Genomic DNA, 71,626 nt, shown 5'->3' with positions numbered 1-71,626 from the left:
CTGATGAGAGTTGTGTTGGAATCAACAAGACGGAGATCATGGTTGTTTGGAAATCAACTTTTGATAGTAGCTGAGATTAAATATGGAATTACTAGGTGATCGAGAAGAGCCTAGGAAGGATTTATAGCGGCTGAGTGTGTTAGAACCGAGTAGTCATTTCTTGGAAAGATTTGAGAAGCTTAGAAAATATATGTGAAGGTTGGAGAACCGTTAGTGTTATTTAACCAAGGAAAAAGAAGTGAATTCTCAGAAGTAGATGAGAATGGAATTAAGAAATACCGTGTTAGAAATTGGTATACTTGTTAAGTTATCAAGTGGTAGTGGATTGTACGAGTAGTAGAGTTATTCCGAGATGGAAATGGGATAACAATTTGATGGATTTTGTAAGAGTTTGTCGAGAAGGAAATATTTTCATTTAGATGGTGATCGGACAATTAGTGTCGAGGGTGGATGAACCTTTGGAGGTTGAAATAAAGCTAAGTGTGAAGTGTCGTATTTGAATAATTGGAAATAAGAAAGTATCAGAGAGAGTGTTTTGTACCATTCGGAAGTAAGAATGAGATTGACAACGACTTATTGGAAAAGTCGGTGGAGACTAAGTGATGTTGGGAACATCGTATATGTTAGAGTAGTATAGTAATACTATGTGGTAAGGAAATGAAATATTTTGGATATTTTCATCATGGACGATGAAATGATAGTGAGTCGACGAGTGACTTAAGGTAATATTTTGGATAAGAATATTTCGACGGGAAATGATATCGGGAAGGTCATGTTAAGGAAGTCAGAAATTGGATAAGAGATTATTTGGAAAATAAAACAGTTATGTTGAATGTTCGACGCAATGATTTGGGGAATTGCAAGGAAAAAGAATTTGACGGTTGGATAGTATATTTTTGGCATGTGTTAAGAAATTTGAGAAGTTAGACAGCAGATGAGCGTAGAAGTTGTGCTACCGAATGAATGGTTGGAGTGAGATTCGACGCAGTTAAGAACTTATGGAGTTTGAAAAGTTGTGAAGTATGCAACGGAAGGGTCTTTCGGAGTATTTTGGGTTAAGTGGTTTTGTTTTGGAGTGGTGCTGTGAGTACCGTAAGATGTTAAGAGAAAATTGTAAGTAGTTTGACGAGAATGGTTTATGCCATCATCACGATTGTTGACTATCTATCGACAAATCGAGGGATTAGCTGTCCTTGATCTATTGTTGATGAGTAGACGAGATTGTGTCGATTGGGATTGACTGATTTTGTCAAACTTGGTTTGGTTTGGAGTTTGTATGTTGTGTTGGTACGAATCCGGAAGAAGTGTGAATTTGAATCGGAGTTTGTGTAAGAGACTGTATCGGTTAAGGTATTATGACTAGAAACCCGTTGGTTAGAATGCAAGTTGGGAATTAGAAAGTCGGATGAGGGAATTTATCCGGAGTTGTGTTTGAGTCGGGTAATTTTCGAGGGCGAAAATCTTTTAAGGGGGGTAGAGTTGTAACGACCCAAAATTTAGTATTCGTTGTTTAATTATTTTATTACGCGAGGGCGTGATTTATAATTAAATTATTAAGCGGCGAATAATCATTTAGCGAGAACGTAAGTTAATGAGCGAGAAGTTATGTTGTTTGGGCCTTTGGGCGTGGAATAGGCATTGGGCCTAAGCCAAGTGGGCTTTGATCCATGAGAATAGAGAGAGCTATAAGTAGCCAAGTCAACCATGAATAGTCTCATAAGTTGCAATTCTTGAGAAAGAGCAAGAGGAGGAGCTCATGAGGGAGAGGGAGAGCTCGTGGGAGAGAAAGAGAAGAGCAAGCTTGTGGATTCGTCGAGCTAAGGTACGAGAGTTAGATTACATATTCGTGAGTGATTCGAAAGAGGGGAGGATGTCGATTCCTCCATTCCCAAACTCTTTCCACTCTATTTTCTTGTGGGTTTTGTGGGTGATTTTCTTAATGGAAAATGGATTCTTTTGATCCTAACATGTGTAGTGAACTCATGGTAGATGAGGTAAACAACTTTGGGGAGTTGAAAATGGGAATATGTAGATGTTTGATCAATGATTTGTGTTGGATATTTGAATTGGCTTAATTTTGCTAAAACAAATATACTAACAAGATGTTGGAAAACATGTTACAACATCATATTTATTGTCTGAAATCTCGCGCATTTATGAGAGCATCTGCTATATATGGAAATCCACTTAAAGAGCACGCTCAATAGAGATTTGATCTGATCAGGAGCTTTAAGGATAAGATAAGACTTAATGGTACAACGGTATGATCACAATTATCCTATAAAGTCCTTAAACACTTTTGGAAAGTTTCTATACATTCTTGATGAAGATCAAAAGAAAATCAGATCACCTTTTATGAGCTACAAGGAGCGTCTGAGCACTTGTGAAGAAAGAGGAGCGTGCCTAATCATTATATATACGAAGACCAAGCTCAAGACTAAGTATCTCATTTTGAAAAATATTAGTTCACATATTGAGTCTTTGTTGAGTCTTTTATTGTTTGATTGTAATTCTTGCTTGTGGATTCTATAACACGAGTTAAGAAGTAAGTTTATTATTTTAAGGTGACTCCTAAGCTTTGAAGTACGGAGTTTACCGTGTGTGATTCACTTGAAGCTTTTAAGCAAAAGTGAAGTGTTGTCTTGGCAAGTTGTCGCCACATCATTCCTAACCTTGTATAATCAACACAGGTTGTGTTGTGTGAGTGGAAGTGAGATGGGATCTCATGTCTAGGAGTTCCTAGGCAGAAGTTGCATGAGTAGTGTCGAGGTTATAAGGCGTAAACCAAGGGTTTGCTGGAGGTCTTAGTTTAAGGCGTAAATCCTAGGGTTTGCTGGAGGTCTTAGTAACTAGAGCTATTAGTGGATTTCCTTCCTGGATTGGTATCCCCCAGAGTAGGCAGTTGGCTGAACTGGGTTAACAATTACTTGTGTCATTTATTTATCTTCTGTCAGTATTTTATATGTTATGTAAGATGTGCCAACAATAGAAACAACATTATTCATAAAGTAGTTGTTGGGACATCTTCGGTAACATCATTCTAGTGATACCAGAATTTCAATTGGTATCAGAGCAGGCACCCTGTTCTGTTATTTTGGGTGAGCTCCAGGGAGAGTACTTTCTGGTACAATGGATAAAGAAGGAGGGTCAGTGTCTAAACCCCCCTTACTGACAGGTCCTGAGAACTATGATTATTGGAAAGCTAAAATGGAGGCTTTCATAAAATCAATTGACAGCAGGACATGGAAGGCTGTGTTACGTGGATGGGAACCACCAATGGTTCTTGACAAAGATGGCAATAAAACTGATGTCAAGAAGCCAAATGATGAATGGACTAAAGATGAGGATGATCTGGCACTTGGCAACTCCAAAGCCTTGTATGCAATTTTTAATGGTGTGGATGCAAACATGTTCAGGCTTGTTAAGAGATGTATTACTGCTAAGCATGCCTGGGAAATTCTGAGAAAAGCTCATGAAGGAACATCAAAAGTTAAGCTATCTAAACTTCAGATGCTCAAAACCAATTTTGAGAATCTCAGAATGAAGGAGGAAGAAACCATTCATGACTTTCAGATGAATGTGCTTGACTTTGCAAATTCGTTTGATGCACTTGGAAAACCTATCTCAGATGAGGAGCTAGTTGGAAAAATACTCAGATCTTTGCCTAAAAGATTTGATATGAAAGTGACAGCTATTGAGGAGGCTCATGATCTTTCAAGTCTAAATCTAGATGAACTCATAGGATCACTTCAGACCTATGAAATTGGCCTAAACAGGAGAAATGAAAAGAAAGATAAGAATCTAGCCTTTGCCTCGAAAAGTGCTGCTGATGATTTACAAATTGAATCTGAAGGTGAAGAAAGCTTAGCTGAGTCTATGGCTATGCTTGGAAGACAGTTCAACAAGTTGATGAAGAAAGTGGATCAAAGGCACAAGCCAAATGGTCGACTCAACAACAACAAACAGTCCAGCTTTCAGAAAAAGACAAATGAAGATGAAAGAGGAGTGAAATGCCACGAATGTGAAGGTTTTGGCCATATCAGACCTGAATGTCCAACCTTTCTAAAAAGGCAAAAGAAAAGTCTTGTGGTTTCATGGTCTGATACAGATTCAGAGGAGGAAGAATCTGCCAAATATGTTAATGCTTTAACAGGAGTCTGTGAATCTGACTCAGAATCATGTGATGAGGAGGTAACTTATGAAGAACTAGCTGCTACTTACAAAGATCTTCATAGTAGAAGTATAGAAGTTTGCAAAGCATTGGAGAAACAAAAGAAGATCAATGGCAAATTGCAAGCTGAGAGAAATGACTTACTCATGAACATTAATAATCTCAACATTAAGGTTGAAGATCAGAGTAGTCAAATTCAACAGTTGGAAATAGAGAAGTCTAACCTCCTGTGTAAAGTTGCTGAACAAGGTGAAGAAGTGACCAAGTTAAATGCTGACTTGGATCAAGTCACAAAAGTGGCTAAAATGATGACCAAAGGTACTGATGCCTTTGAGGAAATGCTACAAAGACAAAACTACGGGAAACCTAAGCCCATTGGTTTTGAACAAGAAAGAGTAAAGCAACAGATGAAGTTCAACAATGCCACTATACATACTCCAATCAACAACACGTTTGTGTCAGGAGGATTGTCGCAACATCTGATGGGACATTCTATGCCCAGGTTCTATAACTGGACATGTCATCATTGTGGCAGGAAAGGACACATTAGGCCTTTCTGCTATAGGCTGCACGGATATCCAAGGAGAGTTCATCAAGAATTCTATACTTCTGTCTTTCCTAATGTTACAACAAGACAGGAATGGAGAGAAAAGAAGAAGATCACAAGTCTAATAGCTCATACATCCTTGAGAGCTTCTTCAAGAGAAACCTGGTACTTTGATAGTGGCTGTTCTAGACACATGACAGGTGTTGAACACTATCTTGAAGACTTGAAGTCATATGCTACCAGCTTTGTGACCTTTGGAGATGGAGCCAAAGGAGAGATCAAGGGAGTTGGTAAACTTGCAAACCAGGGCTTACCAAAGCTAGATAATGTGCTGCTTGTAAAAGGTCTTAAAGCAAATCTAATCAGCATAAGCCAACTTTGTGATCAAGGCATGAAAGTTAACTTCACAAAAGCTGAATGCCTAGTTACAAATGAGCAAGGAGAGCTGTTGATGAAAGGAGTAAGGTCAAGAGACAACTGCTATCTCTGGATCCCTAAAGAAGAAAATGTACCAACATGTCTTATTAGCAAAGAAGATGAGGTAAAGTTGTGGCACCAAAAACTTGGCCACCTGCACCTCAAAGGCATGAAGAAGGCAATAGCTAAAGAGGCTATCAGAGGACTTCCAAAGCTCAAGATAGAGGAAGGAAGTATATGTGGAGAATGTCAAATAGGGAAGCAGACAAAGATGTCGCATCCAAAGTTGCAACATCTTACCACAACAAGGGTACTAGAATTGCTGCACATAGACCTGATGGGGCCTATGCAAGTGGAGAGCCTTGGAGGAAAAAGGTACGCGTTCGTCATGGTAGATGACTTTTCAAGGTTCACATGGATTGAATTCCTAAAAGACAAATCTGAAAGTTTTGATGCATTCAAAGAACTTTGTCTTCAACTCCAAAGAGAAAAGAATTCTGCTATTGTAAGGATACGAAGTGATCATGGTAAAGAGTTTGAGAATGCAAGCTTTCTTGAATTCTGCATCTCTGAAGGAATCAAGCATGAATTCTCAGCTCCAATCACACCTCAACAAAATGGTGTTGTTGAGAGGAAGAACAGGACAATACAAGAGTCAGCCAGAGTGATGTTGCATGCAAAACATCTTCCATATCAATTCTGGGCTGAGGCCATGCATACTGCCTGTTACATTCACAATCGTGTCACACTCAGAACTGGAACTTCTACTACACTATATGAACTGTGGAAAGGCAGAAAACCAACTGTCAAACACTTTCATGTGTTTGGAAGTAAGTGCTATATCCTATCTGATAGAGAGCACAGAAGAAAAATGGATCCTAAAAGTGAAGAAGGATTGTTTCTTGGGTACTCAACAAACAGCAGGGCTTACAGAGTTTACAACCAGAGAACTAAGGTAATAGTAGAATCTATCAATGTTGTGATAGATGATTTGACACCTGCTAAAACATCTGATACTGAAGATGATGTTGCAACATCTTTGCCAACATCTGAAGAAGCTGTAGCAGAAAAAGAATCAGATTCAGATGATGATTCAACCATTTCTACACCTCGTCCTGTAAGTAAAGTTCCTTCAATAAGAATCCAGAAGAACCATCCCAAGGATCTCATCATAGGAAATCCTAACCAAGGAATTGCTACAAGAAGGACTAATGAAGTGGTCACTAATTCATGTTTTGTTTCAAAAGTTGAGCCTAAAAATGTAAAAGAGGCTCTCACTGATGAGTTCTGGATAGAAGCCATGCAAGATGAATTAACTCAGTTTAGAAGAAGTGATGTGTGGGATCTTGTTCCTAGACCCAATGGTGTTAATGTCATAGGCACAAAATGGGTGTACAAGAACAAGTCAGATGAAAATGGTGTTGTAACAAGAAACAAGGCAAGGTTAGTGGCTCAAGGGTACACTCAGGTTGAAGGACTTGATTTTGATGAAACATTTGCGCCTGTAGCAAGACTAGAATCTATTAGGCTACTCCTTGGTATAGCATGCATCTTCAAATTTAAGCTGTACCAAATGGATGTCAAGAGTGCCTTCCTAAATGGGTATCTACATGAAGAAGTTTATGTGGAGCAGCCAAAAGGTTTTGTAGATCCTGCTAATCCTGATCATGTGTACAAGCTGAAGAAGGCGCTTTATGGATTAAAACAAGCTCCAAGGGCTTGGTATGAGAGGCTGACAAATTTCCTTGTTAGTCAAGGATACAGAAAAGGAGGCCATGACAAAACCTTGTTTGTTAAAGAACAAGAAGAGAAGCTGATGATTGCCCAAATTTATGTTGATGACATAGTATTTGGTGGAATGTCTGAAAAGATGGTGCAACAATTTATACAACAAATGCAATCAGAGTTTGAAATGAGTTTGGTAGGTGAGCTGACATATTTTCTTGGTCTGCAAGTAAAACAAATGGAAGACACCATATTTGTCTCTCAAAGCAAGTATGTGAAGAACATGATCAAAAAGTTTGGAATGGACACTGCAGCACACAAAAGAACACCAGCTGCTACTCATCTAAAGCTAACCAAAGATGAAAATGGCATTGATGTTGATCAAAGCCTATACAGGAGCATGATTGGCAGTCTATTGTATCTTACAGCTAGTAGACCAGATATCACCTTTGCTGTGGGTGTTTGTGCAAGATATCAAGCCAAGCCAAAGATGAGCCATCTTGTCCAAGTCAAAAGGATTCTGAAGTATATAAAGGGCACCAGTGATTATGGGATTCTGTACTCCCAGACAAAGAATTCAACTTTGATAGGGTATTGTGATGCAGATTGGGCTGGAAGTGCTGATGATAGAAAGAGTACCTCAGGAGGATGTTTCTTTTTGGGTGATAATTTAATCTCATGGTTCAGCAAGAAGCAGAATTGTGTGTCTCTGTCTACTGCAGAGGCTGAATACATAGCTGCAGGAAGCAGTTGTTCCCAGCTGATGTGGATGAAACAGATGCTGAAAGAATATAATGTCGACCAAGATGTCATGACATTATATTGTGACAACTTGAGTGCAATCAATATATCAAAGAATCCAGTTCAACACTCAAGAACCAAACACATAGACATCAGACATCATTTCATCAGAGACCTTGTTGAAGAAAATTGTGTGGAACTCAAGCACATTGGTACAAGTGAACAGCTAGCTGACATTTTTACAAAGGCGCTTGATGCTAATCAATTTGAATTTTTAAGGGGCAAATTGGGAATTTGCCTGCATGAAGAAGCATAGCAGTTACAGCAGTTGAGGCGTGCAAAAGGAAACCGTTTTCTCTCCCATCATTCAATGCACGCTAATTTAGGGAAATCATTACAAACTTCCCTTAAATATGTCTGTACACGCAATCAATGCACTTTCATTAAAATCCTAATTTTCTACCGTGAACCCTATTCTTCCACTTCCAACCTCAACTTTCATCCATTCAACTTCCTAAACCTCAAAAATCATCATCCAAACATGTCTGAATCTTCCCAAACTACAAAGTCCGATCGTTCTACTCGATCAAAGGCACTAATCATCAAGGATGCTGTACCTGTTACAACTGTTCGTGCTTCCAAATCTAAAGCCCAAACAAATGTCGCTGAGAAGAAAGGGAAAGGAAAAACTGCTGAAAAGAAAGAAACTCCAAAAGTAAGTGATGATATCTCTCCTTCGACTGTGAAATCTAGTAAAGGAACTTCTAAAAGGAAGAGAAGGGATTATAAATCTAAGTTTGCTCTGTCTATGTCCGATTTGGTTTTTGAATCGAATGTTAACACATCCGAGAAAGCAACCGAAGTAGAATCTCAGAACCCTAAATCTGTCTCCGAAGTTGTTGAAACACTTATTTCAATTGCTGGAAACCCTAATCAAGATAATTTGGGATCTGATGCTGAGAAGAGAGATCTGAATAATGTGCCTGTTGATACTGAGATGGAAGACACTCCTACAGAGGTTGAGCCTAATATTGCTGAGAAATCACCAACAATTGCTGAGATGGTGGCTGAAAAATCAACCCCTGCTGTTACTGAAGAAGTTGTTATGAAGGATGTTGAAACATCTTTGAATGAGAATGAAGAAGTTGATACTGCAACTGCTGAGGAAGAACCTGTGAAGGAAACTGCTGCTGAAAAAGATGTTGAGACAACTGACACAACATCTGAGTCCACAGATGAAGAAACTGGAACTGCTGATGAGGGTACTTCTGATAATGAAGGGGACACTCAATCTGAAGAAAGCAACCAGTCCATCCCTACAGAAGAACAAGAGGTTGAAGCTAACAAGCCTGCAGAAGCTGAGAAGGAAACAGTGAAAGATGTAGTAGATGTTGATGATTATGTCACCACCAAGACTGCTGTAAAATCAACTGGTGGTATAACAAAAAGGTTGAGAAGCTGTACAGGAAAGGCTGTGGCCACTGCAAGCAAAACTCCTGCACCAAGAGTGAAAACAAAAGGTGTTGGACCTATAAAAAGTTGGAGTAAGGTTCTTTCCCCTCCTGCCAAGAAGAAGGAGACACTGAAGAGAAAGAAGGAGTCATCCAGTGACTCAGACTATGAAGTTGCTGAAGATGTTGCTAACATCTCATCTGCCAATCCTAAGAAGGCTACTGTGAAGAAGGCTCCTCAAGGTGTTGAAGAAGCCCCCTGTGACAACATTTCATTCCATCGTGCTGCCTTTGCACTGAGATGGGATTACATCTACCAGAGGAGACTGGCTGTTGAAAGGGAATTAACCAAAGATGCTCTCAAATGTCAAGACATCTTTGACTACATCAAAGAAGCTGGTCTGATGAAGACAGTCTGTGATTTCAGTCCCTGCTATGAGCTGCTGGTGAAAGAATTTCTTGTGAACATCCCTGAAGAATGTGATAATCCACTGAGCAAGGACTACCACAAAGTTTTTGTCAGAGGTAAATGTATCAATTTTTCTCCTGTTGTGATTAATAATTACTTAGGAAGATCTATAGAACCTAAGGCTGAATTAGAGGTTGCTAATGATGTGGTGAGTGCTGAGATAACTGGTGGTAAGGTTAAGGTCTGGCCTACAAAGAAGCTGATTCCCACGAGTAAATTGAATGTCAAATATGCCATCCTCAATAGGATAGGGTCAACCAATTGGGTACCAACCAAGCATGCAACCAATGTTGCAACCAACCTGGGTAGATTTATATATGCTGTAGGAACCAAGTTTGATTATGACTATGGAACCTTTATTTTTGATCAAACCATTAAGCATATTAGATCAACAGCTGTGAAGATGCCAATAGCATTTCCCTCGTTGTTATGTGGAATCATCTTGGCCCAATATCCAGACATTAAGGTTGTGACTGACACTCCCAAGAAAAGGGAATCTGGTTTTACTTTCCATCACAAGCTTTTTGGTAATCACAATGTTACTGATCATGTTGGAACATCTATTGCTGGAGCTGGTGTTATGACCAAAAGGGAAATTATTGCTAGTTTGAAGATTCAATGTCAGGACATTGATAAACAGCAGGCTGAGCTTGAGGAAAGGAAGAATGTGTTCTTAAAGATGATTGAAGGATTGGAAGCTGATGAGGTACCTGTGAAAGCTAGTGCAAATGTGGCTGCTACAGGTGATCAAAACAATGCAGATGAGGATGAAGGTTATGCTACTGCTACAGATGAGGATGAAGCCTCTGACAGTAGTGATGATGAATGATTTTGTAATCAGTTTCAATGTTTTACTGCACTTTGTTATTTGTTTTGTGGGTTGTATTTGTGCCCTGGATTTTAGCACCTTCTGAGTGCATGGTCTGTACTTTTAAATTCTGCACTTTGGATACTTAACTTTCCTGTTTTGGCACATTTTGTGGCTAAAAAGGGGGAGTAGTACTTGATTTGTGTTTGTTTCTGCTACATGTTGTTGTGTCTTTTGTTATGACATGTTTTAAGTAGCAGTAAGCAAGTATTCAGGGGGAGTAAAATTTTTTTTTACCCTGAGATGATGCACAAGCTGATGAAGTCAGGGGGAGTTTGCTGCTGAATGGATGCTGCCCTGATTGGACGAACATGTGCTAGAAGATGTGCTCCCATATGTCACAACACCTTTGATGACATATGATATATGTTTTGCTCTGATACCACGTTTTATTTTGCTCGAGGCTATTTGATGATAACTCCGCTGCTGCTGCCTCTGATGCATATACTTTTCACCTATGTGAAATTTTATTTAACAGATGCTCTAACATTCCTTCTTTTGTGTGATCATGGTGATTTGAAGGATTGCGCTTTTTAATCTCTCAAGGGTAATGGCCTGAAATTGTTTTAGCCAAAAATTGCCAAAGGGGGAGATTGTTGGATATTTGAATTGGCTTAATTTTGCTAAAACAAATATACTAACAAGATGTTGGAAAACATGTTACAACATCATATTTATTGTCTGAAATCTCGCGCATTTATGAGAGCATCTGCTATATATGGAAATCCACTTAAAGAGCACGCTCAATAGAGATTTGATCTGATCAGGAGCTTTAAGGATAAGATAAGACTTAATGGTACAACGGTATGATCACAATTATCCTATAAAGTCCTTAAACACTTTTGGAAAGTTTCTATACATTCTTGATGAAGATCAAAAGAAAATCAGATCACCTTTTATGAGCTACAAGGAGCGTCTGAGCACTTGTGAAGAAAGAGGAGCGTGCCTAATCATTATATATACGAAGACCAAGCTCAAGACTAAGTATCTCATTTTGAAAAATATTAGTTCACATATTGAGTCTTTGTTGAGTCTTTTATTGTTTGATTGTAATTCTTGCTTGTGGATTCTATAACACGAGTTAAGAAGTAAGTTTATTATTTTAAGGTGACTCCTAAGCTTTGAAGTACGGAGTTTACCGTGTGTGATTCACTTGAAGCTTTTAAGCAAAAGTGAAGTGTTGTCTTGGTAAGTTGTCGCCACATCATTCCTAACCTTGTATAATCAACACAGGTTGTGTTGTGTGAGTGGAAGTGAGATGGGATCTCATGTCTAGGAGTTCCTAGGCAGAAGTTGCATGAGTAGTGTCGAGGTTATAAGGCGTAAACCAAGGGTTTGCTGGAGGTCTTAGTTTAAGGCGTAAATCCTAGGGTTTGCTGGAGGTCTTAGTAACTAGAGCTATTAGTGGATTTCCTTCCTGGATTGGTATCCCCCAGAGTAGGCAGTTGGCTGAACTGGGTTAACAATTACTTGTGTCATTTATTTATCTTCTGTCAGTATTTTATATGTTATGTAAGATGTGCCAACAATAGAAACAACATTATTCATAAAGTAGTTGTTGGGACATCTTCGGTAACATCATTCTAGTGATACCAGAATTTCAATTTGCATGTTTATGCAACTTTGCTTATTTTGCAAGAAATTGGCATGATTTTGATTGTTTGATGTATTTGGATGTTTGGAAGGGATGATTAATGTTCCTTGATACCATATATGCTTGAATTAGCTGTTTATAAGAATTTATAACATGTCTAGATGGATTTTTGAGTTGATTTGAGGTTAAACCGCCTTATTGAAACTCAAGAACAGATATTTTTCTGGTATAGTTCGCTAAGCGACCAGGAGTTCGCTGTAGCGAACAGGTTCGCTGAAGCTCGCCGAAGCTCGCTATGAGCAGGTGATCCCCTGGTGAGGTTCGCCATGTCTCGCTAAGCCCTCGCTTAGCGAAGGCCTCTGTGACAGCAATTTTTGTTAATGTTTGTAAGTGTAATTAGGCACTTGTAACATGGTTTAAGGGTATCCTTACATGTTTGTTGATACATGTTGATGTTGTTAATGCTTATTGTTAATCGTTATATGAATGATAAACGTGTATGCAATAAGTTGTAGCTTAAAGTGAGCAATGAGATGTTTTAGCATTAATTTGCAATGTTAAGGAAATGATGTGTGTTTTATGACATAAGTGTAAATGAAACCTTGTGTGTATAAAATGAGTATGCAGATAATTATCATGTGAATAATTATGATTGGAGTGATAGGATATTGTGTTATCCTAATGTGTTAGATGTTGGAATTGTGTTTCCGCATCAGTGAATGAATAGCTTCGAGCTAGATAGCGTCATGTATTTGATGTGTTTAAAAGTAATCATGCATTCATGAATAATTGTGTTATGGGAATCATGTGAATTCCAATAATTGATGAAAATGGACTATGTTTATGAAAAGTGGCCGAAGATGGGATTATGTTATCCGAGATCTGGAGCCCATATCCAAACATGATATAAAACTGTGTGACTCCTCTTTATGAGTGAGATGGTTGATGATAACCGAGATCCGACATGATTTTAAACTGTATTGATGATGATCCTGCATGATCTAAAACTGACACCATCCAGCAACGATGTAAAACTGAATGAGATGGTCTAAGTTGGCCAGCATCCTGCATGATGTAAAACTGATGTAGAGTCCGTGCATGACTATAATCTGAACAGTCCGTGCATGACTATAATCTGAACAGTCCGTACATGACTATAATCTGAACAGTCCGTCATGACTGAAATCTGAACAATGTAAATTGGTACCACATGCATTAGTCGTGTCTAGGGATGACATGACATTGGATAATTGGCATTAGATGCATTAGGGTAAATGCACATGTATTTGATAATTGTTATGTGACAATATCTGATTGGATTGTAATGTGTTTTCCGTATGTGTTAAGCTTTGGTATTTACTAATTGTTTAATACTGTGATTGTTGCCATGACTTGGTATGTGAGTAGAGTCCGTCATGACTATAAAATGAACAAGTGTAGAGTCCGTCATGACTATAAAATGAACAAGTGTAGAGTCCGTCATGACTATAAAATGAACACTTTGGTAGTGTCCGAGAAGACGTGAAACTATATGATTGGTGTGTTTGTAAATGAATGATTAATTGGTAGTCGCATTTGACGATGTATGTGCGTGAGTTAGAAATGTATGATAGCGTGTGAAGTGTGTAGTATACTACTCACACTTATATTTATGTTTATGTTTTCTAACTCTCTGCTTTGTGTTAATTGCTGGACCTTTGGGGGTCCAGGTTGACAGGTTATGTGTTAGCCTCGTCCGAGTGCAATGGTGAAGCTCTGCTCTGATTGAGACACGGGAAAAAGGGGTTTTTATATGTATATGCATGTAGTCCTCTTAGTATACTCTGTTGGTCTTAAGCTTTCATTTGAAAAGTATCTGTTTTGTATAACTAATAACGCATCGTTCGATGCGAGGTTTTGGTTTTAGTTCATTCGAATATTTTACTAGATAAATGTATTTAGTATTATCTTTGAATGAAGTTTGTGATATTCAAACCAGCGCTTTATAATCATATTTTCAATTTTCCGCTGCGTATTTTCGAAAAAGATTTTATAAAGGCAGAGTTTATTAAATAACGGGTTTGGGTGTTACACCATTCTACCAGCTAAATGGTTTCACAGTATTATATAAAGATAATTGAAGGTAGTGAAAAATTGAGTTTTTTTTTTGTGTCCAAATCAAACGAACCAAGTCTCTATTTGTAGACAAAAAAAATTATGAATTTTGGTATAAAAACAAAAAAATAAAAAATTAATTTACAACGAAATAATTGAGTTTAAAGTATTAAATGAAAAAAAAAACACGCCAACCACCTAGAAGTTGACACGTGTCCTGCTTTTTTAAAATGAAATTTTCTCTCTCCAGGCGCAGATCTAGTGAGGTGCACGCGCTGGCTTATCATGGAGATGGATGATCTGGACTGTCTGATTGATCCGACAGCCATGATGAGATCATCTCTTGGCCGTCTGATGGAAATCAACGGTCTGTAACGGTGGTCCTGCGGTAGGCGCGCGACACTGGATCAGCGCCAATATGTTTTTTTTTTTTTAAAAAAAAGAAAGGGTATTTTTGTCCAACTCAAAAGGTGCACTTTGCTAATTTAGACCCAACTGGGTCTAAATTAGCAGCCCCCATATATATATATATATATATATATATATATATATATATATATATGGGGTTTTCTAACTTAGACCCTAGTTAGGTCTAAGTTAGCAAGGTGCACCTTTTCAATTGGACCAAAATACCCATTCTTTTTAATTAATTAACCAAAATACCCATTAATAGACGTGGATCCAGTGTCGCGCGCGTACCGAATGACCATAGTTACAGACCGTTGATTTCCATCAGACAGCCAAGATCTGATCTCATCAAGACTGTCTGATCAATCCGACAGCCCAAATCATCCTGATCCATCAGATTCCAGCGCGTGCGCCACACTTGATTACACCCTGGAGAGAGAAAAATTTGCTTTTTAAAAGTAGGACACGTGTCACACAATGGTTGGCTGGACGTGATTTTTGTTCATTTAATACTTTGAACTCAATTATTTCGTTGTAAATTAATTTTTTTTTTTATACCAAAATTCATAATTTTTTTTTCTACAAAGAGAGACTTGGTTCGTTTGATTTGGACACCGAAAAAAAAATGCAATTTTTCACTACCTTAATCTCATTTTTTGTCTACTGAATACGTTACTTGTGTGTTATAATTTAACACGCACCACTCAACCAACTCACTGAAACCATTATATCAGGAAAATAGTAGATAATATTCTGGAACTTTTGGTATATTTTATGAAATTTTTGGAGACCTGAAACTATTTTTAGTTAATTAAATGAGATAAAACGGTAATTAAAAACTAATGTTTGCTTCTGAAACCATTTTACTGGTAGAATGGTTGCACATAGTTGTATTCTGAAACCATTTTACTGGTAGAATGGTTTCAATGAGTAATTTATTAATTGTGTTTGCTTCTGAAACCATTTATCTGGTACAATGGTTTCAGAGAGTTGTAATCTGAAACCATTTTGCTGGTAGAATGGTTTCAGTAAGTTGATTATTAGTTATTTGCTTCTGAAACCATTTAACTTGTAGAATGGTTGCACATAGTTGTACTCTGAAACTATTTTACTGATAGAATGGTTTCAGTGAGTAATTTATTAATTGTGTTTGCTTCTGAAACCATTTAGCTGGTAGAATGGTTTCAGAGATTTGTACTCTGAAACCATTTTCCTGGTAGAATGGTTTCAGAGAGTTGATGTAAGGTAGTGAAAAATGAGATTAAGGTAGTGAAAAATTGGGTTTTTGTTTTCTGTGTCCAAATCAAACGAACCAAGTCTCTATTTGTAGAGAAAAAAAAATTATGAATTTTGGTATAAAAAAAAAATAAATTTAATTTACAACGAAATAATTGAGTTCAAAGTATTAAATGGAAAAAAATCACGCCCAACCAATCAGACAGCGACACGTGTCCTGCTTTTAAAAAGTAGATTCTTCTCTCTCCAGGGTGTAATCCAGTGTGGTGCACGCGCTGGAATCTGATGGATTCGGATGATCTGGGCTGTCTGATTGATCAGACAGTCTTGATGAGATCAGATCTTGGCTGTCTGATGGAAATCAACGGCCTGTAACCATGGTCCTGCGATACGCGCGCGACACTGGATCCGCGTCCATTGATGGTAATTTGGTTAATTAATTAAAAAGAATGGGTATTTTGGTCCAACTGAAAAGGTGCACTTTGCTAATTTAGACCCAACTGGGTCTATATATATATATATATATATATATATATATATATATATATGTATATATATATATATATGGGGAGGGATCAAATTACACCGGTGTAACATTTAAGTAATGTTACACCGCTTAATAACACTTTAACGAATACAAATTTTACAAAATTCACCGTTGGATTAAAAGTTTACATATTATAGATCATCTATATTAAGTTTTACACAAATCTAAAATCAACGATATTCAATAAAAATGCATAACCCGTTTTAATAAGAATGTATTATTAATAGGGTCATGCTAAACGGTGCCCCCGGGACACTTGTTAAGCATACTTAAAAAGGAAATAAAAAATAAAATTTATATTGAAAAGACAACTTTTTGTACTTTTGAGGCATTGAATGCACGTATTTCGAGACAAAATTTCCATTTTAACATGCTTAACCAGTGCTCGGGGGTACTGTTTAGCATTTTCCTTATTAATATTATAAAATTAAATTCCTATAGTAGTATGATGAGTACCCTTTCCTCATATATGCTCCAACACTCGAGAGGAGGATGATCTCCTCATAACCTAGGAGCAATTCTTGGGCGATCCCACTCTGTCACGACATGGTCACGAGTTATGTCCTTAAGTGAACAGCAACCACATAGTGCCATGATTATTTCAAGCTCATCATGAAGCATCTTAAGTACTTTTCTTACACCAGCTTCACCATCAGCAGCCAATGAGAACACCACAGGTCTTCCAATCTGATATATTACAAGATCAAAAGTTACTGACTCTGACCGTCCGATCTAAATCAATGGTTGAGATTGTTAAAATTGTTTTAGCAAATGGCGCTATTTTGAGTCGTATGATCTCAAATCAATAAGCGAGATTGATTACAGTGTGCTATTATTACTGCATATAGAATTCGGAACTTTCATATACTTACAAATACACCAGATGCTCCAAGAGCCAATGCTTTAAATACATCAGTCCCTCGGCGGACTCCGCCATCCATAAAAACAGGAACTCTTCCTTCTGCAGCTTGAACAACCTATTCAAGGTATTGAAAAATGTAATTATTAGTAGCTGAAATTGGAATGATTCAAAATATACCAGCTTGAAATTTTAATGCATCATGCAAAAGTAGCTGAAATTAAACCAAGAATGATAACATTAGAGGCCTAAATCAGACCTCTTCCACAGCCATGATAGTTGCAGGAACATAGTCAAGTTGGCGAGCACCGTGATTGGAAACAATGATTCCCGCAACTCCGGCTTGTATAGCTAACCTAGCTACATTATTGACATATGATTCTTGAGTTAAATTCAATAATGATAAAAATATTTTGAAATTGACAAAACGATTGGTTATGATTGATTGACAGTGCAAAATATTTTTCACCGACAATGCATCAAAATTAAACTCATGTTTGATAAGCTTACTATCTTCCGCGGTAAGTACACCTTTCACTAAGATTGGCAATGATGTGATTGTTTGAAGCCACTTTACATCCTGTTACAAAGGTTTGCCATAGTTTATATTATGACTTCCACATTCAATGCCACAGAATATATATGAAATCATATACTATGTGAAAGATCAATATATCATAATATCACCTTCCAAGTGAGTGATTGATCATATAGGCCATTAACAGTAGAGATGTGACCAGAGCTTTTAGTCTGCAAGGTTATATCCAATTTTTCAAATAGCAAGTAGGAAAACTAAAATTATTAAGATGACAATTACAGAAGAAGTAAACAAATCAGAGTGGCGCAGCGGAAGCGTGGTGGGCCCATAACCCACAGGTCCCTGGATCGAAACCAGGCTCTGATAAAAATGTTACTTTTTTTCTCAAAAAAAATAAATAACAGAAGAAGTAAAAAACCATTTTATTTGAAATTTTCATACTATCAGTCTATCACACACACCTTATCCGAGTTTTCAAGATCCATGCCTTCAAAGTTCTTCAATCTCACATATGATGGCAATGTAAATCTGTAAAAAATAAAAAAAATCACTAAATAAATCAGGAAAATGTACTCTTTTTTTTTTTTTAAATGGAAGAGTTATTAATTCAACAGAAATTTGCCAATGATTATATATATTAACCTGTTTTTTATGCCGGCCTCTCTACGACCAAGAACAGGAGAGTCTGCAGTAAGGACAATTGCCTTGAAACCAGCATTTGCAGCTCTTCTCACAAGCTTAATAACCATATTTCTGTCTTTAAACAACTTAGAGAAGAAAATAACATAGACAAATTAGGTTATAACACTGATAATTGGAAATTTAGATAATCAAAATAATACTTGTGTTACTGTATCAAGGAGAATAATATGAAATTATTGCATAAGAGACAAAAGTAAAAAAAATGTTTTGTCAAACTTTTATACTGGTAATAATCGAATTCGAATTCCATGCAATCACGCAATCACTCAATTTGAATTCCCTACATTCATGTTTAGACTTTGTACTCAAATTACCAAAGTTGGAATGTGGATTGTCTGATCTTGATAGAAAATAAAATCATTAAAAGAAGAATCGAAGGCAATATACTCACGTAGAGTTGGAGGAACCGAATTCCAGGTCCAGTTGAAGCAACTTCCTCAATACTGGAAGTAGCCCATGAGGATAATGTCTGTCACAAAATTATGAAAATGAATCTCCCAAATAGTAAATACAATGACTTTAATTTTTGATACACAGTCAACAAATCATAATCAATTATATGTGACTTTAGACATAGTAATAATTAAAGCTAAAAGTTTATAACAATCTAATAATTATAATTGATTCACAGTGTAATTTTTTTTATTTTTTTTTACAATTATCGTGTATATAAATTAAATCCAAATGCGATATTAAAAAACTTTTTCGCACTAAACCAGACCATGATTGTGTCAGCTGCTGATGCCGCTCTAGCAGTAGCAAATTCTCCTGCACAAAAATTGCATGATTTGTTTTAATTTACAAGTTTTTCTATATTGTAGTAAAAAATTAACTTCAATGTCAAAACATGAAGAATCAAGGGATTCTGTATTAACCAAAAGTATAAAAACATTTGGAAAATACAAAATGCAAAGGCAATATCTTAATGTAACACAGAAAAGTGAGTACCTTCAGGGTGAGCCATCTTTTGCAAGGCTGTAGGAGCAATCATGATAGGCATTGATATTTTAAAGCCTAATACAGTTGTTGTTAAGTCTATCTTGCTCACATCGATGAGAATTCGCGGCCTCAACCTGTTTTCAGTAAACATAAATATTGAAATAAGTGATTCAGCATAACACACACCTTAAATTAAAGTGAAGATAAAGATCAAATAAAAGAAGTTTGTAGATTACAGAATCCTTGAGAATGCATTTCGGTTCTCTTTCAAAGTCCATTGATCCTCTGCCCCTGATGCATAGTAGTCATAAATCACCTTTGACAACTTTTCCTTTGCAATTGCTTCATACTCGTTCACATTTGTTATATTCATAATCTTCTGATAGTTTACAATTGAAAATAACACCTGATAAGAAGAAGAGTGAAAATAACAAGACAAAAATGAAAGAAGAATGAAAACCTGTGATTTAGGAAGCTGAAGTAAGGAACAAGATGGAACTAATTAAGACAAAAAAGAAGAAAATATGATATAAAGAAAAAAGTCAAGAAAATCTTAGTATTATAGAAAAGAGACTAACAAATCAAGTAGTGAAAGTAAGTATAAATAAAGAAACTGAACGTGACCAAGCACATGTGGGTTGACTTTTCAAGGACACAAGTTTTTCATTGAAAAGGGAGCTTTCACATAGTGGAACATGACTCATGAGGATCTTTTTTGCTGAATTTCATTGGATACAAATATGTCATGTGATTTGTATAGTTGTTACATACAAATGATGATATGGTTTTAAGTTTTTATTGAAGATATTTTAAAAATCTATATATCAATACTTCCAACTAAAGATTTTAATGATTATTATACTGCTAAAATAAAAAAGTCTGGTTAGAAATATAATCTATATGCAATGAATAAACATGAAATTACTACTGGATGATAATTCATGGCTTAATGTAACAACAAATGTTATAACATGAGATAATAAAAAAAATACTATGTTAGAACTGATATCTAATATGAAAAAATATAGAACAAAAATAGAATTTATGAATAAGTATTCCTTCTGCTACAATGGAACAGTAGAGGATTATTTATTTAAACAATACACACCAATACAAAATGGAAACTAAACCACTTGAATCACCTATGATATTGCTTATTAATAATTAGTCTAACATGTTATTGTAGAATTAAATTCATATAGCATATCAGTTTCTTGATGAGTAATCCTCCTCAGCTCCAACACTATAGATTGATATCTTATAACCTAGGAGCAATTCTTGGACGGTCGCGCTCTGTGAAAACGTGGTCGCGAGTTATGTCCTTAAGTGAAGGGCAACCACAAAGTGCCATGGTTATTTCAAGCTCATCATGAAGCATCTCAAGTACTTTTCTTACACCAGCTTCATCATCAGCAGCCAATGCATACACCGCAGGTCTTCCGATCTGATAAAATACGAGATGAAAAGTAAATCTATAATATAGGCAAGATTAAATTGTTCATCATGATGGTAATCTAATTTTCATATACACTTACAAATACACCAGCTGCTCCAAGAGCCAATGCTTTAAAAACATCCGTCCCTCGGCGGACTCCTCCATCCATAAAAACAGGAATTCTTCCTTCAGAAGCTTGCACAACCTCTTCCAAAGCCGTAATAGTTGCAGGGACATAGTCAAGTTGGCGAGCACCGTGATTGGAAACAATGATTCCAGAAGCACCAGCTTGTATAGCTAACTTAGCTACATAATTAACATACATAGGATTGGATTATGGAATTAAATTCAAGATTGATAAAAAAATATTCAAACCAAAATCAAATGGATAAGGAAGCATAGTTTCATAAACTTACAATCTTCAGCAGTAAGTATACCCTTGAGTATGATTGGCAATGAGGTGATTGTTTGAAGCCATTTTACATCCTATTATAAGGTTTGCCATGATATATATTATTATCACTTCCACATTCAATTTAAGGTATTAGGAAATCATATGTATGTTTTTTATATCACCTTCCAGCTGAGTGATCCATCGTATATGCCATTAGTCACGGAGGCGGGACTAGAGTCTTTAGTCTGCAAGGTTATATAAAAAAATTCCTGAATATTAAACATCGACATTAAGATGAAAATAACTGAAAAAATCTTCTGGTTTTAATTTTCATACTAATAGTCACACACCCTCTCAAGACCCATGCCTTCATAATTCTTCATTCTCACGTATGATGGAAATGTAAATCTGTACAAAACTCCATCAAAAAAATCAGGAAAAAATAATTTTAAAATAAAAATACTAATGAATTCAAATGAAATTTTGCAATGATTGTGAACCTATTTTTGATGTTAGCCTCTCTGTGACCAAAAACCGCAGAGTCTACAGTAAGGACAATTGCCTTGAAACCAGCCTTTTCAGCTCTTCTCACAAGTTGAGTAGCCACATTTCTGTCTTTAAACATCTGAGACAAAAAAATTCATAAACACAAATAGATTTGAATAATGTTTTGTTATTAAAAGGATGATTGTAACATACTAGTTACCTTTTTTTTTCTTTTTCAAATTTTCAATGAGAGAACTATATTTTTTACTCATATACTATTAATAAGGCCTATTTTTTTATAATTTTTTACGTGGCCTATATTTCTATTCGTTTATTAATATATAAAAAAAATTTCTAATTTTTATTGGAACTTATATTTTTACGCTAATGCTACGGTGGACCACCTTCACAAATGGTCCACCGTGGACAAACGATCTACCGAATATGAATTTTTCAAAATTCACTATTGGGTTGAAAGTTTATATCGTATAGATCATCTATAAATTTTTTAAATTTTTTTGAAAATCATTTGATGTGTTATTGAGACCCATCAAGATTTATGTTATTTAATAAACCGTTAATCTTGATATGTCTCAATAACATATCAAATGGTTTTCAAATTTTCTAAATTTTTCTATGGATGATCTATATGATTTTTAAACTTTCAATTCAACGGTGGATTTTGTAAAATTCGTATTCGTTATAATGTTATTCGTGACTGGTCCACCATGAACCACTTGATCAAGTGGTCCATATTAGGATTTACCATATATTAATAGGTAGATTTTTTTTTTTTTTTTTTGTATTTATAGTACTAAAGTCTTTATATTGTTTGGAAATGTTCTTTTGTTCAACAAGGAGACACACTCCATAGAAATGAGAGCAATATATATACTGACATAGAGTTGGAGGAAACGAATAGCAGGTCCTGTTGAAGCAACCTCCTCAACACTAAAAGTAGCCCCTGTGGATAGTGTCTGTCACAATAACATATGTAAATGATTCTACCAGGTTGTATACAGTTTAAATCATGATTTCATTGTTATATATAGTTTTCTAAATGTTGTGGAAACCAAACCATGACGGTGCCAGCTGCCGATGCTGCTCTAGCAGTGGCGCATTCTCCTGCACAAAAATTACACTTGAATGAGAGGTAAACAGATTATGTCAATAATATCTTAATATAATGCAGAGTCGATCGCAGACCGAGCAATGAGTATGATGATGAGATATATATACCTTGAGGGTGAGCCATCTTGTGCTGGCCTGTAGGAGCAATCATGATAGGCATTGATATTTTGAATCCTAATACAGTTGTTGTCAAGTCTATCTTGCTTACATCGATGAGAATTCGCGGCCTCAATCTGTTTTCAGTAGGCACATAATATTAAAAGAAAGACTTAAACTCAACAGAACATATACATGTATGTATGTGCACAAGATTAAAACAAAATGTTTTGCATTGAGATTACAGAATCCTTGAGAATGCATTTCTGTTCTCTTTCAATGTCCACTCATCCTCTGCCCCTGATGCATAGTGGTCATAAATCATCTTTGGTACTTTTTCCTTTGCAATTGCTTCATACTCATTCACATTTGTTATATTCATGATCTTCTTATTAATCGTTAAGGTGCTTTATTATGTTATGTCCACCACAGGATCTTCTGAAAAAGGAAAATAAAATGCAAAGTTAATCAAATAACATCATTTCAATCTAGTACATAACTAATGAAATAAAATAAAACATCATACAACTAACAACCGTTAAATATGTGATAAAACGTGTTAGGATTCTGTCATTAGAGATAAAGTTGGTCAATTCTAATTAAACCTCTCAAATTTTGACAAGTTAGGATTAGCTAGATTCATAAACTGTGTGATCTTAGATGCAAAACTAAAGGTAAAATGAATGAATACTACAAAACAAAGAATACAAAGTTAGTATACAGCTGAAAATAACATGGATAAAAACCAAGTAAGAAAAAGAATGAAAATAACACCAATGTAATCAAGATGAAAAGGAAAGAGAACCTGTGATTTGGGCTTCTGAAGTAAGAAACAACAAGATGTAAACTAATGAAGATAATGAAGAAAGTCAACAAAATCTCAGCATTATTGGAAAGAGACTATAACAAGTCAACCGTCAATCTATACCACAAAAGGAAAGACACAATAAACAAGTGTCATGTTTTTATAGTATTTTTAAAATATTGAATGTACAAATTTATTTGCATATAATTAATTAGTATTTTGGAGACACTCTTTAACATTTTCAAAAGTGACACTATAAATAATTTCACTATAAATTTGTTTGCATATAAATAATTTAATAATAATGGGTATGTTTTGTGATGATGCTATTGTGCTAAGAAGAACCTTAAACCTGATTAAGAATTCGACAAGATTGTGCCATCTTCTCCAACTTCACTCTCTGTTCCTCAAAGCCTCTCTTGATCACAACCCTAACATCATCTCACATTTCATCTTATCAGCTTCATCAATTTCACTCCCTTACACCAATTCCTTCTTCCACTCTTTACCCATCATTCCTCCACTCTTCGCATGGAACACCATCATCAGAGCTTTCTCTAATACTCAAACCCCAATTCATTCAATCTACCTCTTTCGCCAACTTCAAAGTTCGCCTTTTTCGCCGAACAATTTTACCTACCCTTTTGTTCTCAAGGCCTGTGCTCGCATTTCATCGATTTCACTTGGTGGGGTTATTCATTCTTTGATTGTTAAGAATGGGTTTTGTTCTGATCGGTATATAGGTAATGCCCTTTTGAGGTTTTATTCTGATTGTGGTGAAATTGGGTTTGCACGAAAGGTGTTTGATGAAATGTCTGACAGAGATGTTGTTTCGTGGAGTTCCATGATTGGTGGTTATGTTTGTTCCAAGACACCTTTAGAGGCTTTGAATGTGTTTCAAGAGATGAGGTTGGCTAATGAAAAGCCGAATTATGTGACTTTGGTTAGTTTGCTTTCGGCTTGTACTAAAATGATCAATGTCTGTGTTGGTGTGTCCATTCATTCTTATATTATAAGGAATGACATTGAAATGGGTGTTGAGTTAGGCACTGCTTTGTTTGAGATGTATTCAAAATGTGGGAAGATTGAGAAAGCACTTTTGGTTTTTGATTTAATGCCTGAAAAAAATTTGCAGTCATGCACAATCATGATTTCTGCTCTAGCGAATCATGGTCGTGAAAACGATGCTATTTCTCTGTTTAACCGGATGGAGGATATGGGGTTGCAACCTGATAGTTTATCTTTTTCTGTGATTTTGTCTGCCTGCAGCCACATGGGACTTGTTTATGAGGGGAAAATGTATTTTGATAAGATGGTGAGATTGTATAACATAAAGCCAACTGTTGAGCATTATGGATGCATGGTTGACTTGTTAGGAAGAGCTGGCTTGATGCAAGAAGCTTATGATATCATCAAGAATATGCCGATGGAATCTAATAGTGTCATATTGAGGAGTTTCCTTGGTGCTTGTAGAATTCATGGGTTGGTTCCTAATTTGGATGATGATCTAATGTCTAAACTGGAGTCTGAATTGGGAGCAAACTATGTACTAATTGCGAATCTATTTTCTGACCGTTCTTCCTGGAAGGATGCAAATGACTTGAGGTTGGCCATGAAGCGGAAAGGGTTGAAGAAAGTTCGCGGTTGTAGTTGGTTGGAGGTGCAAAATTGATATCCAAACTGCATGTTACTGGTGCACAGTTAAGAATCTATAGCTTATGAATCATCTTGCTACATTTTTGCTATATTAATTGAATCATTGATTGCAAGCAGATGCACACACAGCCACGGCCTGTTAGATTAGATATTAGGATATGAGTTAGGACTGAACATAAATTGTACATGTAGTAGATGAGTTTAACTTAGGTTTCACCTCCTTTCTGTTAGGGATTGTGATTGATCTTTCCAATTCTTGTTCATGTTAAATATACAAATTTTGTTTAAATGGCATATGAACAGAAGAGTAGAAATCAATGTTTGTTGATTTATGACTTTATTTCTGAAAATGTGCGAAGCCACATACGATAATAAAAGCTTTCCGTTTTAATAATGTCCCGAGACTAAAGAATGAAGCTCTAATACTAGATCATTCTGGAGGGCATAAAATCATCTGCATTTTCCTGTTGTAAATCCCAATATGTGGCAACTTGAGATTGAATTTATCACCAGTGGTGAATTTCTTTGAAGTGTCCATTAAAAATGATGATGGTTGGCATCTTCTTCTTGGGTTAGACCTCAAGCATTAAAATGAATTAGTTTTATAAAATTGACTTGACTGAAATTGAGTTTAAAGTGAAGTGGTTTATATTTAGATATTTTTAATCTAAACGAATGATTCATGTACAAAAAATTCCAATCTAATGTGAAAGTTACTTGTTAATTGTAATTACTTATAGTCCAAACAAGTCTTTTTACAATCTAATGTGAACAAAGACATACTGCACTGCCAAATGTTAGTTGGTTTAGTGGTGATTGGCGCTGAACATGGTAAGGAGGACCACGGTTCGATCCCCAGCAACTGCATTTGGGAGGGGAGTGGAACCACTTGATGCTAGAACTCGTCCCGAACTCTGAACTACTAGGGCCCCCTCCCCCTAGAAACCAGAGGGTGAAAAACCAAAAAAAAAAAAAAACATACTGCACTTGGTTTCTTGTATTTTTTTTAATGAATAGCTAGCTCTACAAAACACTCATGGTTCTCGTATATGGTTCTTTTTTTGATAAGATCTCGTATATGGTTCTTGTATCATAGATTTATTTTATCTTTTATTTTTGAAGTAACAAATCTCAAAAGTAAATAAACAATTCCCAAGAGTTGTACTCGTGTACCTTGAGCTTGCTCTACCTGCTACAGTATATATATTATATTGATCAAGAAAATACAAGCTATATATTATACAACATTATGCAATTGCTCGCAACTTGTGAGGATTACAAGTTATTGAACTTAGAAACTCGAACTTCATGAGAAAGTGTAGTCTTTTAGTTTTATTTTTTTCATAGGTTCTCTCCATCGGAAGTAATCCTAATCGAGACGTGTCAGGTAGGTACTAAATGTGGATACTTCTTCAGTTGAGATAGTTTCCATTTAACTAGTTGTCTTAATGCACACATAGATAATGCTACAGCTTATAATTTCTTATTAAGAGGGTGAGAGATTATAATAATTAGATTGGACTTCTTCACAAGAATTAGAAAAGATGTTTTAAAAAAGCAAAGTAGTACTCATGAAAACATTATGTAAACTCATTCAAATGCATCTTAAACTCATGGTTAAACATCTAATTTGTTTGCATATCCTTTTCGATGGTATGTGGTCCATATTCACCAGGGTAATTTTATTCAAAATAATCACATGCCTTCACATGGGAAAGTGCATAATACTTAGACTGTTTGTTAATTATAGACCAAAATGTGATAAAAAAAAAAAGTCAAAATCTTAAGCTTATAGATTCTCTAGTTTTTTTTTTTTTTTTAACTTTTTATATGAACTTAAAGTTAATTAAGTAAACACTTAGTATGATATGAAGTACTATCGTACTAGTATGTCATGTTTATGGATATCTTTATTTTCATATTTCTAACAGTTACAAAAAAATATTAATATGTCATAACATAAACTGAGATACACTTAATATATACATAAAATAAAACATGAAAAGGAATCTAGGACCACATTTATGGTCAGATTTTGTTACACACGTATGAAGAAGAGAGATATGATTTGCCCCATGACCCAAGAATCAATCCAACCCCCCAAAAAAGTAAAAGGAAAAGACATTATTGTACTGTATCTGTTGATGTCACAAACCATGATGCACAAATCCATGAAATGTACTGAAATAAAATACAAAAATGGACAGCTACTTATGTTGTACCTTGTCACAAATTTTCTCCATAATAATCTCTATATGCTTTAGTTTCTGAGCCACACTTTTCAATCACTACAATCTTCTCTATCTCATGGCTTATTCAAAAGGGTACTACTCATCAGCTTCAGGTTACAGCTTCACAGAAAACTGGCTTTTGATGGCAGCTATTACTCTCATTTGTGGAATTTTTTGTTACATAATCTATGATGCAATAATGGCTACTGCATCAGAGTTGCTGCAACGTTTGTTGGTAATTTCTCCATTGCTTTTAATCATCATTGTTCATTGGCTCTCCACTGGTAGCCAGTTAAACTTTCCTATGCCGGGATCTGAACCAGGTGCTATTCATAGAGCTGGTGGTTCTCCTTGGGGTGTTGCCTTTGTCCTTTTGTTGCTTTTCTTTCTTATTACCTACCAACCTTCCCTGCATGACCTTATTTCTTAGTATATCTGCTGTTATGATGTATTTTAGGTAGTGTATGTTTGGATTGCGGTAAATTTGTCAGAATCACACGTTGTGTCAATTTCAACAAATTTGTAGTACCATTGTGATTTTGTCAAACTCACTCTGACTTTAAGCATGCATTAAGTTAAGGTGAGAAAATGAAGTGCATGTCACTAGAGATGAGATGTATTTTACTTTTGTAAGTTATATTGTTAGGTTCTTGTAACTCATAATGAAGCTGTTTCTAACAAACTTGAAATGGTATAACATGTATTCTATTATGTGGTATATATATGAAATGAGATCATAATTAACTAGCTAGATTTTGGTGTGAAACTCTGATTTTCTAAGGAAATTAAATTGAAATGGTATAGTCTTAAACTTAAAAATTGCACAGAAATTGGATTATCAAGTACACTTATGTTTTCTGGACTTTATTCATGTGTTGTTGGTGCTCAACTGTTGAGACTCTTGAGGTTGCTAAATAAAATGTTTTTTTGAATTTGATGCATTCAAACAAAAATAAAACTTCTTTCTACTTTTTCTGCTTCAGTTTACTGTTAACCTTTCCCTTTCCTAGTGGTCACTCACTAGTGTCATTGTCACACGGGTCTTTTGTTTAAAGCTTGTGATAAGGTATTATTGAAAGCTTATAATAATGCAGTTTCTCCATTTTTAAATGATTATTGTTTAAGGTTTTTAAGATAATACTACATGTTAAGAAAAACAATAAATAAATTAGTGTAACAAATTTACAAAATTATTCTTTTAATCATTATCATAAAATGTATAATAAATTATAATGAGTTGAGAGTAGTTTGCATTATTTATCAAGAGCAGGACAATCAACAAGTTTGATGCATTTTCTAGATAGTTAGATCTGTTGACCATATTATTATGAACTCAATCTTGAGCATGAATGAACTCAAAAAGGGCCGGGCTATCAAAAATGTATGTACACAAATCCTAGCTCAACAGGTAGAAATGCCGAAATTGTTAGGTCGGACACCATAACGGAGTTCAAACCCCGGTCCATCCACATTGTGTGTATGTGAGAGAGAGTTTTCAATGGCTTGCCATTTCATCTATATCTACCCAAAAAAAAAGTTTTTTTAGGAGGAGCAAAGTTTAATTGTTGGAAAAGTCCCAAAAATCTCATTTAAGTGAAAGCTAAGTAGCTTTTGTCCAAACAATTCCTCCCTGATTGTTTGATAGCTAAACCTATATGTCACTGCCAGAATTTTACTATCTAGTGTTTCCGTTATTCACTATTGTTTATATGTTTTTAACTGTGAAATTCATTGGCTGATATAAATCAATTTTTTTTTATCCCACATGAAATGCAGCCATCAGTTGGAAAATATTGAAAATACTATAACTGATCAGTAATAGTTGTTAAGCTTTTCTGGTCTTATTTGCTCTAGAAATTACAAATTTCAACACCTCAAAACTAAGAGAAACCACATTTCCAAAAAAAATATACTTATCATTACATAATTTAAATCTGCAATTCATGACTCTGAATGCCTTCAAGATTAAATGATAAAAAATGTTTGTTATGTCGACCTTATGAATAACGAGACAGTCGAATTCAATGTCAGTGAGTGGCAAACTAATCCATCAAGATCCTCAAACACGATACATTTCAAATAAACTTTGACCTCGAAAAACTTATGTAACCTTCTTTCGCCGTGTTTTTTCTGCAACGCAACATCTTCATGTGTTCACCGATACAGTAGGTCTTCAAACAGTAGGCCTGGTTTCAATTGAACAAACAAACGGACCATTAACTTTCCAATAAATTCAACATTAGGAGCCTTGCATGAACTCAAACAAGCAGGTCATTTTCATTTTACCAGACAAATAAATCATCCATAAAAAGGAAAGCTAAGCCTTCAAGTCAACATCAATAATTTAGGGACAACCAAACAGAAAATCAAAGCAGGTACCAATAAGAAAGTAATAAGAAGCAATAAATTCACAATGCACATTGTCATGTACACACACTAAATTGATGCTACATTGTCTACTAAATTGATGCTACTCCAATATTTTTGTTTGGATTTTTAGAAGACAATGTTAAAGATGGTGTACATTATACAATAATTAGTATGAGTAATGATACATGAACATCAATTTTTTTACAACAATTTGACAACATGAGTTAAATATAATATTTTTTTCACTTACTTTTATTTTTTTACTGTAGTCAGATGCAAAAATTGACTTTTGTATGCTGCTACAGTTACAAAGTTACCCCTAGTTACACTTATATCAACATAAGTCACCATATAATAGTTAAATAGAGTCTTGTTGAGGGCTTGAATTTTTACAAATCTCACCCTTGTTGAAATGAGTTATGAATCTTATGTGCACCAAATTCCAAATTTTATCTAATATATACAATACACCATATTATATATATATATATATATATATATATATATATATATATATATATATATATATATATATATAAGTTTGTTTTCACCATATCTCACCAAATAATCTCATTTTATATCCAATAATAAGATTTATCGATCAAATGTTAAACAAACTTATACATGGTGTGCAAGAGCTCTATATATGAATAGGAGCCCCCACCCTATTAAGCATTAGTTGTTATCCTCAAACTTAACTAAATTAACCATAGCATTTATTTATGGAATTAATACCGAAAAAGAATTTATACTGGTCCGTTTCTCTACCTTTCATTTTCATAGGACTATATTTTTTTTCAAAAGCAAAGCGAAGATTCATTCAACTAATTAATGCACATCAAAGAGTTCACACACTTAATGTAGCAACCAATTAAAAACAACTTGACAACAGCAATACAGTGAGAAAACAACCACACTCCTCACAGAAAATGTGTAGTTTTATATTTTAATGTTATTCATGTTACTTATCGATATAAAATTTTATGAGTAAAACATTAATTTTAAAATAAAAATTATTGTGAATTTTTTTTTGTGATAAAATTATTGTGAATGTTAGTATATAATAGTATTTACATCCGGGCGATCGTACGTGGAAGCACTTATTTAAATAAGAACTTATGTGAATAATCAATTATTTAAATAAGCACTTATATGAATAGAAAAGCAAACAGAGGGGTGCAAACAGAATCTTGGTGTGAAATGAAAGCAAAAACAGAGAACCAAGCCCATGCCCAGTTCTGCTTTAGTCCAAACAAAGAAAGGTAAACTCCAGTGTGACACATGCAAAGAGGTGTATATTGGGCTTCATGAATCTGAGCCTTTTGATTAAATCAAGTGGCTTGGATTTAAAAATCCTAAAACAGATCTCGGCCCTGGGATCCTTTAAAAATGATCTAATGGACATCGTCTTCAACCTCACTTCATCTTCTTCCTTGCGTGTTGACGTGTTTTGGATGTTTTTGTTGAAGAAAATCGAAGGTTTATGTGTGTGTTTTGTTCTATGTTGCATGGGTACTCCATTTTAGACCGAGTACCGGTACCGGGTACCGGTACGCGTATGGTACTCTCCCGATACGCACCAATGCCGTACCTAATTTTTATTTTATTTTTTGCAATGGGTACACGCGTGGTACACCTGTGGTACGCGCGTGGTACACCAATCCAAAAAAACACGGTTTTGTTTTTCTCCTTTTTCTTTTATTATTAATTTTTTTTATAGGAAGATTTACGTTTTTTATTTGTTTATAATATAAAGTAGCAACTATTGCTAAAAAAACAATAACAAAATAGCCGCTGAAATTATTCACTCATTTATTGAAAAAGAATAGACTAAATTCAAAGATAGATGAAAATCTAGTTTTTATTCATACCAATCTTCGTCTTCTCTTAAAAAAGAGAATATTAATACTTATAATGAAAATGCGACAAAAATGTGGAATATTCGTAGAGATGAATGAGATTTATTTAATATATTGATATTCTTGAAATTGCTAGTCTTTCTCGCGGTGAACCTAACTAGAGGTCACTCTTTTTAGTGATGATGAAAAGGGAAATAATTGACTCTTTTTGAGTTAATTGGTTTTTAATTTCATATTTTGATGTTTCGAACAATTTAAATTATATTTAAAGTGTGGTGTGATATTTTTTATGTTTAATTATTTGTTTTAACAATATAGCTATATTATTTGATATATAAAATTATATTTTAAAAAATAATTATACTGGTACCGTACCCGCACCCGGGCAACATAGGTTTTGTTGATTTCAAATTTTGAGTAAAAATGGTAGAAAAGATGAATTTGGTGTTTTTTCTCGTCCCAAAATCGTCCTCCCTTTGTTCTGAATTTTGCTCTCAATTTATAGAGATTGTTGATGAGTTCTTTCTTGTACTAATTGGATAATTGGTGAATTGGATTTGTTGATATTTTGACAGATAAAATGGTATTGCAAAGACAAGAGAGGAATGAAGTGATTGGAGCTTTTGCTTGCTTGCTTATATTGTTGGTGAAGTGAAGACTAAAGCTTGTTTTTGGAAAAATTCATGAAAAGAAGAAGCTGAAAGTGAAACAGAGGGAAAGGCGTGCAGCAACAGTGTTGCCGTTGTTGCTTTTTTTTCTTCTATTTTTTGGATTTTGTGTTAATTATTAACCGTAATAATAATAATAAAAATAAAATGCATAAATATTTTTATAAAGAATACATTTTTTTGAATTTTTCACTTGAAAATATATTAATTAACAAAATGCATAAAAATTCTTATAAATATGCATGAAATTAAAACCTAAAAATGCGACATCAATCGAAAGCAGAGAAAAGAGTAAGGCTGTGACAAAATTAGGGTGCTACAGTACAATAACTAAGCACAAATCGAAATCGATATATAGAAAGTGTTTTAGAGTATGAGGCATTAGACGCGCTTATGAGCTTATTGAGTTTGGGCTTGGCCTAGCTAGGCATGTTGTTGCTTGCGCATTAGTCAAGGCTTGGCACACATGCTATATCATTGTAACACTATATAATGGGGTCTTCCCATAGTATCAAAGCAAGCTAACTCTCCTTTACTCCTTACAAAGTAGAAATTGCAACTTCAATCTATGTTTGATTTCCATCTATGTTCGAAATCAATATAAATGACAGCATTTCAAGCACAAAATTGTGTACCCTACATAACTAAGCACAAATCGAAATCGATATATAGAAAGTAGAAATTGCAACTTCAATATATGATCGATATATAGATTGAAGTTGCATTGCAAACAGCATTCCAGGAACATACACAAAGAAATTACAGAGAAATAGCAAAAAATCGAAATCAAAGCTTTAGAATATGAACGATTGAACTAAGAGGATATACATAACTAAGTACAAATCGAAATCGATATAGAAATTGTTTAGTTAAACTAAGCACAAAAGGATATACATGGTGAATAAGTTTAAGCTATGCTGGTTTAATTAAGCTAAGAGGATATACATAACTAAGCACAAATCAAAATCGATATATAGAAAGTAGAAATTGTTTAAGCTAAGCATCGTTTAACTAAGCACAAATCACAACATAGATTGAAATCACAACATACGCAAAAAAATATGATAGAGAGATAGATAAAAATCGAAATCGAAGCTTTAGAATAAAGTTACTACTTGAAAGTTTCTTTTGTCATACCAAAACATAACATTCTACCTACATCAACTCTATGAATTTAACATCTCCATTAGTTGGAATTTCTTTTGTCATACACACAATAAGAGTAAACATGTTGTCTCAGTGAGAATAGGCTTTGAATTGTTCATAGGGATCTCCTTTCCAAATTTCAGTTTCAACTCATTTGAAACAATGATGAAAATATCATCTCCCTGAAATTATAGAACATATTTTTTGATACAATGACTATCATTTGTCGGTCTTTAAATCTCTTACTTAAACTTGAACAAAGTATGTTCTATAATGTTTTTAGCTCTCTATTAGTTACAAATATTCGTGAATTATTTTTACATGTTCAACCATAAAAAAATATATTTTGGCTTTAATATCCATCAGAGCATACAATAGCAATTTTATTCCATATACTTTGTTAAAATAGTATAAACATATAGTTGACAGCATAACATGGTCTAACATTGAGTTCTACTAAAAGTCATTTACTTAGAAACTTACATTTGAGTCAACAACAATCATTTCCCATCTTTGAAAGTGCTCTTCCAAATGGAGCAGATATGAATTCTTCCAAATACTCTTTCCCATCTTTGATAGTGCTCCATTTGTCTTTCACTTGAACAAAAGAAAGATGAGAAAATGTGATAGGGAAAAATGTTAGATTTGAAATTTGAAAGTCAAAAGGTTGATTTGACATAGGACTTGGTTAACTTTATGAAAAGAGCAATGCTAGGGACACACTCTCACACACACTCCCACTAACACACTCTCATTGATTGGTCCACCTCATCTATTTTTTCAAATGTCTTACCTGTTAACCGGATAAACAATTACATCACCAATTCATAACTCTCGATGCCTTCAAGACTAATGAATTACTTCTGAATGGTAAAAAAATGGTCAAATTAAGTGTCTGTGGCAAACTGGTCCATCAAGATCCTCAAACACAATGCATTTCAAATAAACTTGGACGGTGAACCTTCATCAATGAAGAGGTTTCATTCTTGAGGCAAATGTTTTAGCAACCAGCAGAGGGAATGCTATCGTTGCATCGCAATGGACCTGGTTTAGTGAAATAAACCGACTTAGTTTTAAGGGATATACTAAGGCAAAAGTTTAGAGTATTCTGACAAAGAAACAAGTAGCGAAAGTATATAAGATGTACCTTAACGGTTTTTGCAGAACTTCGTATTTTCCCCCACGAAACAGCTTCATCTGGACGAGCTCCAGAATCACTTCCATCAAATTCTTGTGCAGTGTTAATAAAAACTGCATAGTCTGCACCATTGCGCATCATATTGGCATTGCAAATGTGATGTTTTGGAATACCGCCTCCTAAAATAATCATGCCTGTCTTCCTAGGAGTTGCTTTTACGGCTTCACCGTTCATGGCCCTTATATCTGTTGCATTAACAATTATTTTAGTTATGATTCCAATCGTTTCAAAATCATCCATGCAGTGAAGAGTAAAAAGAATGAAGTCAAAACCTTGTACTATGTCCACGATCAGACCAGGGTCGTTGCGGACGGAATGGAAGTACAACATATCACCCAATGAGCCATCGGTTAATCCTGGACAATAAACTGGAATATTGTTCTGTAAAACACCAAAGGAAAACAAAATATCAATAATATAATATTATGTGCAACTTCTCTGACAGTTAAGAAGTTAATAAGAAAATCGACACAAATATTCATGCTGCACACGTGTAACACAATGCAGGATATGTAGGAAATAAACTGTACGATGATGGAAAAAGAAACTAGTGTAAAGATTTGAATCAAAATTGAAGTAGAGAATAACATGTTTTGCTGAAAATCTAAGCTCGGTATCATTCTTGCCTTGTATGCCCAATAAAGATAGGATTTTTCATTGTTAATTTCTTTTCCCAATCGAGCAATTAACTTGGATGGTGTCCACAACACTTTCTGCCAAAAAAGGAAGATGAATAAGTGACGGGAAAAAAGTTTCAAGTAAAAACTGAAAAGAACCTCCTTCATAAGAGGTTCTTTTTCCAGCAAAGTTTTTATTGAAATTTGGATGCACCAGACAACCATCAGTAATATCTAAGCCAATTATTACCAAGTACAAACCATAACTCAACAAGAACATAATGTATAAAACACTATTAGCTCCCTACCCATATATAGCAAGCAAAAACTATTCCTTAACAAAATGCACTACTTATATCGGAACAAATGGCAATTACACTGTACAAATTCCTCTGCTCTACATCAGTTTTAAGATGATAATCCCTACAGTTACGCACCGTATAACACCAGTTTGATCTCTCCTCAGTACCACGGTGTCATTGGAATCAATTTTAGAATCACTCCTATTATTGCCATTGCCACTCAAAACATGCTTATTAAGATTATGATACTGTTTTGTATTCTCCCCTGCTGCAGTCAAAATGCCTAGACCAAATCTACCATTGGTCCACAAACTACTTCCCGGCAATGAAAACCTTATATACCTATCCAGCATTGTTTCCATACCAATATTCATATATACAACTAAATTGAGGACACCGACCAACCTGCGGCTATTTTCCTGACAGCCACATATCTCTTCACTTCCAACAACACCTTGGTCTAAAAGTATCACCGGCCAAACTCTTATTATGTGGGCCGTCTATGGTGAAAGAGTTCATCAAGTCTTTCACCGTGCACAAGTTACGAATACTACTATAACGAATATGAATTTTACAAAATTCACTGTTGGATTGAAAGTTTATATCGTATAGATCATAAAAAAAAATTAAAAAAAATTGAAAATCATTTGATATGTTATTGATACTCATCAAGATTAACGGTTTATGGATTTTTATTGAATACCATTAATCTTGATGGATGCCAATAACATATCAAATGATTTTAAAAAAAATTTAAAAATTCATGGATGATCTGTATGATATAAACTTTCAAACCAACAGTGGATTTGGTAAAATTCGTATTTATTATAATAATATTGAAGACTTGTGCACCATGAAAGACTTTATGTGGATACAATACTCTCAGTATAAGTACAGCGACCACAGTCATCCAAGCAGCAACCGTAAGTCTTTTGTTGATAATTTTTATTCAACCGCTCTCTTTGCTGGTAAATGGTAATTGTAATTCATTTCCAACAGGTGTACTAGTATATCTACTACTTTAAGTTCCACATTGTTTAAAAGAGAGAACTGGTAGATGACTTTCTACTATAAAAGAGAGAACTAATAGATGACTTTCTAGGTAAATAATATAGAAGAGAAGTTTTAAAGTTTGTAGCAGAAATATATTTTTTTCTCGCAATTTAAAAAAATAGACCTAATTCCTCAAACCGGGCCAACCTCCTGCTTTTGTACCGGCTCTCGGGATCTTTCAGGTCAGACAAAGGTCCGACCGGTTTTGAATACCTCCGACAAACAATGAACCATATAATATTTGTAATGCAGGAAAAGTACAAAATAAAATACCTCATTATTCTGTTCCTTCAACATTTGATTAAAAATAGGAATAATCCAGTCCTCGAATTTGCAATAATTGTCATTAGGGACCAATAAATTACCGATTCGATTCAATCCTTTTGAGCGAAGATGAGCTCCAGGCAAAGAGAAATCTCCTTTATATGTTGGTGCAAGGCACTTTATAAGATCTTCTTCAATACCACCTGTAGTTGTAACAATTACATGAACCTATAGAACAGATGCAACAAAATTAATACAACTACCGTGTCATTCTCAATATTTAAAAACTAGCTTTAGCAACTTTTCAATTCAATAAATAACCTATATCACAGCTTCATCAAAGCAACCAGAAACTTTAAATATGCATCTAGTAAAAGGAAATTGCAATAGGCAATCTCAAATTACAACGTCAGGGCCATAAACAGGAACTAATATGAATTTATGAAAGGTTGATAAAATCCAAATTTCTTGTTGCCTCGATTTAAATCATCTTGAAGTTTTTATTTGCAACATCAGGGCTTTGTTGGGTTTTTTTCTTTGTGAATGTAATTTTATGCTGAAGTAAATGTTTTTGCACTCTGTGTTGGACACATAACCATGTTCTAAATTTCATGGAATCTTCATATATTCTTAGCTGCTGCAATTTATATAATTTTTCCACTTTTCTTTTCTAAATTTCTATATCAATACCAGATGAGTTCTTTTCTAAATTTCTATATCAATACCAGATGAGATATGCTGTTTTTTTCCCTAACTTTATCAATTTTCCAGTTTGCTTCCCTAACTTTAACTGATTTTCTAAGTGATGTTACTTGTATGTTTCATAGTTACTTGTATTTCTTGCCAGTTCATCCTGACAATGATTGTTACTTATCAGATGTGAAATGAAGTATGTGTTGCTGGAAATGTACCGAATTTACGACCTGGTGGTATGCTATCATAAGTGAGTCCAGTTACTTCTTTGGATGCCGTTGCCAAGGGTATGTGATGGGAATGTCGTAAAGATGCCAAGCAGGGAGGTGACATGGAGAAGATATTAATATGCAAGAAAAAGCTATGGTATTCATCCAATAAGGTTTCAAGATGACCAGCTTGGGACCTAAATAGTGGTGAGAAGGAGGTTGCTAGAACATTCATGCCAGTAGTAGATTGAGTCATATAGTATGCAATATATATTCAGCCATGAATCAGTCTAGTACAGAATCCTCAAAAGAATGGTTGGTAACCTAAACTAATAGGCTAAAATGCATTGCTTTCCCTCAAATCTGAATCCTAACCTAAAACTATCCGATCAACAAAATTGTCTGAATCCAAAATGTACATCATCCTAAAAATCAAAACCTATCATTGTTGACACAATAAAATCAACTCCTCGAAACCAAAATAAAAGCTTAATACTTGCCAATAGACCTATCCAAAACAGAAGATTCCTATGCAATCAAAACAAGGCAAAGACATCCAAAATAGCAAATTCCATAATTATGAATGCTAACAAAAACACCCGTCCCACTGATATAGCAACAATAATTCACAGTGAAAGCAGTTTGAATACTAGAGACAGGACACATATCCATTCCACACCCATCAGTACTTCATAGATAAAATATTGAATTCAACAATTCAAGACCTATATTACTCTTACAACACCCAAACAGTCCAATGGATTCAAGTGTCATTGGCTTAGTGTAAAATTTAAATCTTTTGTCTATGGCCTTTTTTAGATTAGTTTGTAACTTATGGCAAATTCATAATTAGAATGAGAATGAGTTCATGACAAATTCTTTACTTAAAAGGGAGAAAACCAAAAACACACTCACCATGTGATGCTGACAAAGGAAGCGAACATGCTCTCTAACACCAGAAGATATGAGATTAGAAGTGAAACCCAAAAACACTTTACATGTAACAGATTTCTGGTAATCCAAATCTCTCTCTTTTTCGTCATTACAATCCTCGGCAACAAGTTCATCAAACAACCTCCAATCAAGCTTCAACCACATGTTCAAAAAAACACAAAGACAAAAAATTTATAAACAAAAAGTGATTAAAAGATAAAAACAAAAACATGGGGTATCAAAGAAAAGAACTAACCATTTGATTAACGGTTTCAATGGCATCACCGAGGTTGGAAGCTTGAAATCCAGTAGTGAGCATTGATTCGAGAAGCTGATCATAATCAACACCGCGGTTGAAGTCATAACCTTCAATTTTAAGACACTTTCCATCAAGATTTTCTGATTCTTTGAAGACTGTGGAATGAACTGTTGACATAACTGTATCATCTTCCTTTAACTCACTCATTGTCAGGGAGGCGGTGGAAGCGGGAGTAGGGATGTGGCGGCAGAGTCGCGGTGGAAGCTTATAGACTGTTTTGTTGAGAATGCTATGAACGCAGCTATTGAAGTTTCTTACTCCATCCAACGTTATTCATAGACAAATTGGTTTCGTATTTTATTATTTTAACTACATTTAATTTTATTATATTTTAGTTAGAACATCTTAGTACCTATTAGGTACTCATGGTACTTATTAGGCACAACATATTTTAGTACCTAATAGGTACCACTTCTAATATAAGAACTCTCTCTTCTTTTTATGGGACCCACTTTATTTAATATATTCAAAAAATAAAAAAATCACAATTTTTAAATTAGCATAAAAATTTATTGCAATTATGTGAAGTTATTGATGGGACCCATTTTAGAACTTTTTAAGAAATGCTTCATTGGAGGGGTTGAGTACCTATTAGGTACTATTATTAAAAAAATAAGAAATTGATGATGTGTCCATGTGGGACCATTTAAGTACTCAAAAATGGAGTACTTCATTGTGGATGCTCTTATTTAGCTAGGTTTGTTATTTTATTATTTTTAGTAATATTTGTTAATTTTATATTTTTCTGGTATTTATGTTAAATTATTATAGAAAATCTATGAAACTAGCTCACAAATTGGGTACCCTAATCAGCTAGCTTATGAGCAACTAAATTCGTTTATCTCCTAATAAACTTTATTTCAAAGTTTGGACATAATAATGACATAACAATAATAATATCATTAACAATGGAAAGAAACTCAGAGTTACCTTTACATTTTGTACGGATAGCTTCAACCATCACATGTGAGTCGCTCTCAAACCGGATGTGTTCAAGACCTCGGTACTTAGTTTCTGACATAGCCTGCAGTAAAACATAAGTTTCACCTTCCTTTATTGACAAAACTGAATGTTGTCACTGTGTAAGGCCATCAAGAAATTGTCCTGCAATATCTCGAAAACAAACACCTAATGTTGTTCTACCAGGAGCAAAAAATGCGGCATCTACATTACATTTCAAGCAATCATTCCTTGGATTTTCCCACCTAATCAGAACGGAAGACGTCCTAGTAGAATCACCATTGTGTTGCAATTTGTGGACATCAAACCACTCCCTTCATGTATCAAACCCAACCCGACCAATGATACTTGACAATTTAACATTATATATCGTTCCATATTTTATCATTCCTATTATGCCAAATACTCCAAAACAATGTTGCCACTCTATTGTAATTCTTATATCTCGCCCTTCTTCTCACACACCAAACAATGGTTATCACATTTAATTCTACGCTCTATTATCCAACTTCTCGTTGGGAGACAACTCCCGCATAAAAATGCCAAAGAATATGACGCGTTTTACAAGGGGCATGCACTTTCCAAATTGTTATCCAATTCTCTGCAACATGATATTTACCACTACGAGTAATACAACGCATAGCGAGCCTATAACCAAATTTGACATAATAACAACCAATGAGGGGTGTTGCAATAATTCATTCCACCAAAACTTTATTTTTTAAAGACAGTTTAGTTGGGCTTGTCACCGGTGGTGCTATTTTTCCTGGTATGTTTGCTCCTAATGTGTCTCTAATCGGAAACTTATTCCTATGTTTCAATCTCTAAATTTGTTATTATGAAGACTTTTAGAGTTGGTATTCCTTCCATTAAAGTGGTTATTTGACAACCTTCCATTCAAGTTTGATTATGCATCATTTCAATAATTTAGGTTCAAAGTTGTTTTTCAATTATACCAATATTGGATGTGCTGGAAATTGATCTACCGATGTTGAAGAAGATGAAGCCAAAAGTGTTGGGAAAAACCGGCATAGAGAAAATAAAAGAACACAATCAACAACACAAGAATATAACGTGGAAACTCCAAATCGGAGAAAAAAACCACGGTCATTGTCAAAACCGACAACCAGAGAATAAACACTATGTGAAAATTGTTACAACACATAGACTACCCTCAACCTTCCCTTGGCCCCCAATACACCCACACTCTCCAAAGCAAATACCTAACTACATCTCTCAACCCTCTAATACAAGAGTACAAGAGAAAAACAAAAAATCAGATATAAGCTTAAAGTGCTACTGACTGGTGCAATTACAAACAAAGAACTTAGGTCCATTATATAGCTTTGATTTCCCCCTTGCTTCACAATTCTAAGCGATGTGGAACTTCTTCAATATAATTTCTTTGACCTTTTTTTTCTTCTTCATTAGCAATATGGAACTTACATTGCAATCAACCCCAACAATCTCCACCTTGATTGTAATGGTCTTCAATCTTCATTGTCTACACCGACAATCATTATCTTCTGCTTCCATTGTCTATACCGACAATCATAATTCTCATTGTCTATACCGACAAATTAAATTATCATACTCCACCATAAAGAGTACACTCCACTTGGAACTAAACCATCCCAAGATTTTTCTTCACTTGGAACCAAGCCATCCCAAGAATTTCATCTCGAAACCTCGCTGAAAATTTATGGTGCAACTTCCATGTTGGCTTTCTCCGGAAGTTCATCAGCCATCGAGATAACCGCGTACCTTGCATCAATGCCAACCAATGCCCGCACGCTATCATCACACACCTTGCATCCATGTCAACCGATGCCCATGTGTCACTTGAACAACTTCAAACATCTGTGAAACCACCTCGGGCCATTGTTAGGCTCTGATAAGTGCCAAAAAGTAGTAATTTTACATATATAATTTATGCACTTATTGACTTATTTTGCAAGATTTGTGTATATAAGTCCATAAGAACTTGTACATATATGTGTTGATCTAATTTTGGTTAGTTTATCTTTAATCCCAATCATTTTGACAGGTTTTTGTACTTAAAGTTGAATTTTTTATGGAACTGATATATGCTGGCTGGGCTAGAGAAAGCCAGAGAAAGCTAGAAATCTGGTGGAATTGGCAGAGAGTTTCTGGCTTAAGCCAGAGAAAGCTACAGATCCTGTTGAATTGGCAGAGAGTTTCTGGCTTAAGCCAGAGAAAGCTACAGACCCTGTTGTATTGGCAAAACATTTCTGGCTCCAGCCAGAGAAAGCCAGAAGAGCTGGGAGGTGACTCAGATGACACGTGTTAGCAAACCCAGCTATGAAGTAAGGTAGCTGGCTGAGCCAGCTATAGCTGGCTGGGCCAACTTAAAAATCCAGTTTCACTATAAATAGATATCAGATGCAGAAAAACAAAAAAATACCATTCCCACCACTCAAATTCATCAAGGAGAGACCTAGGAGGCAGATTCAAGGGGTTTTGGAGGTGGATACACAACAATAGTTGAGGAATCATCATTGTAATGTTTGTTCATCTCTTTTCTTCTTAATCTTTTGTAAAGTTCTTATGAATATGGGTAACTAATTTCTCTTGTTGTTGGGATTGAATGTAAATTACTCTATTAGTATGTGTTTTTCTTGATCATGGTGTTATATATATTCTAGTTACAAATCAATATTGATGTTATCCTTGTTGTTATTGTTTTCATCTTTGGATTTGAAATAGTATAGGAATATATGTTTTGAATCTTGCTCTAGGATAACATCTATTAAAAGCTAAGATCTAGGAATAGACTTAGATTTAATATTCACTTAAAGTATTGGAACTTAATGCTATTGGATCGATTAAGCACCCGAGGGATCGGGGTTTGATAGGTTTAATAGATTTCTCGACGTTATCTGGGGACGGAAACGTTCGATGAGTAAATACGTGATGATATTGATAAGTAGCTTGAATATGTGTAACTGATTAAGGAAATATGTATGAATGAGTAGTTGAAGTTTAATCCCAGCAATTTAATCTCTCTGTCAAATTAAACATCGTTACTACTTTCATGTTTTCGTAACTTTTCACAAACAAACATCTTGAAACCACTTTACTTAAAAGTATATTGATTGTTGAACGGCATTGATATCGCATCAGTCCCTGTGGAGACGATAAAAACATACTTACTTTTGTACTTCAACAAAATGGCGCCGTTGCCGGGGACTGGCGTTTAGATATTGGAGCATTGCAACAATTTGTATTCTTTTAAGTATTTGTACATATTTGTATATATTTGTATAGTTTTTGCTTGCACTAATCCTTCTTTGCTAGACAAAGAATTATTTTTCTTGTTAGTTCAATCCTTTTTCAGATTCACCATCACAAAAGAACCATGACTGATCATGGTTATAACAACTTCTATATTCCGGATGAGTACGAAGCGTATCAACAGTGTCCACCTGATAATTATGGGCAAACTCCAGAGGCTAGATTGGAAGAGACCATGATTAAATTTATGGAAATGCAGCAGCAACAAATGCAACAACTACAACAACAGATGCATGAGCAACAACAACAGCTGCAACAGATGCAAGACCACCACCGACAATATCTGAAAAATAGTCTTGCACGAGCCAAAAATTTGGAAAATCAACTTGGTCAGTTGGCACAACAAATGTCTAATCAGCAAAATATGGAAATCCAAACCAACACTCAAACTATTCCTGACGAGAAAGATAATATTCTAAATGAGGAATGTAAAGGGAGTGTGGAAGGTGTTGAAAAAAATGAGGAAGAAAAAATGTGTGATGGATGTGGTGTAGAGAAAACAATGAAAAAAATAGAGACACCACACGACGTAGAACTTCCTCAAGATTTTCCATGTACTGTGGAGGCCAATACTGTTGATAATGAAAAAATGATGATGGTAGCAGAAGAAAATGAAGGATTAGTTAACAAGGAAGAATCATGTGAACAAAAGAAGGAGATGAAGAACAAGGCGGAGATTGATCGAGTCATAGATGAAATTTGTGTCTTGTTCAACAAGAAGCAATTGGGGAGGATATGGACTCCGCATCATCTATATCTTAAATTCATGGAGTACCTCCCAAATCAAAGGAAAAAGACGGATGATGTGCTTTCCGTCTCATTTTGGCCACCCTAACCAAAAAGGCGTCAAGCTAGTGACGTAAAAGAAGCGCTTGTTGGGAGGCAACCCAATTTTGTAAGTAATTTATGTTTTTATTATGAATTTTGTGTGTTCAAAGAAAGGAATGATTTTGGACCAGCTATGCACAAGAAATTATGCAGGAAAATTTTGTTTTCTGCTACTCTGGCCTAGCCAGCAATTTGGTGGCCCAGCCACCACTATGAATCTCAAGTTTCTGGCTTATGTTGATTGGCCTGTTGCTGGTGTTGAGGGTGATGCAAGTGATGATGCTGAGCAGATGTGTAGATGAATGAAAAGCTCACCAAAACTGAGTGAAAATTTAAAAGCTTTCGGTCATTTACTTCTTTATTGTTTAATTAGTTTATTTTGAATGTTTTATGGTCATTTTAAACAAGCTCACTTGCTTTGAAGATTCGAAAGACAAGTTTGTGGTAAACCAATGAGCAAACATGATAATTTTGATTTATAGAGCTTTATGCCAACTTTTGATCAATGTTTGAAATATGCTTAGGAACTTAACATGTTCTTGAATTGTGTTGTTTGTCCTAAGATGATTCTCATCATTTTTGTTGAACATGATGGAAGCTTGTGTTATCCAATCTAGCCGGGTGAGAATGTGTGAACTTTCCATTGTTTACATAAATATTTGAGAGCCGGTAATTGTGTATGCTCGTTTGATTTTAACTTAATCTTGCTGTCACTGATGTGTTTGATGTTGTGGATATGATCAAGGCCTTGTTTCTTTTTGAGTGATAACTACTTGACCAAATTTAACCTACCTTGTGAGATAGTGATCTTTTGTGTCCCCTTTTGAGCCTTAAATTTTGAAAAATTGTTTGTTTTATAAACCCTGAAACCAAAAGAAAAGAAAAACAACTACTCAACCCTTGTCTTAGGATAAGAGAGCAATTGTATTTCATTAAGGGTTATGTCAAGATTCAAGTTGGGGAGAAGTAGGTTGAAAGAATAATAAATAAATTGGTTTGAAAAAGTAGTTGAATTGGTGATTGAAAATGAAAAGAAAAAAAATTGTTGAAAAAGAGTTGTATGACACAATTGAAATTCAAAAGAAATGAGAAAAGAAAACAAGTTTTATGAAGAAGTGTCAGAACAAAAGAATCACCATAAAAGAAAGAGGAGAAAGTGAAAGGGAGTGAATGAATCATGAGATGGAATTATGCAAGTTTTATGCTCTCTTATCCTTGAGGCTTTTTGAATCCATAGAAAAACAATGAATTTTTGTAGCCCAGCCCCGTTACAAGTTTTATGAAGTCCTTAGTGATCCACGATTGATAGCATGTTTTGTGATATTGCTTGGATGAATGTTTGAATTGAATTGTTACGTGCACATTGCTTGGATTGAGTGAAACACTTGCCCTTGAGTGATATAGTTGTGAGGAATTTGAGGTAACACATGAATCTTAATTGTTTGACAAGAATGTTGAGAATTTTGCTTAGGCATAACAATCACTTCATGATCATGCTTTGTTTCTTTGAATATTTTGAGGATTAGTCTTTAGTTGAGATTGTTTTACTCATGTTAAAAGAAGAAGCCTTTCAAACTTTGATTGATCACAAACCCACTCTTGAGATTGTAAATTTTGAGCTTGTTTATGTTTTGAATTTACCTTTTGTTTGAGGACAAACAAAGTCCTAAGTTGGGGAGAGTTGATAAGTGCCAAAAAGTAGTAATTTTACATATATAATTTATGCACTTATTGACTTATTTTGCAAGATTTGTGTATATAAGTCCATAAGAACTTGTACATATATGTGTTGATCTAATTTTGGTTAGTTTATCTTTAATCCCAATCATTTTGACAGGTTTTTGTACTTAAAGTTGAATTTTTTATGGAACTGATATATGCTGGCTGGGCTAGAGAAAGCCAGAGAAAGCTAGAAATCTGGTGGAATTGGCAGAGAGTTTCTGGCTTAAGCCAGAGAAAGCTACAGATCCTGTTGAATTGGCAGAGAGTTTCTGGCTTAAGCCAGAGAAAGCTACAGACCCTGTTGTATTGGCAAAACATTTCTGGCTCCAGCCAGAGAAAGCCAGAAGAGCTGGGAGGTGACTCAGATGACACGTGTTAGCAAACCCAGCTATGAAGTAAGGTAGCTGGCTGAGCCAGCTATAGCTGGCTGGGCCAACTTAAAAATCCAGTTTCACTATAAATAGATATCAGATGCAGAAAAACAAAAAAATACCATTCCCACCACTCAAATTCATCAAGGAGAGACCTAGGAGGCAGATTCAAGGGGTTTTGGAGGTGGATACACAACAATAGTTGAGGAATCATCATTGTAATGTTTGTTCATCTCTTTTCTTCTTAATCTTTTGTAAAGTTCTTATGAATATGGGTAACTAATTTCTCTTGTTGTTGGGATTGAATGTAAATTACTCTATTAGTATGTGTTTTTCTTGATCATGGTGTTATATATATTCTAGTTACAAATCAATATTGATGTTATCCTTGTTGTTATTGTTTTCATCTTTGGATTTGAAATAGTATAGGAATATATGTTTTGAATCTTGCTCTAGGATAACATCTATTAAAAGCTAAGATCTAGGAATAGACTTAGATTTAATATTCACTTAAAGTATTGGAACTTAATGCTATTGGATCGATTAAGCACCCGAGGGATCGGGGTTTGATAGGTTTAATAGATTTCTCGACGTTATCTGGGGACGGAAACGTTCGATGAGTAAATACGTGATGATATTGATAAGTAGCTTGAATATGTGTAACTGATTAAGGAAATATGTATGAATGAGTAGTTGAAGTTTAATCCCAGCAATTTAATCTCTCTGTCAAATTAAACATCGTTACTACTTTCATGTTTTCGTAACTTTTCACAAACAAACATCTTGAAACCACTTTACTTAAAAGTATATTGATTGTTGAACGGCATTGATATCGCATCAGTCCCTGTGGAGACGATAAAAACATACTTACTTTTGTACTTCAACAGGCTCCAACAATTCCAGTTTAGTTACATCACCTAGTAAACCTTGTTTCACTAGTCCAACTAAACTCATGTCACTAACAAGTACCCACCCGAAGATCCACAACTTAACCCAAACATGAGAATCACCACTAGTAACAGATGCATAACCAATAATAGTAGAACTATCTAACAAGTATCTACCTACTATCTATGCATCAAAGTTCAAGAAAATACCTCGCATTATTATGTTAAAAGAAACTCACCCATACCTTGAACCTTACAAGTTTTCCCGTCTTCAAGATGAACAACTCCACCTTCAACTAGCTCTAGAGATTCAAAAGTATTTCTTCTTCAAACACATGTGATAGGAGCTTCCAAAGTCCAAGACTCAACACTCCACTGATTCCCAACTTCCACTAGCACCTCCGCATCCTCATAATAAGTTGTTGTTTCAGACGTAAGCCGAGTATTCTTATCACCGCCTCTCCAGACTAATGTTGAGTATTATTATCACCGCCTCTCCAGGCTGACCTTGTGTAACCCTGATTGCATCAACACATCCTTGACTTGATTTTCTACAAGCCAAACATCAATTTTCTCTAGCCTAAACTTCACATCGGAACTCCCTCCTCCTGAATCAAACCAAGAGCTCTGATACCAGTTGTTGGGAAAAACCGGCATAGAGAAAATAAAAGAACACAATCAACAACACAAGAATATAACGTGGAAACTCCAAATCGGAGAAAAAAACCACGGTCATTGTCAAAACCGACAACCAGAGAATAAACACTATGTGAAAATTGTTACAACACATAGACTACCCTCAACCTTCCCTTGGCCCCCAATACACCCACACTCTCCAAAGCAAATACCTAACTACATCTCTCAACCCTCTAATACAAGAGTACAAGAGAAAAACAAAAAATCAGATATAAGCTTAAAGTGCTACTGACTGGTGCAATTACAAACAAAGAACTTAGGTCCATTATATAGCTTTGATTTCCCCCTTGCTTCACAATTCTAAGCGATGTGGAACTTCTTCAATATAATTTCTTTGACCTTTTTTTTCTTCTTCATTAGCAATATGGAACTTACATTGCAATCAACCCCAACAAAAAGATGCTGCTCCTGCAGCTGGCCCTAGTGCATGTGATCGTTGTGGTCGAGTCGTGTATGGTTAACCATATAATGAATGAATGAATGGTCTGTGAATTATATATTTTATTTTTGTTTGGAAAAGGATATCTCATGGACTCACAAATGTTGTTTTATAATTATACATGAACCAAAAGAAACTACTAAAATTTACCATATTATATTAATTTATGAAATTAAAAAATGTATCCAGGTCATTGAAATCACTTATTCCTAGTGTCAGTGTTGTATATTCCTGATCAGATCACACAAAATTCTACAATTCATTTATTTAGTGTGTTTGGTTTAGCTTCTATCCACCGCAGCCAGCCGTGCGTCGAGGCCCCTCCCACCACGGAAAACAAGAAGCTACCACTTGCTTCAGGAAAAAGTGTGTCCCAGGTCCCTCCCATCGCGGTTCCAAACATACGCTTAATTTCTTTCAGTTCACACTATGAGCAGTTATTCCAAGTTTTTTTGTATCAATATATAATTATTCTATCAGGGTTGGGTAGGACAAGAAACATTTAGTACATGCATATACAAACAAATTAATTAGCTAGCCAGTAATTTTGTTTTGAAGATATTGAATGCCACATTTAAAAAAGTTTATAATGTGTGGTTCTTGATTAAATGGAGCATTGTTATGCAAAGTTAATGTCCTTAAATTATTGGCCTTTTATCCTTGTCCTTTGTTTTAAGTCTTTCTACTGAATCTGTTGTTTGTATCATTATATTCACAAAGTTTGGTGTTGGTGGATCCATTTCCATAGACAGTTCCAATCTGTACTTTTATAAAACTGTTTCTTTGCACTCAAACTGAACATCAATGGATTTTTTTAATTAACATTAGTGAGTGGGGACCGATTATGCATGCATGTTTACTATTGGTTCTAGGTTGTTTGTCTATATAGGCAGCAGGAGCATATTTTATCCCCACACAAGTACTTTTCAGCTCAAACTTAGATTCACCTTTGCACCACAATTTGATGTCACGGAATTGTTAACATTTTTCTATGTTAAAAACATTCCACCCTACTAATAATTCAATGAGAATTCTATGGAACATTCTTAATTTAATTTAAAGTTTCAAAATAATCATTTAACTAAAATTCTTTTCCAAGGTCAGAAAGACCTTAAAACTCAAAAAACACTGTTAAAGATATTTACACTTACCTTCTTCTAAAGACCCTAACTGACTCAAACTCGAGATCTCTCGTATAATCATATTCAAGACCTGTCTATTTATTACTAGACTAAATCAATATGTTATACTTAACCAAAATCTTACTCCTATCAACAATGTCAATTTCTTACACATATGATCAGTGACCAAAAAGAAATGATAATCTGCAGTCTATGATATTTTCTGGTTCATTTACAGTATAAAAAGTGATTGATCCAACCACATGCTCTGAGAGTTATTTAAAAGTTCGAGAAGAGGTTGAGTTTGGCGGCCTCCCACTTCTGAATCCGTAATTCGAATTTCTCTATACGCGAATTTCATTACTATAGACAAACAAGATGCAATTAAAACCTCGAAAGTAAATCATTACTCCACTCTTCCCAATTACATCGCGTAAAGATTATAAATTCAAGATTTTATATTGAAAATAAACCTCAACAAGAAACCAAAAAAGTTAAGGCGTTGATTCTGCTTAGAAATTATAGAAGATTTAGCTTCTTTTTTTTCCCAGCAATGATGTAAAAATAATGGCAGAAAGTAAATTAGATGTCAAAGTAGCTTTTACATTTCTCCAAAACACAATGATCTTTGCACACATACATGAATATAATTTCATTATATCTAAAAATACTGAATCAAATTGAATGACTTAAAAATGATCCCACAAGAAGAAAAATACAACACTTGATGCCAACAGCTAGCAATATCAACTGTTTTGGTTAATGCAAAGCTTTAATTGGTACACATCTTGCAGCTAGTACTCCATTTTGTTGAAGTCCCTACCCTACATCAAAGGACACCAAAGAACAAAAGAGAATTCAAATTAATAACATATGGTATTAAGTATTAACAACTCAAATACTTATATAAAAGTAAAACAGTTACACATTAAGCAGGCTCAGTAATAATACTTTTGGCATTAACCCTATGGTTCTAAGAGAAGGGTCCAGAGTTCGGCCACGAGGTAAGTAAGTTCAGTAATAATATGATCACTATAAATTTGCTGGCCAGTTTATAGTGACTAACCATACAAGATTTCAGTACTGTAACTTTAATATCTTATCATTTAGTTCCTTGAAATAAGAAACTATATATGCAAATGGACACTCCAACAAAGTCATTCTCCATATTTTCTGTTCCATGGAACCCTACTAAACTAGCACCATGTTGCTCAATATTTATATCCTACAGTTCACTACAAAATAGTCTAGAGAAGTGACTAGCCTTTTTCTATCTCTAGATTTTGAAGAATTCCCCAATGATTTTGCAAATCTTTCTTGAATGAAGCAGGTGGTTTACACCAAGGTTTTAAATTGCGGACCGCATCACCTGATGCGGCCGCAATATTGCGGATGCGGTAGGCACTGCAACCGCATCGGACCGCAATTGCGGTGTGAACTCAAATCACACGTGATGCCGCAACGCAACCGCAACGCAACAGCATTTCACCGCAACACAACGGAGTTTTGACTGCAACGGCCGCAACGGTTCAATCCAATATTCCTTTTCGTAAAAATTCAGAGAATCTCACCTTTATTTTTTCCATTATGTCCTTTCATTTTAGAGTTTCTGTCTTCTTATGTCTGGATGACTTAAAAATGAATTAAAATTTATATAGAATTATAAGTAAAAGATATATAAGGAATTACAATAATTATAGTATTTTTTCTGTGTTTGTGCGGATAAAAAATTATTTCACGCCGCAACGGCCGCAATTGCATCGCAGTGTCCGCATTAGCCGCAATCGCAATACCTGCAACCGCAACCGCATCCACGACCGCAACCGCAATTTAAAACCTTGGTTTACACAACAAAAATGATACATTGAGATTTTAAAATTTTACCACTATCACAACAAACTTATGATACCATACATATATTATACTCCATCTGTCCCAAAATATAAGCGAAAATTAGTAAAAAAAAGTTATGTATTTAGTCCAAATTTTTAACCAAATATATCAATTTTCTTTGACCAATTTTCCCTTATATTTTGGGATGGAGGAAGTATATATCTAGGGTGTGACAGAGTCTCCGGGGGTGTGTAAGATCAAATAGAATCGAGATTAGTCGGTTCAAATTTCAATATAGATTTTGATATATTTTTTAAAAATTAACAAAATACAAAATTTGAAATTCGGACGGTTTGATCTCGATTTAACGATAACAGCTGTCTTGACAGGACAACAAAATACAAAATTATCATCACCAAATTTAACATCTCTAATATCTAGGGATGAAATTAGAAATTTTTTGTTTTACTTCCACCTCTAAATTTCTGCTATTATTTCAACTTTTTTAGTAATCATTTACACATATAGGAGTTGCTAGGTTAAAGTTGGAGCACACAATTGTGCTCTCAATAAGGGTCATAAAGATCCAACTAGGTACAGATGTTAAGATAAACTTGAATACTTGATCTTAAATTGAGAAAACCATCAAATTAAGATAACTAAATCAAAGAGAAAAGGTATTAGAGTTGAGTTGCTAATCACTTATTTTGGAACCAAGGATGAACCTTTGACTATGCATATATGTCTAGAAGCAATGAAATTCTAATAAACCTATTCCATGCATGTATATAAGAATACTTATAAGAGTCCTGTAAAACAAAATACTACCTATAAGGGTGCCCATTGCACTATAAGTTTGTCCTACATAAATGCTGCATCACTGGGAGTAGAGGATACTTTGGTCAAAATTCATAAGTCAATAAATATTACTCCCTCTATCTCTCAATATAATCGCTCTTTAGAAAGAAAAAAAAAAGTGATTTCTAAATTATTAGATATATTTATTACAGTAAATTTTTTAAATACTCATTTTCTAAAAAGAACTATTAATATTGTATATAACTGTTTCATAAAAAAAATAGTATATTACTGTAGGCTATGCTAGTAAACTACACATAGTATTTCAGCTCGTGCAATGCACAGGTAACTACAAGTATTGCAAAGGCAATAGAAAAGGATATTACTGTACTACTATTATTAAAGAGTTTAATCTTAAATAAAAAAAAAAAAAAAGAGTTTAATATTTTTGAAAGAAAATAAACTTAGAGCTTTTTTGACCTAACTCATTTAGCTCATAAAAATTGGATTGGACTAGCATATTGGAATTTGTGCCGACCTGAAATAGATTGCTTGCAGTAATTTTTCACACAGTTTCTACCGTTGGTCTTGTTTAAGATACCATTGTGATTTTTTTTTTGTACATCCCATTGTGATTTTTAAGTTCTAATTATGAAATATATAGATCAATTTTCAAAAGAAATATTAATTGTTAAAATTCCATTCTTACCCTGATTTATGTTAAATAGAAACAATTATTTTTCTATGCAAGTAAATGTATGGTTATTTATTGAAAAAAATTAATAAAAAGTTTCTTTTAAATGCTTTGCTTTGGTCTTGGGTGATTTAATCTTGGGGTCTTCGTTAGTTTAGTATTTTTTTAATTAAATTAAAAAAATTATTATTAATAAACAGTGACATTAATTATTACTAATATCTTTTAAATTTAAACTCTGACCCTTGTTCATGAAAACACAATAGTCCCAAGATTGTCATTTATTTATTATTATAGCTTTATGTCATTTATAAACTACCATGATTCAAAGTCCCAATGCTGGCTTCTCAAGAGAACCAAGTTACAAACCTAAGTGCCCCCAATTAAAGGGAGTTAAAACTTAAAACAAGAAGTTTTTATTTTAATTTTTTCATAAAGAATATGATCTCAAAATGGTTATATATTATTCTTATTATTTATATTTATTTTTTAGGCAAAATTGGTGTATACTGTATGTAACTTAGCATATAAACCCAACATTTTAAGACATTTTCCACTAGGTAGCTCATAAATTGAAACTTTTAACAACAAAAAATGATACAATCATAAAGTATAGTAGTAAATATACTTTCGCTTTCAATTATTAAATGGGCTATAGGTAGCTAGTTTGAGAGCCTGTTTCTCCCATATGTGAGTGTCAGTAGTGAAATGTTTACTACCTACGTGCATGAACCTTCCAAGCATAGTGAATTTTTTTATGAAAAAGCCATCTCAACCTCCATCATGGGACTCCTACCTATACCCTATTAATTACTATTCACACACTATTTTTCCCTAGCTTGCAGTACCTGACAATTAATAAGAGAATCAGGGTCATGTCATGTGCACACACACACACAGACCTTATACTACTTACTGCTAAGATGGAAAATAAAGGGCATTTAGTGATTCAATTTGGCCATTAATTAACATTACATTACCCTAACCAAGTGAGTGACTAACACATGGTGTATGTGTTATGGCACATGAAATACTATACCCTGACTGACATGCTATTTAGGAGGGAACCAATAAGAGCACAAATAAGGAGACAACCAGCCAATACAACCCTATTCACGCCAATTCATGCAGGATCATGAATCAAATCAAACAAAAAGACACCACTCACTAAATACATAATTTTATGCTTGACTTGTCTTTATTTACTCTGCAATATCATTTATGATTCACAAATTTTATGTTCAAAACTTTTTAGTTGTCCAATACTGTATTCTGCAAGTGCATTACACAGTTCCAGTTCTCAGACGTTCGATTTAAATCGACGGCTGAGATCATTTTATTATATAATTTGATTATGTAATTTAAATTGTTCGATCTTAAATTAATAAATGATATTTATTACTGTGTGAAACTACTTGAAAACATAAAATAATATATTCACTAAATTACATCTATAATGCATATAGTAATAAAAAAAAATTATTCTCGTAAGTAATACTAATTTTGAGACAAAGGGAGTATATGTGTATACGATTTTATTGTAATTATTTCTTTATATCTTTTTAAGTCACATTTTTTTTTACAAAATCTTTTTAAGTCACATTAATAATTATAAATAATATATTTTTATACGGTATTAGGTAAGGTTGTCAATTTTTGAATGTTCAAATAATATTACTCTTTTTGCAGAAAAAAATAAAATAATATTACTCTTTATGATTTTATTTTACCTAGAAACAAAAACTAAACACCTCTCTCACTCATAGTCATGGTATTTGCACACAACCAGTAAATCCAAAAACATTCAAATCAAGATACACAAAATATAGTATTTAATAATGACACTTCATGGTTTACCAAAGCCAAGGCATCAGGCATGTATACCATTGAGGAAGAAATCAAACAATCAAACAAACAAACAAAAAAAATGCAATGTAGCTAGTAAATGTGGTCAAACAATAACATCAACAGAGAGAATCCAACACAAAAACATTGTACTAGTAATATTTCAATAAATTAAATATCAAATATAGAAAAAATTAAAAGGGTAATATAATAAAGAAGAAAAGATTTTTTTTTTTATGACATACCTGCAAGAAGAAAATGGAGGAAAAGTGAAAGTCCTCAGTTTTTGGATTTCCCTTTCTGATCTGAATAGAGCTGCAAGCTGCTACCATCAAATACAGATGAAAACTGATGGTGTTGAATCTGGTGGTGATGATTGTGATTATGATTACTCTCCATTGCAGTAGGAGCAGGTGAAGCTGAAGCAGGAGAAGCAGAAGCAGCTCCTCCTCCTCCTCCCATGAAAAATGGTAGATTGTTGGATCCATCTAAAGATGAAACTGAAAACCTTTGAAGATGAGACAAAAGAGACGGTGAATTGGACTGAAGGGTCCCCCTATTGTAACCAGCAAGGCCCGAAGATATCGTGAAGTTTAGATTATAATCATTGTCCCCCCCGCTTGGTTGAGTAGAAGAAGAAGTAACCACATTTTGCATCATATGATCAGGTAAAAATGCAAATTGATGCTGCAAATGATTCTGATGCTGATTCTGATTCTGATCTGCTGAATGGTTTTCACCACTATTGAATGGCGACGACATTGTCATTGATTGATGATCATGAAGTGAATGTCCTAATTGATGATGATGATGATGTGTTCTCGATGATGAAGATCCTAGAAACATTGGACTAAAGTAATGATCCATTGGTGCTGAAGAACTCCATTGCTGCTGCTGTTGCTGCTGTTGTTGCTGCTGCTGTCTTGCTTTGTTGAAGAAACTAGGTTCATCAACTGACCCTCTTGGACTATTTGTAGTAGGAACTGCATTGTTGATTCCACCAGTAAGAAGTTCAGTGAATGAAGCTGTTTGAGAAATTGAAGAGTGCACATTATGATGTTGATGTTGATGATGCTGATGAGGGTTAACATTGTCATGATGATTCTCTTTTTCTTTGTCTTTAGCTGTTCTTTCCCTAGCTCTTTCTCTAGCCTTGACACGGCTCACACGAACATCAGATCTTGAAAGTGATAAACCAGAACCTTTACTTGTTTCAGAAGTGCTACTACAACCAGATTTAGACAAAGAAAGATTCTGACCATGATAATTATTTTCACCATTCTCAACAACCATTTCAGCATCATGAACTGAATCAACACCTTGTTCACTTAGTTGATTATTATTATTATTAATATCAGTGAATAATGAGTTGTTAAGTGAAGGTAATTCAGAAATAGCATCAGAAGCAGATTTAATCAACCATTCAACAGCTTTACTTGGTTGATCATAACCAAGTCTATCTTGAAGATCATAGAATTGAATAGCTGTTGTAACAGAAAGCCTAACTCTTCTATCTCTTAAACCCTTTGAAGTCATAACCTTACTATGCCTATCTTTTCCACCAGAAGCTCTTGAAACCCTTATGATTCTTGAAGAATGATGCCAACTATTGAACCTGTTAACATCTCCTCTTCTTCCATTATTATCATCTTCATTACCAACTCTAGGGAATTTATGTTGTGCTTGAATCTCATCCTCCTCCATATCACAATCATGCCTTAGCAAAAACAAACCAACTTGGCCTAATTTTTTTTTCTCTTTATTATTTATCTCTGATTTTTCTGCAAAGGTAAAGAGAGAGAGTGTGTCTTTGTGTGGGGTTAGCTTAGCTATATGTCCTTTGCATTGATGATGAAAATTCAGAAACTGTTTTGGCTATGTAGTGATAAAAAGACCTTATTTTACTCTCTGATATATCACAGTCCAAGTCAGGAGGGCCTTGTTTAGCTTTTTGCAGTTTTGCAGCAGAAAACTCTTTCAAAAGCTAACCTCTTCCTGCAATTCTCAAAACCATTAAAACCAAAACCAACCTAAAAACTTCTTTTAAGTAATATCATTATCAATCATAATTAAATTGCATTAATTAACAACAAAAACCAAAATTAAAATACACTATATAGTACACTACACACAACATAACAGATAAGATCTAACTTTGTTTAGCTTATTAGCTTACAGCATAGTAGCTTATATCATATCATAGCATAAAAAATCTCAATGTTTAGCAACATAGCTTATAGAGCCTCAAAAAACCTATAAACTTTGAGCCCTACATATTTGTACTACCATGATGGATCTGAACCGTTCAGCTTATTTTTAAGCTAAAAAAGCAGTAAAATTTGCAGATGAGTAACCGATCTGAGGCAAAACCCTTTATAGCTTACTCCCTCCGTTCCAAAATATAAGGGAAAATTGGTCAACCAAAGTTGATGTATCTAGTCCAAATTTTTAACCAAATACATCAATTTTCTTTGACCAATTTTCCCTTATATTTTGGGACAGAGTAGTATGCTAGTAAGTAGTATTTATAGCTTAGCATACATTATTTCATTAGATTAGAAAGCAGAAACTATACCCCTACATATACTACTACAAGGTTTTGAAATTAACAATTTTTTTAAATGAAATGAAACACTAAAATAAAATGATTAAAAAAATGGTTTTGAAGGGTACTAATAGGTCATTACTTAGAACAATGTTTGTTTGGTCGGAGTTTGTTTGTGACAGGTGTTAAGCTCTTAAACAAAAGACAGAAAAGAAAGAAAAAAAAACCCAGTTGTTGATTAATCAACAAACAACTGAAGTGTCCCTCAAACAGCTCACAGATCTGTGCACTTGTGGTTCCATTATTGAAACAAAAAAACAATACAAAATCATAAAATGGGGTTTCATTTCATTTATTAATTAATTGGAAAAGACAATACTTTTTCAGATCAATAACACCCCATTATGCAGACAAAAAAACCCATCAATATAAAATTTTAAATTTATAACAAAAATCAAAGAAAAAGATCAAAGTGGCTTCATGTGATAGGAGAAGGAATTAAAGACAAAAATTTGAGATAAGACCTTCTTTGCTGCCTGATTTTCAGGAATTGCTCAATTTCTGAAATTGTCTCTCCTTTGTTTGTAAAGGGTGTATCTTGAAATGCAAAATAAAATAAAAATTATGTTTTTTTTTTGTTCTCTCTCTATTTTTTGAAGAACTTCAAGATAATAATAAAACTTTAAATAAGCATGTTAACAATTTTTTTTTTTAGCAGAAGTTGAGGTTTGATTAACACTTACAGTTGTTTTTTGTTTTGTTTTTGTTTGTGTGAACATGTTGTAAACTATGGTGAGAGAGAAAGAGAGTGAGGTGCACAACACAAGAGAAGAATGTTCTAGGGTTGGTAGTTTAGTGGTTGAGAAATACAAAGAAAGTGATGAAGAAAAAAAGATGGTATATGAGAATTGTGTGATTTGTGATAGGTAGAGAAAGGGTGGTGAAGAGATGAATGAAGTTGGTTTTGTTTCAACTCGCCATTGGAACAATGAACGAGCTTATCGGAAAAAGCCAGACACGGTGCTGTTCCAAACTGTATCTATGTATGTATCTTCTTTCATCTCCTTCACAATTGTCCCTCCTTTTCTCTTATATTTACTTCAATACCTTATCTATTCAATCATCAATCTCCCTCTTTTTATAAGAGACATATAGATCGATTGAAGTTGATGTATTTATTCGATAACTTTTGCTGAGTCATGTGTCTCTTATAAAAATAATCGAAGATTGTATTACATGACAAATATTATTTTAGATACCGTAATTATGATTTTTGATCCAACTAGATACTTCAAAGTATTCTAATGACTTACTTTCGCTGGTTTCATATATACAACAATAATGCATTAAATAGATTATATAAATTATTCAATGAATTTAAAAATGAATTTGTATTTATATATGAGATTAGAAGTATAGTAAACTTTTTTGCTACTATGAGAGACTAATTTTTTCGTCGGGAGCAGAAGACCTTTTTAGAATTATCTATCAAATGAACAATTTTGGGATTTAAGTCTAGGTTCTTTTCATCGGGAAGTGAAGAGTTATCATCGGAAAGTGAAGAGTTGTGTTGTCGACTCTCCTAAAATCACGTCGATTGCATTTTAAGATACGCAAACTAAAGAGCCAATTAAACACAACCAAAGAGCCTATATGTATATATGTCCAAACTTCTAACAAGATCTCAAATGCGAGAAGAAACCTTTCACAAAGTGACCATAAAATTTGTGAACAAATCCACTCTAGCAAAACTATGTGATAAGGTTAGCCACCCAATTTAACTTTGGAAACAACTAGAGTGATTCATTATCATAAATGATAACTTGACACTGTAGGGGATACGCGACACCATCATATGATGATCAAATTCAAGATCTTTAGTATACTATTCAAACCTAGTGACTTAGAACCCGTTTCTCTAAGAAGCAAAAGTTTAACACCAAAAAAATTACTTCAATTCATTTTAATCAATAATCATTTACTATGACTATAAATATGTCGAGAATTAATACTCTACCAGCTTGCCACATATATGTACATTTATATATTCTACCCATTTGAGGTGTTAACATTTAAGTTATCATAAATTTTTCATGTTACATGTTATGGTCCCCTCTTATAAATTTGGTCCATTGTTCAAAACAAGGTTTGTATTTGCGGCTTTCCGCATATAAAGGTTTCGTTACAAAAATTACACCCAACCATTAGCCACATTTCACAATTTGAGTGAATGTTAATTTGAATTGAGAATGAGATTAACAAAATAATAGTGACATGGTAATTTTGTTGAAACGTAAATTTTTTGTTAAAATTACAATGATTTTATATTGTAATTCTATTGAACTAGTCACCGATCTAAACATACATTGAATATCTTGTTTATACAAACACATTATCGTGAATGTATATTTAGAGACGGAGGAATGAATTACATTATGAAACAACTAGATCCCATGGGTCTAATGATATATCCCCACATCACAATAGTTTTTTGGTGGTACTATACTACTTGCACTTGAAGAAGCTTCATTTTTATTTTTATTTAGTTGATGATCAACTTGAAGAAGCATCGTGACACACTTTCAAATATATGCTTTAATTAGATTAGGGGTGCTCAAATCCAAACCAATCCAAATAAAAAACCGAAAATCGATCCAAAAAAACCGAAAACCGCAAAAAGTCGAAGTTTTTTGGATGTGTTTGGACGTTCTTTTATGAAAACCGCTGGATCGGATCGAATTTCGGATTGATTTCTTAAAACCGATCCAAACCGAACCAAACCGCATACATATATTTTAATATTTATTTATCTTTTTATTAGTATAAATATATATATTGCATTAACTTTTTTTTATTTTAAATTTTGTTAATACTATATGTTAGTTTAATTTAAACTATTTTAAATTTTGATAATACTATATTTTAATTTAATTTAATCTATTTTTTTTTATTTTTTATATGTTTCGAATATAATCGGTAATTGTCATTCCAAAATATTAATTTTCAATATATTATATGTTATATTTTACATCAAACTTAATATTTATATTGTCAAAAATGTCAAACTATTATTTTGTAGTGTTTTTTATAATATTTATATTTATTAAAAAAAATTACAATTTATAATTTGGATATCCAAAAACCGATCCAAATTAAACCGCATAATATTGGATCGGATTGGATCGGATTTTTTTTATTTGTCATCCAAAACCGAACCAAACCGCAAATGAATTTATTTTTGGATCGGATGAGTTTTTGCCTCAAAACCGATTCAAACCGAACCACGAGCACCCCTAAATTAGATTATGTTTATTTAGATATAAAGTATCTTCAATTCTTCCAATAAATCAAGTTGAAGATGCTTTAATTCTTCTAGCAAGGTCGATACTCGACGCATGGATTTGTAAAAGGACTAGCTGCATTAATTAAAAGACCTAGTTCCTTACAATAAATTAAAGATAATGGGACCCGCTAAATGACATAAGTCCAAAAATTAACACCAATTTAAAGTAGGGTCTTGGCACATGTTAAAATATCCCAATATAGAAAATCAACATTTAATGATACAAGAAATTTAATGCTTCAAAAGTTAAAATACACAAGTTAGCATTTAATAATTTCCATTTTTGCTTCCTTAATATGTGCCAACATATAAGGCACATGTTAACATTCTTCTTTAAACTAACACAGATTATACGTACTATTACTCATTTTCCTGCCTTAAGCACAATTTTAACTATCATACAAAAACCCTCTTAACTATAATTAAGTTACTTTGTCAAAAAAAAAAAAAATAATAATTAACTTACAACAATAATATTTGACAAATTAACGGGAGGGAACACGGCTCAAAAGATAAGGTAAGAGTTTGATTTTGTTAACCTTAAGAACAAAATTCAAATATTCTCAATGTTTGTATAATAATCATCAGTACTATATCCTCGAAAAAAAAATATTTTACCGTGCTTTTTTTGGTACAATTTACCGTGTTTATTTTTTGCATATATAGACGAAATGATAAAGTCATCATAAATTTACATATATAAGTGAGGGAGCCAAAGTTCGAACTTAAATCATAACATTTTGTCTAATAATTTAGACATTTTTTTATCAATTGAGTTAGGACATGTGGATTTTTGCCGTGTTTATTTAATTAGATGAATGTAAGATGTTTAATATGTATAATGTATATTAACACAAACATATAGCTTTTTGATAGGATGTTAATCCTACCAAGTCTATAAACTAGGATTTCTACATTAAAACTAGGAGAAGAGCAATAAAACTATTTAAGAAAATTAAAGACATTTTTTTTTTCATTTTCATTCATTGATTTCCATTGTCATAAGGACTACATATATTGTACTATTAGTGGGTAATAGAATAAAAGGCCTAAAAACTCAACAACTAAGCAACAATTAAAATAAAGTTCAATTAACAAAGATTAATATATATATATATATATATATATATATATATATATATATATATATATATATCTATCTTATTAAATCTAAATTATTTAATTAACTAGCATCTAATTAATCCTCTATCACTTTTGGTGCATTTAAACTTTGTTGGTGCTTCATGGAAGCAGTAAAATTTTAACCGAAATAGTTTAGTCTAATTGTTAGTAGAGCTCAAAGGGCAGTTTAACCTTGGAAGAGATTATGTCTCTTTTTAGGTTTATACTATACTACATTACTCCCATATAATAAAAGGCCTTGAAGACTAATTTTAGAAACTTTTTATTCCTATTAATCTATCATTTGCAAAGTTTAATTAAATTTACATTAGCTATTATTTTTTTCAAAAAATTTACTGTAACATTTTAAAACATTATACACATACATTATTAATATGAATATACGAGTATTGTACCCAAAAAGAATAGTATGATGTATGCATATGTATATATAGATTTAATAAAAAAAATCCAGTGATAATTTCAATGAAGATGAAAACGATAGTAAATTTTGTGAAATAAAATATGAAAATGATAGTACTGTAATCAGTAATCATAAGGGGTAGAATGTGAAGTTCAGACCTAACCGGGCTACTTCGATTAAAAACCATTTTTAGAAAGATAAAAAGTGGTTTGGGGTTTTATAATTTTTTTTTTTTTTGACTAAATAAAAGATATTCATTCATTCAAATTGATAAGAGTACATCGATGCAATACAAATCAAAATCGCTAAAAACAAAAAGGATGAATCTGCGAACAAACTCACAGCATCCGTGTTAATAGCATCAAACGGAATATTGCAAAAGCCTACATATTTGACTATATTGAAGTTTCCGGAACATTCATGTCGCCGGATCTGTAGCGTTGATGGTACAAAAGTCATTGATTGGATCTGCACTGGATCAACCTTAATCTTCAAACCTGAAACAAATGAACACCGCACAAAGACGGGACAACAATACTCCGCACTAAGACGGGACAACAATACTGAAAATCATAACAAAGGATAAAATCGCAAAGATGAAAACAAAACTATAAGACTTAAACTATGTGAAAATCACTTATTTGTATTAAAAAGCAAGAAGAAAAAAATGTAAAGGGGTGATTTGAGGCCAAAAATTGACCTAAAACCACCCCTCTATGGGTGAGAGAAGAAGAAGAAAATCAAAAAGAGTTTTAGGGCCGGCGGTGGTTAAAGAAGAAAGAGAAGGCTGTATAAAGAGTTAAAAAAAACTGGGGTTTTATAATCTTGATGATTACTTTTAATTTAGAATTAATAAAGCCCATATTTAAGCATTTATGATTTAATTAATAGGCAAAGTGTGTAGTTGTCCGTACGACCAATTATGTGTCTCTTTGGAGTGTCATGTGGAAAGGTGTATGTAGTTGCAGGAACAACACTTGATGCGATGGGCCATATGGATGCAGCAAAAACCCACTAGCTATCATAACTTTGCTGGCAACAAGAATAACAATTGGATTTGGAGAGAGACCAACCATTTGTAGTACAAATAGGGCATCTTTTCATGGTTATTATATTAGAGATTAGAGATTAGAGATAAGATAACATTAACTTGGATTTTCCATTTAAAAAAAAAAACTTAGAATATACTTTTACAATAGTTTTTTCTATACTATCTTAATAATTTGATGTTTTTCAACCAACGACCAATGAAAACAAGTCACATGTATACGGAACAATTGAGTAAATCATTAGAAATGAATGTGGATCGAAAAATACTGTGAAAATTTCTTTATGATGCACAGTAGAAGATTTCTCCGGTTCGGCGGTACCTATACGGTTGCTAAAGTAGAAGACGAATGGTATCCTGAAGATCGCAACCAAGAGGATGATTTCATGTTAAGATTTTGAGAATTTGGAGAAATTAAATGATAAAAGCTTTGAGAGCTTGAAAGAGAGTTAAACTCATAAGGATTTATTTTTATAAAATCCTCTATTAAGCATTTGTGAGATCATTTATGACTTTCAATATAGTTTTATTAAGGAACATTCGATCTTTGATGACATTCTCATTGATAATGAGATAGTACACTAGGCAAAAAGTTTGACATTCTTATTTGAAGGTGAACTTCAAAAAAGCTTATAATCACGTAGAACGAGAAATTTTACACAGTGTTACGGCAAAAATGACCTTTGCTTTCAATTAGTAGCGCTGATTTTGGAGTTGCTCAGCCCAACTATGACTTCTATGCTTGTCAATGCTAGTTCAACAGAAGACTTTAGCTAAACTAAATTTAATTTAGGGTAAACCAAATTTAAAATGGGTAACCAAATTTTTTGCACACCTAATAACTTATAGACCCAGCTTAAGTTCAACTTAATCCAAACTAATTTATTATCGAATTGAGTTGATACTAGTTTGACATAATACAAGTTTTTTTACCGATACTATAAATTTGGATTGTGTGCGGGTATAAATTATGCAATAAAAAAATTTAAATTTAAATTGTCCGATGTTAATTGAATTTCTCCTACATAGAAACCAAATCCTAAGTAGTACTAGTGTATACCGTTAGCTAAAGAAGTTGGGAGAGGGAATAGTGTGTTTGTTTTGTGAGGTTCAATGTGATTGTTAGGATGAAAGAGGGGTGAAGTTTGTTGGGTGATGGATTTGTGACACGCTCGAGATAGAGGGTACTGTAGAAGGGAGCATAGGCACGTGTCAATGTTAGTATATAGATCCAATCCAAAGATTGCTTAATTTGCGTGTTTTTGACTATGCCGTGGCTGAGTTCTCGAGTCACTGTGAGTGTGAGTGATGATAAATATTACCAGAAACAAATTACTACTAGTAACCATTGCACGTGTCACGGTCTTCGTGCACCTCTCTCTTAGATTAGATTAGATGATATTGATAGATACTCTTTGCATAAAAAAAAAATGATAGATACTCCAATACCATATACACACCACATTGGCATGGGCGCATGGCATGGCATTGCACCTTCTCTAGGATCACTCACAAATCCATTTTCTTTTTATTGACTACGGTACAATTTAACTTGAACATGGCATTGCTGCTTTTTTTTTTTTATTCTGATAGACCGATTACTTTTGATTCGAGATCGAGAGTTAGAGTCTTATGACATTTTGTTGGATCGAATTGATGGTCTGGTGATTGTGTACTAGGTGATGTATGTTTTTAACTTTATCATTGGTGTTCCGTTTATATACGACGTCTTTGTCTTATAGTTCCGTTTTTCCCGATCTCTTTTCGTCTTGTACAGAGACCAATTATTATTAATAATATTTTGCCGTTAAAAAAACTTGAACATGCATAACTTGAACATGTCTTGCACCACACACATAAGTGACCAAATAACCTTAGGATTCAATGATTTTTAAATTATATATATATATGTCTTGCACCACATATATTATGAATATTATGAGCACTTGGCAGATGATTAGGGTCTACAAAGGATGTCAACCTATAGTTGGGATGTTTTCTAGGCTCTTTAATGTCATTATGCTCTTAGCTCACTTTAAAAAAAAATTAAATCCAATGGTCAAAATTTAGTCATATGCATCAAGTATTAGCTGATTTTTTATTTATTTAAAAAACAAAAAAAGTTGCATACAATAAAAAAATAATGGTTGTACATGGTGCAACATTTCCTTGTGCATCATCATAAACACCACCATATACAATTTGGTGTCACTTTGTATATGTTAGTTCTCTCAAAATGTATTTCATGACAATGATGATGACAATATAGTTAGTGAAGATACACACACATTAGTTAGTTTTTCTCACATAATATATGATGTTGAGAGTAAATTGAGTATTAATAACAAATTTTAGAAAAACTATTAGTGTTTTGGAGCATCAAGAATTGGGCATGAAAAAATGTGTTGGTCTAGAAAAGACTGAAATTCTCCACCTATTCGAGCATTAATTAAAGGGGTTTTCTAACTTAGATCCTAGTTAGGTCTAAGTTAGCAAGGTGCATCTTTTTAATTGGACCAAAATACCCATTCATTTTAATTAATTAACCAAAATACCCATTAGTAGACGCAGTGTCGCGCGCGTACCGAAGGACCATGGTTACAGACCGTTGATTTCCATCAGACAGCCAAGATCTGATCTCATCAAGACTGTCTGATCAATCAGACAGCCCAGATCATCCTGATCCATCAGATTCCAGCGCCTGCGCCACACTGGATTACAACCTGGAGAGAGAAAAATTTGCTTTTTAAAAGTAGGACACGTGTCACACAATGGTTGGCTGGACGTGATTTTTGTTCATTTAATACTTTGAACTCAATTATTTCGTTGTAAATTAATTTTTTATTTTTTTATTTTTATACCAAAATTCATATTTTTTTTTTTGTCTACAAATAGAGACTTGGTTCGTTTGATTTGGACACTGAAAAAAAAAACGCAATTTTTCACTACCTTAATCTCATTTTTTGTCTACTAAATACGTTACTTGTGTGTTGTAATTTAACACGCACCACTCAACCAACTCACTGAAACCATTATACCAGGAAAATAGTAGATAATATTCTGGAACTTTTGGTATATTTTATGAAATTTTTGGAGACCTGAAACTATTTTTAGTTAATTAAATGAGATAAAACGGTAATTAAAAACTAATGTTTGCTTCTGAAACCATTTTACTGGTAGAATGGTTGCACATAGTTATATTCTGAAACCATTTTACTGGTAGAATGGTTTCAATGAGTAATTTATTAATTGTGTTTGCTTCTGAAACCATTTATCTGGTACAATGGTTTCAGAGAGTTGTAATCTGAAACCATTTTGCTGGTAGAATGGTTTCAGTAAGTTGATTATTAGTTATTTGCTTCTGAAACCATTTAGCTTGTAGAATGATTGCACATAATTGTATTCTGAAACCATTTTACTGGTAGAATGGTTTCAGTGAGTAATTTATTAATTGTGTTTGCTTCTGAAACCATTTATCTGGTACAATGGTTTCAGAGAGTTGTAATCTGAAACCATTTTGCTGGTAGAATGGTTTCAGTGAGTTGATGTAAGGTAGTGAAAAATGAGATTAAGGTAATGAAAAATTGGGTTTTTTTTTCTGTGTCCAAATCAAACGAACCAAGTCTCTATTTGTAGAAAAAAAAAATTATGAATTTTGGTATAAAAAAATAAATAAAAAATTAATTTACAACGAAATAATTGAGTTCAAAATATTAAATGGAAAAAAATCACGCCCAGCCAATCAGACAGCGGCACGTGTCCTGCTTTTAAAAAGTAGGTTCTTCTCTCTCCAGGGTGTAATCCAGTGTGGTGCACGCGCTGGAATCTGATGGATTCGGATGATCTGGGCTGTCTGATTGATCAGACAGTCTTGATGAGATCAGATCTTGGTTGTCTGATGGAAATCAACAGTCTGTAACCATGGTACTGCGGTACGCGCGCTACACTGGATCCGCGTCCATTGATGGTAATTTGGTTAATTAATAAAAAGAATGGGTATTTTGGTCCAACTGAAAAGGTGCACCTTACTAACTTAGCAGCCCCCTTAATTAAATTATGGATTTTATTTATATACATTGACATTATAAATATTTTTTACACATGCATCTAACTAAATTATGTTAAGTAGATTTTTATTGAGAAATTTTAAAAACTAATTTATAAAAGTGACACACTATGATGTGATTTGATTGAATGTATGTATAAAAGAGTTTTACTTATATTATATCTTAATCCCTAATTAAGTTTCATAAAATAGGTGCTACACTACTTTATGTTAAAAACTCAGAGACATGTACTAATGCAGATTCCACATGACTTAAATTAACTTTTGATGAATTTATGAAGTATGACACAAGTGATAAAAACTTAATATATTATTTAAATATTTAATTTAAGGTTCGGTGGTGCATATAAAAAAATTGTTAAAAGATGACAATCATTTAAATAAATTTCAATAACCTTAAAATACTAGTCTCTATAATAGTGAATGAGAATAACTTGATTTTAAAAATTAAAAAAAAAGCTATGATGAATTTTTTTATTAAGTATAATAATATATATAGCCTTTGCTCAAGTTATTCCAACATGATCAACAGATATGATATGTCATTCTAATAATGGTACAGATTTTGGCACAATTATGCTTCCTCTTTTTGGCTATTACAGATCATGAGCTATATTAAAGCTGTTTTAGCCCTCGTTTACTTTTGTCTCTAAGCCTTTGTTTAATATACAAACACTAAGCTTTGTTGTCAAAAAATAAATAAATTACAAAAATTTGCCATGGCATGTTTGTATATAACCTTAATATTTAACGTAGCCAGAGCCTAGGACTATAGCCAGAGGAATCCTTATAAGGTGGTCAGGACCATCCCCGCATGACATTATAATATGGTGCGTGTAAAGTGAACAATATTCTTTTCTTTTTCCCTTATTTTTTGAGATTTGATATCCGACTTAATGACGATTAATTCGAGGAACACTAATTTCATTGTATAGAATGGCCTGACACAAGAACTGATAGAGATGACTCGAAGATCCTGTGAGAAGCACATTCCAAGATCTAAAGTCTTTACTATCAAGACAACTCATATGGGTTTGAACAATATTTTTATATATTGTATCGATCAAAAATAAAATTCAGTTTTTTTAAATATATGATTTTTAGTGAAAAAGGTTCTGATAATCTAGAGTTCGATTGAAAGATAAGTCAAGTCTGAAAGCAAATTATTTCATTCATGAATCGAACTTGAATTCTCTCAAACGATTCGACGAATTCGTGAGGTTAGCATTTTCCTTTTAATAAAATAATAGTATTTTAAAACTTTTTTACACACATCGATTTGATCAAATTACATAAAGTAGATATTTCAGGAATTAACCTAAATCAATAGCATGATATGATTTGATCGGATGCGCGAGTAATTTTTTTAGGGTCATGCTAACTAGTTAAGGATACAAAAAAAAGCAATTTTTGCATTGGAAATGACACTTTTTATACTTTACAAACATTGACTACACAAGTTTCAATGTAATTTTACTATAATTAGTATCCTTAACTAGTGTCCCGGGGGCACTAGTTAGCATTTTCCATTTTTTTAACTATTGCATGCACAAATTAATTCCAAGAAATAATAATTATATATTTTGATTTTTTTTTTACTATAATTGATGGTTTAAAATGTTTTACAATATTTATCAACAATGAATTGATCTGAACATTAAGTGTCTTGGGCCCTTTAAGCAAGTAGTCAGAGTTTTTATTTCTGACTCTTGCGTATTGAAAAAAAAGGTTGGGAGGAAAGAACTCACACTATATGTTCAACAAGTTTTCCGATTAAAATTAGTCATTGATAAACTGCAGTGAAGACTTATACCAAAATAATGGTAATAGGAAAAAAAAAAAAACTCTTATACTTAAAGATCACATTAGAGCAACCAATTTTATTTTTGTCCTTTCAATTTTCTAAAAGCTCCCTGCACCGGAGGCAATTGTATCTGGGGTGCATCGAATACTAAACATAGATGCATTTTTAATCGGCATTCAAACATTAGCTCGTCATGTTATGAAAATCAGACTCTTCTGCTATTCTCGACTCTTTAGGTATATCAAATTTTAGTATAATATGGTTGTAACTTTTACAATACTAGTTGAAGTTTTTTATGTTATTTAGTAGTATTAATAAACTTTTTTTAATTCAGTATCTAGTTTAAAAATCGATTTAGTTAGGGAGATCAATCCCACTGTTTATTAGTAGAAGTTTCAACTTAAAATCAAAACAGGAATTATGTATCAATCAGTCCAACATAAAAATTAATACCGAAAGGATTTGAACTCAAAAATTATTGCTGAATCATTGCTGAATTTCCAATTGATTGATTGAAGCGTCATTTTCAATTGATGGTGAAGGAAAAGAAAGCAAGATATACCTACAAACCGTTATTGGTGTTCCACATGTAATTCTGTTTTTCCCGACATTTGTTCGTCTTGTGCAGAGACCGTTATTATATTATAATATATTTGTCGTTCAAAAAAAATAACTACAAACCTTTATTGGTCTTCATACTCGGAACTTGGAAGGGATGAATTTGGATTGTGGGCAGTTGATTGCATGCAGTCATCCAATCTAGACCGTCTGATCAAGATCAGACGGCTCAGATTTTAAAAGCAGATTTTAAACGGTAATTTGTTTTTCACTCCTCAGAATTACCTATTTCTTTCATAAATACTTTTTAGTAGTTGTATTTTGAATCTGTGATCAACGGAGCGAGAAGAGCAATCACTCAACTTGTTGAGAAATAATGACGTTACGATTTAACAATTCATAACACTTATAGTCACAAATAATTTAGAATGATTTAGACTAATGTTGGAGTTTATTCCTAGTGGTGGACGACGAAACTAGGGGATAACTAAGACATCCAAATACTCGGAGGTGTGAATGGGACAAGTCTTTTTGGTAGATAATTTTGGTGGGTGATTAGAGTGAGTGTCTTATTTGAAAGTTTGTTGTGCAAGTAAGTGGTCATTTGAAGAGCATGAAAATCCAAAGAAGAAATGGCCACTTGCACAACAAAGAAAAATTCAAAAATCTGAACAATAAATCATAGACATGGAAATAATAATATAACAAATACTAAAACAATAAATCATAGACATGGAAATCCAAAGGAGATATTTAAAAAGTTAAAACACAAAAATTCACATAGTCCCAGCTTAAAAAAATAACATAAACATGCGAATCCTAAGAAAATAATTAAAACACCAATTTCCCATATTTCCCTGAAATAGTTATAAACTTAAAAGGCGGCTGATATAAATTGTTCCAAAACTACTACTTCTGAGTGACAGTGCTACTTCTCTTGTTCCAAAACTTGAACTGCAGAGTCCTTTCTTCAAGCATCTTCTCCACTTCTTCAATTGGAACTCCTTTGGTTTCTGGTACGAAAACAATCACGAAGAAAATTGCTATGAGAGCAACAAATCCAAACAACATGAATGTCCATGCAACTCCAAGAACTTGTGTCAAGGACAAAAAGGACTGAGAAACAATAAGGTTAGAAACCCAAACTGCTGTTGAAGCCATTCCTCCACAAATTCCTCTATATCTTAAAGGGTATATCTCAGAGTTGATAACCCATGGTACAGTTCCCATTCCTGGTGAAAAAAATATGATATAAAGGGCCAATCCAATCAATGCAAGCCAGCCCCATTGGCTAGGACATCCTTGAGTGTACCATGACCTATGTCCTTGGCGACACTGATTCCTTGCTATGTTATTTGAGATCAAACATGCGCCAGGTGAGAGCTGCATATACATAATATAATAATTGATATTAGTGTAAGAACTTAACAAAGTAGTAGTTTTTCATAATTGAAGAAAAGACAATAACATGGTTTTCAAACGCATATAAGCTCAAATAAATTAATCAGAAGAGACACTTTATTAAGCATGAATGGAATAAGTGTTTAATTAAGTGTTTACATATGTCATGTATTACCTTATTAGATTCAGATGCACAAAAACCACATTTTGGTGAAACCTTGAGACACTTCATGCAATCCCATCCACCATGATTCACAACAGGATTAAAAGCAGGGCAGGTAGTATTGAAATGAGAGGTTTCGAATGCACTGATCATCGGAGAATGAGTTTCAGTTTGCCGGAAAGTGACAGTAAGAAGTGCCAATGCTAAAACAACACCACTCAAACTGATTAAAGCAAGCTTCTTTCTTCCAGTTCTATCAATGAAGTAAATGCTCAAAATTGAACCGAACGCATTCAACCCAGCAGTGATCAGAGACAAAAGCATGGCCGTTTGATTCGATGCGAAACCAGCTAATTGAACAATTGTGGGACTGAAGTACATGACAGTGTTGATTCCCACAAATTGTTGGAAGATTTGAAGGCCCATTCCGGCATACAAACCTCTTCTTACACTCGTGGTTTTCAGCAATGTT

The 71,626-nt window shown here is 33.9% G+C and overlaps 7 protein-coding genes and 1 non-coding gene across 17 annotated transcripts in view; 3 read left to right on the top strand and 5 right to left on the bottom strand.

Moving 5' to 3' along the window:
* Window positions 1–16,345: 16,345 nt before the first annotated feature.
* Window positions 16,346–19,881, bottom strand: LOC123914336 (peroxisomal (S)-2-hydroxy-acid oxidase-like). 4 transcript variants are annotated; one of them, XM_045965450.1, is made up of 13 exons: window positions 19,767–19,859; window positions 19,543–19,685; window positions 19,316–19,440; window positions 19,089–19,135; window positions 18,759–18,836; window positions 18,308–18,432; window positions 18,127–18,193; window positions 17,815–17,880; window positions 17,638–17,707; window positions 17,387–17,487; window positions 17,141–17,245; window positions 16,688–16,955; window positions 16,346–16,494 (listed from the first exon to the last, which is right to left on the bottom strand). In XM_045965450.1, exons 2-12 carry the CDS (start codon window positions 19,677–19,679, stop codon window positions 16,770–16,772), a joined length of 1,107 nt encoding a protein of 368 aa, XP_045821406.1. In that variant the 5' UTR covers window positions 19,680–19,685; window positions 19,767–19,859; the 3' UTR covers window positions 16,346–16,494; window positions 16,688–16,769. The 4 variants fall into 4 exon arrangements, with proteins under 4 accessions (XP_045821406.1, XP_045821408.1, XP_045821409.1 ...); XM_045965452.1 differs by having other exon boundaries at window positions 17,815–17,877; window positions 19,543–19,853; XM_045965453.1 differs by having other exon boundaries at window positions 16,362–16,485; window positions 16,679–16,955; window positions 17,815–17,877; window positions 19,543–19,881.
* Window positions 17,960–18,031, top strand: TRNAM-CAU. The gene has a single exon. It is a non-coding gene; the product is annotated as a tRNA-Met (tRNA).
* A 335-nt stretch (window positions 19,882–20,216) lies between the features above and the next one.
* On the bottom strand, window positions 20,217–23,767 carry LOC123914335 ((S)-2-hydroxy-acid oxidase GLO1-like). Of its 2 annotated transcripts, none has more exons than XM_045965449.1 (11): window positions 23,654–23,767; window positions 23,094–23,286; window positions 22,861–22,985; window positions 22,700–22,746; window positions 22,521–22,598; window positions 21,636–21,760; window positions 21,486–21,543; window positions 21,318–21,380; window positions 21,158–21,227; window positions 20,842–21,047; window positions 20,217–20,750 (listed from the first exon to the last, which is right to left on the bottom strand). In XM_045965449.1, exons 2-11 carry the CDS (start codon window positions 23,228–23,230, stop codon window positions 20,565–20,567), a joined length of 1,095 nt encoding a protein of 364 aa, XP_045821405.1. In that variant the 5' UTR covers window positions 23,231–23,286; window positions 23,654–23,767; the 3' UTR covers window positions 20,217–20,564. The 2 variants fall into 2 exon arrangements, with proteins under 2 accessions (XP_045821405.1, XP_045821404.1); XM_045965448.1 differs by lacking the exon at window positions 23,654–23,767 and adding an exon at window positions 23,385–23,502 and having other exon boundaries at window positions 20,255–20,750.
* Window positions 23,768–23,957: 190 nt separating this feature from the next.
* Window positions 23,958–25,325, top strand: LOC123914590 (pentatricopeptide repeat-containing protein At4g21065-like). The gene has a single exon (XM_045965792.1). It carries the CDS (start codon window positions 23,958–23,960, stop codon window positions 25,323–25,325), a length of 1,368 nt encoding a protein of 455 aa, XP_045821748.1.
* A 2,291-nt stretch (window positions 25,326–27,616) lies between these two features.
* LOC123914589 lies at window positions 27,617–27,970 on the top strand. The gene has a single exon (XM_045965791.1). It carries the CDS (start codon window positions 27,617–27,619, stop codon window positions 27,968–27,970), a length of 354 nt encoding a protein of 117 aa, XP_045821747.1.
* Window positions 27,971–29,435: 1,465 nt separating this feature from the next.
* On the bottom strand, window positions 29,436–39,426 carry LOC123914334 (deoxyhypusine synthase-like). 5 transcript variants are annotated; one of them, XR_006811805.1, is made up of 9 exons: window positions 39,109–39,426; window positions 38,835–39,005; window positions 37,027–37,245; window positions 35,408–35,494; window positions 35,054–35,162; window positions 34,731–34,966; window positions 34,377–34,627; window positions 34,067–34,180; window positions 33,520–33,765 (listed from the first exon to the last, which is right to left on the bottom strand). XR_006811805.1 is itself a non-coding variant. In XM_045965445.1 (7 exons), exons 1-7 carry the CDS (start codon window positions 39,316–39,318, stop codon window positions 34,550–34,552), a joined length of 1,110 nt encoding a protein of 369 aa, XP_045821401.1. In that variant the 5' UTR covers window positions 39,319–39,426; the 3' UTR covers window positions 33,530–34,549. The 5 variants fall into 5 exon arrangements, 2 of the variants coding, with proteins under 2 accessions (XP_045821401.1, XP_045821403.1); XR_006811807.1 differs by lacking the exon at window positions 33,520–33,765 and adding an exon at window positions 29,436–29,726 and having other exon boundaries at window positions 34,067–34,627; XR_006811806.1 differs by having other exon boundaries at window positions 33,535–33,765; window positions 34,067–34,627.
* Window positions 39,427–50,092: 10,666 nt separating this feature from the next.
* LOC123914332 (transcription factor TCP2-like) lies at window positions 50,093–58,473 on the bottom strand. 2 transcript variants are annotated; one of them, XM_045965443.1, is made up of 4 exons: window positions 57,969–58,330; window positions 57,750–57,822; window positions 54,926–56,675; window positions 50,093–50,334 (listed from the first exon to the last, which is right to left on the bottom strand). In XM_045965443.1, the coding sequence occupies exon 3, from the start codon at window positions 56,382–56,384 to the stop codon at window positions 54,960–54,962; it is 1,425 nt and encodes a 474-aa protein (XP_045821399.1). In that variant the 5' UTR covers window positions 56,385–56,675; window positions 57,750–57,822; window positions 57,969–58,330; the 3' UTR covers window positions 50,093–50,334; window positions 54,926–54,959. The 2 variants fall into 2 exon arrangements, with proteins under 2 accessions (XP_045821399.1, XP_045821400.1); XM_045965444.1 differs by lacking the exon at window positions 57,750–57,822 and having other exon boundaries at window positions 57,969–58,473.
* Window positions 58,474–70,272: 11,799 nt separating this feature from the next.
* LOC123914331 (probable inositol transporter 2) overlaps window positions 70,273–71,626 on the bottom strand; it is a 4,613-nt gene continuing 3,259 nt past the window's right edge. The window contains exons 5-6 of the mRNA XM_045965442.1: window positions 71,167–71,626; window positions 70,273–70,973 (exon numbers count right to left, since the gene is read on the bottom strand). The exon at window positions 71,167–71,626 is cut by the window's right edge and continues 137 nt beyond it. Of these exons, the coding sequence (XP_045821398.1) occupies window positions 70,500–70,973; window positions 71,167–71,626 (934 nt within the window). The 3' untranslated portion in view covers window positions 70,273–70,499. The remainder of the gene's footprint in view (window positions 70,974–71,166) is intronic.

This window comes from Trifolium pratense, linkage group LG3, assembly GCF_020283565.1.
Source record: "Trifolium pratense cultivar HEN17-A07 linkage group LG3, ARS_RC_1.1, whole genome shotgun sequence".
NCBI lineage: Eukaryota > Viridiplantae > Streptophyta > Magnoliopsida > Fabales > Fabaceae > Trifolium > Trifolium pratense.
The sequence above is the reverse complement of the archived record's forward strand: the minus strand, read 5'-3'. Positions and strand labels throughout refer to the sequence as shown.

Coding starts and splice junctions, on each gene's coding strand:
- LOC123914336 (XM_045965450.1), bottom strand. CDS start 19,679: ATGAATATAACAAATGTGAACGAGTATGAAGCAATTGCAAAGGAAAAG. Junction 19,136..19,315: donor AAAGATGGCTCACCCTGAAG/GTACTCACTTTT, acceptor ATTTTTGTGCAG/GAGAATTTGCTACTGCTAGA. Junction 18,433..18,758: donor TTCGGTTCCTCCAACTCTAC/GTGAGTATATTG, acceptor TTCTTCTCTAAG/TTGTTTAAAGACAGAAATAT.
- LOC123914335 (XM_045965449.1), bottom strand. CDS start 23,230: ATGAATATAACAAATGTGAATGAGTATGAAGCAATTGCAAAGGAAAAA. Junction 21,381..21,485: donor AAGGCATGGGTCTTGAGAGG/GTGTGTGACTAT, acceptor ATAACCTTGCAG/ACTAAAGACTCTAGTCCCGC. Junction 21,048..21,157: donor TATACTTACTGCTGAAGATT/GTAAGTTTATGA, acceptor TTAATTATGTAG/CTAAGTTAGCTATACAAGCT.
- LOC123914590 (XM_045965792.1), top strand. CDS start 23,958: ATGGGTATGTTTTGTGATGATGCTATTGTGCTAAGAAGAACCTTAAAC.
- LOC123914589 (XM_045965791.1), top strand. CDS start 27,617: ATGGCTTATTCAAAAGGGTACTACTCATCAGCTTCAGGTTACAGCTTC.
- LOC123914334 (XM_045965445.1), bottom strand. CDS start 39,318: ATGAGTGAGTTAAAGGAAGATGATACAGTTATGTCAACAGTTCATTCC. Junction 37,246..38,834: donor TCCTTTGTCAGCATCACATG/GTGAGTGTGTTT, acceptor TCTGTTCTATAG/GTTCATGTAATTGTTACAAC. Junction 34,967..35,053: donor GATCGTGGACATAGTACAAG/GTTTTGACTTCA, acceptor TTAATGCAACAG/ATATAAGGGCCATGAACGGT.
- LOC123914332 (XM_045965444.1), bottom strand. CDS start 56,384: ATGGAGGAGGATGAGATTCAAGCACAACATAAATTCCCTAGAGTTGGT.